The sequence below is a fragment of the Hibiscus syriacus genome, unplaced genomic scaffold (genome assembly GCF_006381635.1).
Source record: "Hibiscus syriacus cultivar Baekdansim isolate YM2019G1 unplaced genomic scaffold, ASM638163v2 tig00112000_pilon, whole genome shotgun sequence".
Taxonomy (NCBI): domain Eukaryota; kingdom Viridiplantae; phylum Streptophyta; class Magnoliopsida; order Malvales; family Malvaceae; genus Hibiscus; species Hibiscus syriacus.
Window position 1 is genome coordinate 1880575 of NW_024063235.1, and position 60948 is coordinate 1941522.

Consider the following 60948-nt stretch of genomic DNA (forward strand, 5'->3'; position numbering starts at 1 on the left):
TTTTGCAGCGTTTGTTTTTGGGCCATAAGGGTTTTTAGCGACGCTTAAAAACGCCGCTACATGACTAAAACAATGCCGCTAAAAACTTGTTTTTGCTGTCTCCACTGATCTATATTATTCAAAAAAATGTTTTAGACTCTATTAGGTTAGTTTTACAACTCCTTGATGCATTTTTCATTTTAAATGTTTTTAGTGCGTTTCTGTTTTTTAATGAATTTTTCACTTAATTAACTACTAAGTATATATTTAATAAGGTAAATTATATCATTGACCACTTAACTATTTAGCCCTTTTATTTTTACCACCGATCTTTCAATTTTATTAATTAGACCACTAAATTGTTTAATTATTTTCGATCAAACCACTTGTCATTAACAATTAACAGATTAGGTGAAGTGGCAATTAAATATTTTTAGCATGACATATGGCACAGTGACACACGTCATCATTCAATCGGAGGACTCAATTTATTTTCATTTAATATATTTATTTTCTATCAATTAGAGTGTGGTTGAAGGAAAGCAAACCAATCAAAATTGGGGACAAGAGAATTCAATTCAAGGGGTTTAAGAAATCAAGCATAAACCTAACCACCGAACCAAGACCACTCATTGTTTTAAAGTAGACAACAATATGTATATATTTTGTATCTTACTGTAAAATAGTTAATTTAAATTTATTTTCATTTAATATATTTATTTTCTACTGATTAGAGTGTGACATGTGTCATCCTCTAGTTGAAGGAAAACAAATCAATCAAAATTGGGGACAAGAGGATTCAATTCAAGGGGCTTAAGAAATCAAGCATAAACCTAACCACCGAACCAAGACCACATATTGTTTTACAATAGACAACAATATGTATATATTTTGTATCTTAATGTAAAGTTAATTTAAATTTATTTTCATTATTTTCTACCAATTAGATTGTGACATGTGTCATCCTCTAGTTGAAGGAAAACAAATCAATCAAAATTGGGGACAAGAGGATTCAATTCAAGGGGCTTAAGAAATCAAGCATAAACCTAACCACTGAATCAATACCACTTATTGTTTTTAAAGTAGACAACAATATGTATATATTTTGTATCTTAGTGTAAAATAGTTAATTTAAATTAATATTTTTTTATATACATTTAAAATATATATTTTATCTTAACTTATTAAATATATTTTATTATTATCTTAATTTAAAAAAATACTTCATTATTATTTTAATTTAAAAATATATATATTATTTTTATTTTAAATTAAAATATATTTAATAAGTTAAAATACAAAATAAAATATATGTTTAAACTTAAAAAATAAAATATATTTTATCATTAACTTAATTTAAGAATATTTTATTACTACTATAATTTAAAAATATATATTTTTTTCTTATCTTATTTTAAATATATATAAATTATTTTTATTTTAACTTAAAAATATATTCAATAAGTTAAAATACAAAATAAACTATATTTTTTTCTATTTTTCTCAAAGTGGCGCCTAAATTGTTTTATGATTCTATGTTAGTGTCTAACGTTACAAACATTATCATTTTAGATGCCTCGCCCGTAAAGGTCGTTAAATTCTGTCGTTAAAAGACAAGTTTCGCATTTATAAAATTTTAAAAAATTTATTTCAATTAAAATATCTTCAAATTAGTTTAAATTTTTTGGGGTTTTTTTTGTAATTTAAGAAAATTTGAGTTTTTTAAAAAATATATATTTTATGTTTTTTATTTTAAATAAAAATTCTCAAAATTATCAGAATATGTCATATGTCATTTAACAGAGAAATTTAACTGTCGTTAAAGCCTGTGAACTTAAAATAGTAACGTTTTTAACGTTAAATACTTGGATGAAGCAAAAAAAAAAAATCTAGACACATATTTAGAAAAAAAAGGGTATAATTTAAGTACTTATTTTCTAGTTAAGCCCAGAAAAAACAAAATCCTCTATTCCATGAGAAAAGTAGTTTATTTGATGGGAATTATTTTCCAGCCACAACTGGTTCAAGCTTTGGTTAGTACTTAATACCTTGTTTGCATCTACATATATATGAGACTGAGGAATCTGAATTGTTATCTTCTTCACTGCTGCTGCCTTTTTCTTCTATAAAAGAAGCATAGCGGTAGAGCTTTGTCAAACCACGCAAGAACTAGTTATTGGAGGAATCATCTTTTCCAACAACACTCAAAACACTGTTTACTCCCACGCATACGTGTCTTGCTTAATTTTGACCAAAAACTAGAAGAAAAGATGCCCAAAGCTATAAATTCCGAGCAGCTCATAGATATTTTCATGTTGACTTGTCATTATAAACAAGAAAAGATACAAATGTTGACCTGTCATTATAAACAAGAAAAGATGCAAAATTTTATATTATAAGGTAAATTTGAAATTATAAAATTTTAAGGGCAAAAATAAATTTTCAATAAAAAATACATACACAAATATCAAAATATATGTAATTTTAAATTTTCAGTGGATCGGTCGACCCCATCTATCTCGTCTAGGTCCATCCCCACTATAAGGTAATATCACACCATCATTAGAAAAAAATAAAATAAAAATTACAACGTCAATAGTTTTATTTATTTTTTAATAACGAGTGACTAAAACGGAAAAAAACGTAACATTGTGTATAATTTTAAAAAATATATAGTTAGAAAACCGAAACGAAACACGGAAATAGATAGATGATTAAATATGTAATTTACTCTAATTTTTTATTGTAATTTTCTTGTTAACTAATGCAATAAAACCCCGTGCATATGATACAAATCACAATAGGAAATAAAACATGGGTAATGGCAAAGAAACCCCAACTCCACCGTAATATTTGCCTCATGAAATACAATAGAAATATATATATCACTACACAGAAGTTGAATCACTTCAACTGAAGGTCCTAATTGATAAAACTTATATTTATTTAGGAGTTTATAAGAGAATTAGATTTATAGAAGAAATAAAAAATATTAAATGAACAATTATTCCATCCTTGTTATAAGTGGAAAGTGATGACTAATTCAATACTATACTCTTTTGTTCGACACCTAAACATAAATGTAATTAACAAAAGATGTAAAAAACCAAAATGGAATTTAATTCCCCTAACAATGTTATCAATGCTGACAAAACTAAAAATACATTTTATTTAGGGTAAACTACTTGAATGACCACCCAATTATGAGGTCGGTATCAAAATGACTACTGTTTTCAAATTTGCATCAATATGACCACTAAACTATTTAAGTGATATCTTTTAAGTCATCTGACATTAAAATCTAACGGATGGTGTCGTGGCAGTTAACAATTTGTTTTTTATAATTATAAATTTGATCCTCAATACATATATTTTCTATTAATTTAGTCTTAATTAAAATGTATTAATATTAATTAATTTAATTTATTTTATTTTCTTTCCAATACCTTTCATTGGGAAGAAAATAAATAGATGATAACTTACATTTTACTGGGGGGTTTGAATTTGGGTTCTCTAGGATGAAAATTGGGTGCTAAAACCATTGAGCCAATTGCTCCATTTAATTATGTAATTACACCAACATTTATTTATATCATAATATTATTAGTGATATAAAAATAAAAAGTTTAAAATATTCAAATGATATTTAACTTTCAATATTTTATATTTTTAAAACAAATCAAAATAAGTATAAATTTTATTTTTAAAAACAATTTCAATATTTTTCATATTTTTAAACAAAATTTATAGAAGAAATCATTTAACATAAACATAAATATATTTTTACAAATTTAAACAAAATAAATTTTATAATTTTATATTTTAAAATAATTGAATTTAATGTAAAACATAGAATTAAAAAGAAAATTATTTTCTTACTTTTATTTTAAAAAATATTTTGTACAAAATTAAGAAAATAATTTTTAAACAAAATTTATGATAGAAGTCATGTAATATATAAAAATATTTTTATTTTTATATTTAATACAAGATTTAAAATTAAACATTAATTATTAATCAATTTTAAAGATAAATTTTACAATAAATTCAATTATTTACAAATATAAGATTATAAAATTGATTTTGTTTAAATTTATAAAATATTTTATTTTTTTATATTACGTGATTTCTTTCATAAATTTCCTTTAAAAATATCTAAATATATTGAATTTGGATTTAAAAATAGAATATTACATTTATTTTTATTTAAAAATATTGAAAGTTAAACATCATTTGAATATTTTTTATTTCTTTATTTTTATATCACTAATGTTGGTGTAATTATTAAACCAAATGGAGTAGCTGGCTTAATGGTTTGGTCAGCCCATTTCTAACCTAGAGAACCCAACTTTAAACCCCCTAAATGAAAGTTATTATTTATTTATTTTCTTTCCAATCGAAGATGACACGTGTTATTATATGATTGGATAAAAAATAAATTTTATTAAAGAAATTAAAATTAATAATTAAATTTCCTCTAATTAGGTGGTGACTTGTGGCTCTAATGACGCCATGACCATGTGTTGACAAGTGTCACATCTTGATTGACAGGTTAATTTTATAAATTAAATTTAAATCAAGACTAAATTATATAATATACAAGTATTGAGGATCAAATGTGTAATTATAAAAATTTATGTAAACTACTATGTCACTCCTCCTTTAAATTTTAACAACAAATGACTTAAATGATACCACTTAAATAGTTCAGTGGTCATATTTATATAAATTTAAAAATTGTGGTCATTTTGATACGAACTTCATAGTTGAGTGGTCATTTAAGTAGTTTACGCTTTTATTGAAAAGGAGTGATGAAAAAGCAAATGGTCAAAATCTAAGAATAGTATAAAGTAAAATATTCATAAAAAAAGCTTAGGGTTGTTTGTTTGTCTCTTAATGTAACCATTCATAAAAAAAACTTAGGGGTTGTTTGTTTGACTCTTAATGGAACCATTCAGCATTCAGCGCATTTGTTTCGCACATCTGAATGATTCAGTGATGACTGATTCAGCAAAACAATGCTAAATGATTCAGCACAGAAGTACATTCTGAATGATTCAGAGCCATTATTAAACATGTCACATTCAGAGCTAATTCATACAGAGCATCTGAATCATTCAACGCTTAATCATTCTGAAGTAAAGAAACAAAATTATTCAATCTAAAAATTATTAGAGTAAAGTACACAAATGGTTCCTTGACTAAAGAGCGTTGCTTTATTAATTCCTTCGATGATTAAAAGTTACAAAATGGTCACACTACTATTTATATAGTTGAAACTCATTATTTTATGTTAAAAAATTGATACTATTCTAAGCTGAACATTGACTTGCTGACTGAGATATAATAAAATCTTATCCATGATTCTCAAATAACTATTATATCATGGTCAACATGTTAACATCCAGCTTAGACGACTGTCAATTTTTTTAACAGAAAAAGATGAGTTTGAAATATATAAAATAGTCGAGTGACCATTTTTGTAACTTTTAATCATCGGAGGACTCAACAAAGCCACCCCTTTAATCAATGGAACATTTTGTAAATTTTAATAATCGAAGGACTCAACATAACATCCTATAGTCGGGAGACCATTTATATACTTTAGCCAATTTATTATTCTTAATCAAATCAAAATATAAAAAGGAATATTTTTTTTCTCCAGAATAGTACTAATAATCACAAAAATTCCGCGATGGTATTGGTACACAAATAAAAATGAATGCCATGTTTCCATATATAAATAGAACTCAAGTATAGCTTCTTTTCACCAAAAAACTGAAGCCAAAATTTTCCAGTTAAGCCTTTTTCCCCCTTCCATTAGCTAAGACGGGTAGCAATAGCATGCCTAGAGATAGCGACAATAGCGTACCTAAAGGCGCAGGCCCCTTGGTTGTTGGTAGGGTTGCAGGAGATGTTTTGGACACTTTTATTTCTGTCAAGGCTCAAACCCTCCCGAGTTGTGAACCAGCCTAGAGTTGATATTGATGGGGATGATCTCACGACTTTTTACACTCCGGTAACTTCCTTTATACATACGCTAATGGACTAGAGTTTTTGGTTTCTTAATCATCAGTTTTATCTGGCGTAGGTTATGGTGGATCCTGATGCCCCCAGCCCCAGTGACTCCAACCTCAGGGAATACTTGCACTGGTCAGTTCTCTAAACCTCTATGTTTATGTTATCTACTCCTTATCTCTGTTTTGAAAATTGGATCGGATCGGCCGGTTCAATCGGAAACCGTTGTTTAGTTCGGTTCAATCTAAATTGTTATTAGTGAATCGGTCAGAACCGTTGAATCGTTCGAACCGGACCGACTGAAAACCGAAAAAAAAACCGGAAAAAACCGAGATTTTTGTTTAAAAAAAAAAATTAAACCAAACAACGTCGTTTGTTAAACGAGCCAAGTCGAACTCGAGTATTGCTGAGCTCAACTCGAACTTGAAAACTTTAAAAGTAAGCTTAACTCAACTCAAACTCACAAACTAAAAATTATAAAGTTCAACTCAAACTCGAAATATAATATTAAAACTTGAACTCAAAAAGGCTTGAATTCAAAAAAAATTATAAGCTCGATTGAAACCTAAAATTCGAGCTTGATTGAAGTGAAAGAATAGTTCACTCAATGCTCACCAAAAGGTTCCATGATTTTGAATGTCAAATTACCTCTATTATTTATAGAAGTTAGTTGTGATGCGTTTCTATGTTTCTTAGCAATGTGAGATTGTTTTGTTCTCATATTTTTACTCTTTAGACTTTTGGGATGCTCTTCTATGTTTCTTAGCCATGTGGGATTGTTTTTTAAAAAAATTAAACCAAACAATATCATTTTGTTATGATTTTTTTAACCCCAAATTTATTTTTTAATTATAGTTATATAATTATATTTATTATTTAATATGTTTTACCTTAAATATTATGTTGTAGTTAATTTGAATAATTTTGTTTCCATTGATTTTATGGTTTTTAACTTATATATGTTATGACTTGCTTTGAATATGACTTGTGATATAAAAAATTATTTTTTATTAAATATTTTTGGTATTTTTATTTAATTTTTTAAATAATTATGACGTCGTCCGGTTCTTCCGACCGGTCGGACCGATTCGACCGGTTGAACCAGTGAACCGGTAGCATGGCCGGTTCGCTAACCGGTCCAGTTCTGAAAACCATACTCCTTATTTTCCTCTTTCTCTTTGTGCTACATAGGGACGAGCACATGATTTTAACATTATATTTAATATTTAGTATTTTGATTGTGCTTAATTAAGTTATTAAATACTTGTAATAAATTTGAAATTTATACTTGTATTATAAATCATAATATTTTGAAGTATGAATAATTTATTTTGCTAACAGATTAGAAATCAAACTTTCCAATAATATTCTGTCACCAATATATGTCAATGACGAGATGAAAAAGTCCACCTTATATATGTGAAATAATCTACTTGGCTTACTTACAGTAAAAAAAAGTTCAAATCATATTAAATGTTCATTATCTTTATTTAAAAATTTATTAGTATAATTTTTTTCTTCATATAAGTGGCGATTTTTTCAAAAAAATCACCTTGACAATCTTTGTTATCTGTCATACATTCTTTCATTTTTATTTATCGATCTAACACTCTTTACAGAAAGGCGCATCCTTTGAAGCACACCTTACGCCATGTGGGGTAAGACACGTCCCCTGAAGCGTGCCTTGTGAAACGTGCAAAAAATTCGGGTGTTAATTTTGTAAATATTTTTAACATGGTGCCTAATATGTAATTAATTTCTATTAGAGTGATATTTGGGTGAAAACGTCAACTTTATTTATTTATTTTTTGTGTGAAATAAAACTTTATACATTAAAATCTTTAAATATTTTTTTACAAATTATTTTATAACTTGATAAATTTTAATTTTTACATTAAATTACACAATACGTATAATTTAGTATAAGAAAACTTTGAGAGTAAGTATTTTAAAATATGAATAATTTTATAAAAGTTTTATAGCTAGTATTTTAAAATTAATTGTTTAAAAATATTAAAATATTAAAATTAACTTTTAAAAAATTTTAACAACAATTAATAATGTTTATTCATTTTTAATAAAATTAAAATTTAATATTTATTTTATATTTTTAAAATTAATATTATAAAGAATATTTTAAATAAAGAGGTGATACTTTTTTAGGTTTATATTCTTTTTTATTGAATTTTAATTTTTATTATTGTATTTTTATTGATTTTTTTTTAAAAATGAATAATAATTCATTTGATCTATAATTAAAAGTTTATTTTAATATTTTTATATTTTTAAACAATTAATATAAAAAGTCAATAAACATTATTAATTGTTGTTAAAAAATAATATTACACAAAAAAAATAAAAAACTAATGTTGACGTTTTAATACAAATATCATTCTAATAAAAATTAATTACATATTAAGTATCATTGTAAAAATATTTATAAAACTAGCACCCGAGTTTTTTACACAATACACGTTTCAGAGACGTTTTATTATAAGACGTACTACAAGGGCCACGCTTTATTATAAAAATATTAGATCAATAAATAAAGATAAAAAAATATCTGACAGATAAAAAAAAATTATCATGTTGATTTTTAGGAAAAATCGCCCCTCATAAGTCTAATAATAATTCGTGGAATAATAGTTGGAAAAGGGGAAAAAAAGGAAAGAAACTATTCTTCTCGTACCGTATATCTGATGTGATTGGTCGTCCAGTGGTTGTTCAGGAAACCAAAAAATCGATAAAATCCTTTATTTCCATCAGAAAAGTTATTTTTGGAAGTATACATCAGAAAAGTTGTAGTTTAGTTCATTGGTATAATACGGGTAGTTCTGCGGTGCGACACCTAGAAAATGGTTAATATACGGCGTGACCGGTTAAACAAGTGACCGGTTAAAATTTAGACCGATTATGTTATATTATTTAACCGGAAATATTATCAAGTACAATAACATATTAGGTAACGCTTATATAATGTAATAGATAGCGCTTATATAATAAAATAGGTATTTAACGAGAAATATTATCAAGTACAATAACATATTAGGTAGCGCTTATATAATGTAATAGGTAGCGCTTATATTGACCTATTTTATAAGTAAATCGGTATATTTATACCGGTAACATTGCAAATTTACTTATTACATTATAATTATCGGTTTCGATATTTCGTAAAGTGTCGAAACTTTTTATAAAAGTATCGACACTTTATGCTTGCACCTCGTTGGGCATTAATATTTCATTCTGGACAAAAATATCGACACAAACTAAAAAAGTGTCGATACATGATTTAGACATATTCTCTCATAAAACCGGTATAATTATACCGGTTTCATTGACCATTTACCTATTACATTATACTTATGGGTTTTGATGTTTTAGGGATCGATATTTTTTTAATAAATGTGTTGAAAACTTTTTGATATTTCGATATAACAAATTAAGTTAAATGAATTTTAAGATTTTCCAAAATGATTTTCTAAGTATATTCGATATAATTATTCGAATATCAAAACATTACTCCAAATATTTCAAAAATCATTTTTAATCCTTACTTAAGTGTAAAATTAAGTTTTAATCTTAAAACAATTTTAAAATAATCTTTCAAAGTATTTCGAACCATTTCAAAGTCAAAAATTCCATATTGCTCAGAGGGAACCGATTCCTCCCCAAGGGGGTATCGATTCCCCCCTGAATGGTTTGGCTCTGAGATTTCCAGAATGCTCGGAGGGAACCGATTCCCCCATAGGGGGTACCGATTCCCCCCTGTTCAACGGTCGGAATATTTGAATTTTACACTTAGGGAACCGATTCCCCATAGGGGGTACCGATTCCCCCCACGCTCCAAACTGTTTTATTAATTGTTTTCACACTAAAACGGTTATATGATCTTCACTAATCATCCCCAACGTTCAGAAGTGATTCAAGGTGTATTTAAACAAGTTCTGAAGCCCTTGATCAATAAGAAATCATAGAGAAACAAGAGAGAAAGCATCAAACACCAAGTTTGTGCAAATCAAGCCAATTTTCCTTTCAATATTCTTTTCTTGTTCTAGAATTGTGCAAACATATTACCTTGTGAGGTTTTCCTTGTAAGTTTGCAAATTTGTAATCTTCTCTTTGGGAAAAGAGTGTTCTCAAGAATTGGGGTATATTCTTGAGGGTGTTGTAAGGTTATCTCTTTGGCCTCCAAAGAAAGAACAAATTAGTGAATTTGTTGGAAAATCCTTAGTGTGGATAGCTAAGGTAGTGGACGTAGACTTTGATTAAGAAAGTCGAACCACTCTAAATCGCTGTGCAAATCTTTTCAATTTTCTGCAAAAGCTTCCACCGAATTTTTAATTGCCAATTCACCCCCTTCTTGGCTAATTCCGTCGATCGATTAACTTAACAATTGGCATCAGAGCCTAACTCATTTGAAGGTTTAATCGCCTCTTGAGTCGATTCGGGAAGAGTTATATTGATTATCAAAGTCATCAATGGCCTTCGCTTCAAACTTCGACTCCGGTCTCGATTCGATGCCCGTCAACAAGCCTCCTTTCTTCAATGGAGCTAACTATGCCTATTGGAAGAATAAAATGATGTACTTCATTCAAGCAAGTGACATGGGAGCATGAAATGCTGTAGAAGAAGGATACATCAAACCTCTCACTCATTCAAGTTTGTGGAGTGAAGGAGAGATAAGAATGTTCCAGCTCAACTCCAAAGCCATCCATATCATTTTTTGTGCTCTTGGACGAGATGAATATGGAAGAGTTTCATCGTGTACAACCGCCAAAGAAATATGGGACAAACTTCAAGTCACTCATGAAGGTACCGATGAGGTAAAGAAATCAAAAATTAGTATTCTAACGCATAGCTATGAAAATTTCAGGATGAAACCAAATGAAGACATCAAAGCTATGACGGATAGATTTTCAATGATTTTCAATGGTCTCAAATCATATGGAGAGATCATCTCAAATGAAAAGCTTGTGAGGAAGTTAGTCTACTCCCTCCCAAAATCATGGCAATCAAAGAAGACGGCAATCATTGAGTCTAAGGACCTATCATCCTTAACTCTTGAAGAACTTATCGGTTCACTCCTTACTCATGAGATGATGCTTGAAGATGAGGTGGACCTTGATAAAGTTGAAGAGACACCAAAGGAGAAGGAGAAGAAGAAAAACATTGGAGTTGCTCTCAAATCCACAAAAGATGAGAGTGATTCTAATAATGATGATGATGACGAGGAAATGGCATTGTTTGCCAAACGGTTCAGAAAAATGATGAGACCTTACCGAGGAAGAAAATTCAAACGAAACGAAGGCCTCAAAAATGAACCAAAAGAGAAGGACCCAATCATTTGCTATGAATGCAAAAAGCCGGGGCATGTCAAATATGATTGCCCACAATTGAAGAAAAAGGGTCAATCAAAGAATAAGCACAAGGCTCATGTGGCTACATGGAGCGATGAAGAAAGTTCCGATGAAGAGGAACAAGAAGTAGCAAACTTGTGCTTGATGGCATTCGGGGAAGATTCTAAGGTAACCTCTAACTCATCCAATTTTGATGATTTATCTTATGATGAGTTATTTGAGGAATACAATGGGTTGGCTTCGGATTATGAGAAATTGTTTTTAAAATATAAAAATGATGTTTCAAAATTGAAAAATGAAAACAAACTCATATCCAAAACCAACAACGATCTTGAAAGTAAAATCAAAGACTTGCAAATCAAACTAGAAGAGTTTGAAAAGAAAAATTTAGATTTGAAAAATTTACTTTCAAAGATCAATGATGATCATCAAAAGAAAATTGATGATCTTAAAACTTCTTTTGATAAAGTTGGAACAAAACATTTTGAAAAAGGTGGAAATTCAAAATCCAACTTTGTTAGAAAAAGTTTTAGAAACTACAATCATAGAGGTCCCCAAAGAACCTCTAATGAAAAAATTATTAGAAGTATGTGGGTTCCTAAAGAACTCATTACTACTAAAGATAAAAATATCCTACACAAATGGATACCTAAGGGGACTAGGATTTTGGAAACTAATGAATATGGACCCAAAAGAATTTGGGTACCAAAAATCAAAAATTAATCTATGTTTGTAGGGAAAGGAGCATTGCTACAAGGCACGGGAAACAAATTCAAATTCATGGTACCTTGATAGTGGATGCTCAAGACATATGACCGGAGACAAAAGCCGGTTCATTGAGCTTAACGCCAAAAATGGAGGAGAAGTGACTTTTGGAGACAATTCAAAAGGTCATATTGAAGGTATTGGTACAATAGGTAATACCTCTTCCATACAAATTAAGAATGTTTATATGTGAATGGATTAAAGCATAATCTATGAGTATTAGTCAATTATGCGATAAAGGATTCAATGTCTTATTTGAAATTAATGGTTGTAAAGTCATTGACATTGCATCTAATCGGATTATGCTTGTTGGTCATAGAATAGGGAACATTTACATGGTGCATTTAGATTCTATTGATATGACTAATTTATGCCTAGTTGCTAAGGATGAGCATGATAGTTGGTTATGGCATAGGAGACTAGGACATGCTAGTATGAGTGTTTTGCAATGGTTAATTCAAGGAGACTTAGTAAGAGGGTTGCCTAAGCTTAAATTTGATAATGATAAAATCTGTGATGCTTGTGCTAAAGGAAAACAAAAACGAGTTTCTTTTAAATCTATTAATGATGTATCAACTAGTAGAGTATTACAATTGATCCATTTAGATCTTTTTGAGCCAACTAGAACTACTAGCTTGGGAGGAAAACAATATGCATTTGTCTTGGTAGATGACTATTCTAGATACACTTGGGTTCTATTCTTAAGTACTAAAGATGAAGCATTAGAACATTTCATCACATTTTCAAAAATAATCCAAAATGAAAAGGTTACTCTATAACTAGTGTTAGGAGTGATCATGGAACTGAATTTGAAAATCTTGGATTTATTGAGTTTTGTAATTCTAATGGTATTAGCCATAATTTTTCAGCACCTAGAACCCCTCAACAAAATGGAGTTGTTGAGAGGAAAAATCGAACTTTAGAAGAAATGGCTAGAACCATGTTTTGTGAAAATAATTTGCCAAAATATTTTGGGCGGAAGCCACAAATACCGCTTGTTATGTTGTAAATCGAGTAATGATTAGGCCAATTTTAAAGAAAACTCCATATGAAATTCTCAAAAATAAAAGCCTAACATTAGCTATTTTCATCCTTTTGGATGTAAATGTTTTGTTTTAAACAATGGTAAAGAAAACCTTGGCAAATTGATGCTAAAAGTGATGAAGGAATTTTTCTGGGTTATTCCTTAAATTCTAAAGCTTATCGTGTATTTAATAAAAAACTTTAGTTGTAGAAGAGTCTATACATGTTGTTTTCGATGATAATCTCCTTCCGAGGAAGGATTCTTGTGTTAATGATGATGTAGGTATTGTACAAACAAATGACGTTAGACATGATGTTGGAGAATCATCATCAAAGGAAGAAACAAAGGATGAGGAAACTCATGATCCCCTCGAGAATCCAACCATTGAAGAAAGGGAAGTATCTTTTCCAAGAGAGTACAACTATGTCAAGGATGGTGAAATTATAGGTGATCCATCAAAAGGGGTAACTACTCGATCTTCTCTTAGAAATATCTGTAATTATGTTGCATTTATTTCATGCATAGAGCCTAAGAACATCAAAGAAGCATTAAAAGATGAACATTGGATTATGGCTATGCAAGAAGAATTAAATTAATTTGAGAGAAGTAAAGTATGGACATTAGTTGAAAGGCCTAGTAATAAATCTACTGTAGGTACTAGATGGGTTTTTAGAAATAAACTTGATGAAAGTGGTAATATAGTGAGGAACAAGGCTAGACTTGTTGCTCAAGGCTATACTCAAGAAAAAAGCATAGACTATGATGAAACATACGCTCCCGTAGCTAGGATGGAAGCAATTAGAATGTTATTAGCATTTGCATGTTTCAATGAATTTAAATTATATCAAATGGATGTTAAAAGTGCATTTTTAAATGGTTTTATAAAGGAAGAAGTGTACGTGGAACAACCTCCAGGTTTTGAAGATTCAAATTTTCCGGATCATGTTTTAAAATTGACAAAAGCTCTTTATGGTTTAAAACAAGCTCCTAGAGCTTGGTATGAAAGATTGTCAAATTGTTTTAATTGAAAAAGGTTTTTCTAAAGGAAAGGTTGACACTACATTGTTTTTAAAGCATAAAGGTAAAGATTTATTAGTAGTTCAAATTTATGTTGATGATATAATATTTGGTTCTACTAATGATGTTCTTTGCCAAGAATTTTCTAAGCTAATGCAAAGTGAGTTTGAGATGAGCATGATGGGGGAGCTCTCATTTTTCTTGGGACTCCAAATCAAGCAAAGAAAAGATGGCATCTTCATTAATCAAGCTAAGTATATCAAAGATATGCTCAAGAAGTTTGGACTGGAAAATGGGAAACCTCATGACACTCCAATGAGCTCTTCAACAAAGCTTGACTTAGATGAAGGAGGTAAATGTGTAGATGTTAAATTATATAGGTCAATGATTGGCTCTTTGCTTTATCTAACTGCAAGTAGACCGGACATTATGTTTAGTGTTTGCTTATGTGCTAGATTTCAATCATGTCCTAAGGAATCACATTTACTAGCTGTTAAGAGAATCTTTAGATACCTTAAGGACACTCCTAGTTTAGGACTTTGGTATCCTAGAGACTCTAGCTTTAGCTTGCATGCCTTTTCTGATGCGGATTATGGAGGATGCAAATTAGATAGGAAAAGCACCTCCGGTACTTGTCAATTCCTTGGAAATATGCTGATTTCTTGGTTTTCAAAGAAGCAAAATTGTGTTGCATTATCTACCACTGAAACGGAATACATTTCAGCCGGTAGTTGTTGTGCACAAGTTTTATGGATGAAACAACAACTTTTTTTATGGAATTGAAGTAGGTACCATTCCTATCAAGTGTGACAATACTAGTGCTATTTGTCTCACTAAAAATCCCATCCAACACTCTAGAACTAAACACATTGAAATAAGACATCACTTCATTAGAGACCATGTCACTAAGGAAGATGTAGTTCTAGAATATGTTGATACTTTGCATCAATTAGCGGATATTTTTACAAAACCCTTAGATAAGGAAAGGTTTTGGACACTTAGGAGAGAATTAGGTTTAACTGACCTATCTTCACTTAGTGTTTAAAATAATTCAGCACTTTTAATAAATACTGAAAAATGCTCATAATAGTAATTTTTGATTGCATTCATTGCTATTAGTTAGGGGGAGTTTATGATTCTTGATGAAAAATTAATTTTATGTTCAAATATCGATTAAAGATTAATTTAATTGTTTGAACATAATTATTTTTCAATATATGAGTTGCCTATACCACTAGAGAAGATTAATTTAGCATTTTATGTGCTTAAAAGTCGGATTTTAGCATTTTGGTGCAGAGGGAATCGATCCCCCCATGAGGGAACCGATTCCCCCCACAGGGGAATCGATACCCCCTGGGGTTCTGTTAAAATCGGGCAAGAACACCCAAAACCCCAAAACCTATTCCATCGTTTCTCACCCTCAAACACTCAAATCTCCATTCTTGCCTCAAATCATTGATTTTAATCGGAAATCACTTCAAATATCATCTCCTAAACTTGCAATCATCATTAAAATCGTGCAAACAACATCTAAATCCCCTCAATCTTCATCTTTCAAGGTAAATTTTTCTAAACTCTCTATTTCATTGATTTTGAACATAGGATTAGTTTTAATTAGTTCTAGGATGAAATAGTGATCGGGCATTGATTGTTTAGTGATTAGAAACTAGATGTTACAACTAATTTCATCAAAAACACAAAAATTTTCCAAAAATTTTAAATTTTCGAAATTAAAAAAAAATTGTTGTTTTTCAAATCATTGTGTTTTGATTAAATTATGTTGTTGTTATGAAAACTATACATATATTGTTTCTCAAAACCATATTTTTTTTCAAAAGTTTTTCAAAAACTTTGCCCATTAGGATTGATTTAGAGAACCTTGAAATATTGAGGACTCAATTGAGTTTTGGGATTAATTGAATTGCATACATTTGTTTTTAAAATTGCAGGTTATCCAATCTATTCCGATTTCCTTCACCATGTCTAATCCTAAACGTGCTAGGTCTTCATCTAGTCGTTCACACCGACAACCAAATCCACCTCCAAATCTTCCACCTATTCCAATTTCTAATCCTAATCCTATTGATCCTAATTTGACTATCCAAAATTCGTGTTTCAATCATCCTGGTCCTAGAAATCATCGTTTTTGGTATTATCAATATTTCGACTCTTACAAAATCCGGGAAGAACGTATTCCTTCTCGTCAAGCTATGTTAGCTATCAATTTTAAATATCTTCCTCTTTTACAAGAGTGGAAATTTGATAAACTCTTTGACCTTGAACCCATCGTTTACCATCAACTTGTTCGTATTTTCTATTCTAATGCCGTTTGTGTTAAAGACCAAACTGAAACCGAAACCATAGGAATTCGTTCCTACCTTCTAGGACAATTCTTATATATTGACTCGGCTTACATAGCCAATACATTCGGATTAGATAATGAAGGGATTTCAAATGAAAAATAGGTTTTAGGATCTCGTTATAAAAGAAGGTATAGTGCAAGTGTCCTAGACCTTCATGAACGTTTTCTTCATCTAATGATTTCTTGGTGGTTTCGACCATCTGGAGGTCGTTATTCTACTCTTAGAGCCTTAGATCTTTGGTGGTTACATTGTTTCGAAAACAATATTAAAATCAACCTACCTCAGATTATTTTTGCTGAAATTGTTGAAACCGTAAATCTTGTTCCTAATAAAAAACTTTGTTCATCTCTTGTTTACGGTTGTATTTTGAGTAATATGTTTTCCAAAGCTGGGTTTAGAGTCGGTCTAGATGCCGTTTTTCCTCTTAAGAAATAAATTAACATTCTTTCCTTAACGAGAGCGGGATGGATTAAGGATATGGAAACCGGGAATGGGTTCGATCTTCTGCAACTACTCCGAGAGCTAGTTCTTCACAAGCTCCACCCGAAGCTGACGAAGATCTCGAGCTTGAGCAACTAATGCGAGACATCGATGAAGCTAAAGATGAACCTGAGCAGGCCGAGGAGCAGCCCGAAGAGCAAGCACAACAATCGACTCAAATGCCTCCATATTTTCAATCTTTTATGGAGACATTTGATTACCGATATGCGACCATGGATTCGCGCTTTAATTCTATAGAGTCCCATTTATCCACAATGGGAGCTCAACAATTAGAAATTCTTCGGGAAATGCGTGCAAATAATGAAGCAACCAACGCACGTATTAATGACCTCACTAACGAAATGGCCGCTATGCGAGCTCGTTTTCCTCCTCCTGATCCGGATATATGATTAAATGTTTTACTTTGTTTTCCAAACCTATTGTTTTAACTTTTTGAATATTTTGGAATGTTTGAATTTATGGATGGTGTGAACTTATATGTTTGGTGTGATTTATTCATTATTGCATCATTTACATCATTATTAGCAAATATGACCAATTTTACCATATCACATTGTTTATGAATATTGATTATGGAACTAATGGCTAACGGTTCTCTTGATTGTGATCTTAGCAGCTTATGCATACATATACCTAATCAATTGGCTTAATATTTTTCACGTTTATTTGAATCTTTTTGATTTAACAAAAAGGGGGAGAAGTGTGTTTTAAGTGTGTTTTTAAAATGATAAATGGAAAAAGTGTTAAAGTAAGGGGGAGTAATTTCAAAACTTGATTTCAAATTCAAAATCTTAAAATTACTAAAATGTTTTGTTATATCAAAAAGGGGGAGATTGTTGAAAACTTTTTGATATTTCGATATAACAAATTAAGTTAAATGAATTTTAAGATTTTCCAAAATGATTTTCTAAGTATATTCGATATAATTATTCGAATATCAAAACATTACTCCAAATATTTCAAAAATCATTTTTAATCCTTACTTAAGTGTAAAATTAAGTTTTAATCTTAAAACAATTTCAAAATAATCTTTCAAAGTATTTCGAACCATTTCAAAGTCAAAAATTCCAGATTGCTCAGAGGGAACCGATTCCTCCCCAAGGGGGTACCGATTCCCCCCTGAATGGTTTGGCTCCGAGATTTCCAGAATGCTCAGAGGGAACCGATTCCCCCATAGGGGGTACCGATTCCCCCCTGTTCAACGGTCGAAATATTTGAATTTTACACTTAGGGAACCGATTCCCCATAGGGGGTACCGATTCCCCCCACGCTCCAAACTGTTTTATTAATTGTTTTCACACTAAAACGGCTATATGATCTTCACTAATCATCCCCAACGTTCAGAAGTGATTCAAGGTGTATTTAAACAAGTTCTGAAGCCCTTGATCAATAAGAAATCATAGAGAAACAAGAGAGAAAGCATCAAACACCAAGTTTGTGCAAATCAAGCCAATTTTCCTTTCAATATTCATTTTGCTTTCAAGAACACCATTTGTGCTCATTTGTAATTATCTTTGAGTGTTCTTTTCTTGTTCTAGAATTGTGCAAACATCTTACCTTGTGAGGTTTTCCTTGTAAGTTTGCAAATTTGTAATCTTCTCTTTGGGAAAAGAGTGTTCTCAAGAATTGGGGTATATTCTTGAGGGTGTTGTAAGGTTATCTCTTTGGCCTTAAAAGAAAGAACAAATTAGTGAATTTGTTGGAAAATCCTTAGTGTGGATAGCTAAGGTAGTGGACGTAGACTTTGATTGAGAAAGTCGAACCACTCTAAATCGCTGTGCAAATCTTTTCAATTTTCTGTAAAAGCTTCCACCGAATTTTTAATTGCCAATTCACCCCCCTCTTGGCTAATTTCGTCGATCGATTAACTCAACAAAATGTATCGACACTTTTTAAGAGTACACCTTTTTTGACATTCATTCTAGATCGTAAGTATCGACACTTTATGCTTGCACCTCGTTGGTTTTAATATTTCATTCTGGACAAAAATATCGACACAAACTAAAAAAGTGTCGATACATGATTTAGACCTATTCTCTCATAAAACCGGTATAATTATGCCGGTTTCATTGAACATTATACTTATGGGTTTCGATGTTTTAGGGATCGATACTTTTTTAATAAATGTATCGACACTTTAAGGGTACACCTTTTTTGGCATTCATTCTAGACCATAAGTATCGACACAACTTTAACAAGTATCGATACTATATGCTGACCTATTTTAGCATAAAACCGGTATATTTATATCGGTTACATTGTAAATTTACCTAATACATTATAATTATTGGTTTCGATGTTTTCGGGATCGATACTTTTAATAAGTGTCGATACTTTATGTTGACCTAATATATTATGCGTGCACCTCGTTTGGGTCGATACTTGTTACATTGTTAATTTACCTATTACATTATAATTATTGGTTTTGATTTTTTTGGGTCGATACTTGTAGTTATTGTACATACCTAAATATGTACTGCGAATTTAATGTTGTACCCACCCTTTAACTACCACTACCAATACCACATCCTATTGAAAGCAGCACGACTGAAACATGTTCAAAATGAACCTTTGCTTACATCTCCATCAACTCATGGACCACTGAGCTTGCACAACAAAATTTTTGCCATGGATAATACTGATGTAGACAATGTTAAGCCAACCGAGGAATGCCATGAAGTACATAATGTTGATGAATCTGACAGATTGGTTGGTCAGCTCTTCTGTTCACGTGATCAAGCTTGGTACTTTTACAAGGGATTCGCACGGGAACATGGGTTTAGTGCACGTAAGGGAACAACATGGCTTGACATGGAAGGGAATGTGAAGACACAAGAATTTTGTTGTTCCAAAGAAGGGTTTCGAGTATCAAAAGTCAATACTGTTGATCGTCAACGTGCTCATACGCCAATCACAAGAACAGGATGTAAGGCTAGAGTCGTAGTTACAGCAACAAATACAAACGATCAGTGGGTTATAAGTAAGTCTGATCAAAAACATAATCATGCATTGTGCACACCTGCTATGACACCATTTATGCATTCTAATAGAGCTGTAAGTAAGGCTGATATCGTAATGTTGGATTTACACATAAAGACCTCTACAATGCACTTCAAAGAGGTAAAGTAAAGGAAATTGTTGATGGGGATGTGAATGCGCTTATTGCCTACTTTGATTATAAGAAACATGATGATCCCGGGTTTTTTATGACATACTCGGTAGACGAATTGGGGGCATTGTATAATCTTATTTGGTCAGATTCTACATCGAGATCGGATTACACATGCTTCGGTGATGTAATTGCGTTCTACACAACGTACAAAGATAATTTGTATGGTCGACCAATTATGCCTATTGTTGGTGTCAATCATCACCATAACACAATTGTGTTTGCCACTGCCATAATCGCTAACGAGACGTCTCAATCTTTCGAGTGGGTGCTACAGAATGTTTTAGAAGCCATGATGAATAAATCACCTATTTCAGTTGTCACCGATGGGGATAGGGCAATGCAGAGGGCTATCAAATCTGTTATCCCTTATGCTAAGCACAGATTATGTTCTTGGCATCTTTCTCGCAATGCACAAGCTAACATTGGTGACCCAAAGTTTACACCAGCATTCTCAAAATGCATGGCTTCCTGGTGGACAACCGAGGAATTTAATATTCAATGGCGTTCGGTTGTTTCAGAATTCAACGTCCAAAAGCATCCATGGGTGATTGAGAAGGGAAATACACGACACTTATGGGCACAAGCATATCTAACCGGTCATTTCTTTGCCAATATTCACTCAACACAAAGGTGCGAGTCTATGAATACTTCACTAGCTATTGCACTGAAACACAAGAAGACATATTTAGATGTTGTTCGTGCAATTGAAGATGGAATTAGTAGAATGCGTATGAACGAGTTGAAAGCGGATTACTTAAGTTCCCATACGAAGCCCTTCCAGATCACAAAACCGGTCGACCTTGAAAGCCATGCCGCTGCGATTTTTACCCGCGAATCTTTTCGTGTGTTCCAAGATGAACTTATACGGGAGACATTGTACCGGATTGAGGCAGAGATTAAGTCCTTATCAGATGAATTTCAACATTATATTTTGTCAAAGTACGCAGAAAAAAATAGGAAATTTGAAATTAGTTTTGATTCTCTTACGAAAACTCTAATTTGCTCCTGCAAAAAAATTCGAGACCATTGGACTTCTGTGTCGCCATCAACTTCACATTTTGAAGCACTTGGACTACACATATTTGCCCGGGACTTTGATTCAAAGTAGGTGGACTAATGATGCGAAGGCTTCTGCACCCAGTTATGTTGATTTGAATGTGTCTCCAGAAGTGATGCAAATGGCAAGGTTCGCTGCTCTACGTTCAACGTCAAGTAGGTTATGCTACATTACATCAAAGACAGACGAGTCTTTCAAAACCGCAAGAGATGAGATAAAAAAACTAATAGAAGAATTAGAAAACTCGTTTGGTTTGATTGATTCAGTCAACCAGAGCATTGTAGTAAACAACGTTCGTGACCCTCAACGAAAAAAACGCAAGCGAAAAGAAGTGCCGAAGAACAAGGTCGAGAAGAAAATTAGGCGATGTGGGTACTGCAACGGTGAGGGACATAACAAACTAACATATCCTCAAGTCAAGCTCAGTTTGAGTACAAGCTACATCAACTGATTTTTTCGAAGACGGAATGGAATGACAACGATCTCCATATATCGTAAGTATCAACATGACTCATATTGTGTATAAGAAACATGTACATATAAATATTTTGAATGAAGGAAGAAAAACCGCGTTACTTAAAATTAGCGACACAATATTAAAAAGTGTCGATATAGGTTGTAGACCTATTCGCTCATAAAATCGGTATATTTATACCGGTTATATTACAAAATTATCTATTACATTATAATTCTGGGTTCCGATGTGTAAATGTCGATACTTTTTGACAAGGTATCGACACATTTTTCTTCCATTATGGACATAAAGTACCGACACAATATTAAAAAGTGTCGATATAGGTTGTAGACCTATTCGCTCATAAAACCGGTATATTTATACCGGTTATATTATAAAATTATCTATTACATTATAATTCTGGGTTCCGATGTGTAAATGTCGACACTTTTTGACAAGGTATCGACACATTTTTCTTCCATTCTCGACATAAAGTACCGACACAATATTAAAAAGTGTCGATATAGGTTGTAGACTTATTCGCTCATAAAACCGGTATATTTATACCGATTATATTACAAAATTATCTATTACATTATAATTATGGGTTCCGATGTTTTTTCAATCGACACTTTTTGAAAAGGTATCAACACATTTTTTTCCATTCTGGACATAAAGTACCGACACAATATTAAAAAGTGTGAAAACTTTGTTGTGGATATCATGGAAAACAATGATATAGTAATGTGTTTCGATACATTTGCAAGCAGATGTAAAATACATTAATAACTAGTATTGATATTTCAACAATCCTCAAATGTATATGTATACAGAGAAGCAAATATGGAATAATTAATGAAAATATACACACAATATAATCACACCAAAATATACATACACAAGAATGTTCAAATAATGTACCGACAAACGAAATTAATCCGATGAAAAAGGGTTATTTCTAACGAAGTCCGGAACATTAGAGGTCTTCAACAAATTTTCCAAATACTCTCGTATGTTTCCGCCTTTTTCTGAGGACATACATAAATAATTTCAATTATCAAACTAATGAGGTGCAATTTTACTAACAATAAACTAAATTCGCATAAGCATGAATAAATTTGTGTCATACCTAGAGCATTGTCATTCGAATGGGAAGCAGCGTCAAAGGTATGTGGACATATGTAATTGTATTTCTATATAAACACATAAGTTGTTAAAATAATCAATGTCTGAACACTTGTTCAACTGGAAAAACATATTGCATAAATGCAACTTACCGGATTATAAATCATTTTTTCCGCTGAATCATCGACCAAAAGTGTATTTAGCTCGTTAAAATCTGGACACGCATTCCAAACATCATTGAGATCTTTACAGTAGGTAACAGTATCGTATGTTTTGCATTTTGCTTGATCCTGTTCACAAACAGTCGAACATAAATATGTAGGAATCATAGACAACGAAAAGTCAGCAAACTGTAATGACATTCATCTTACCCACACGAATAGAAAATGCTCAGAAAATAAAGGTAGTTTCTCAAGTACACGATCGACGTTATGCCTGAGATTGTAATCAAGTTTGAATGTTAACATTGAAATGTATATTAACGATTTTGACTACAGTAATTCAATTGCTCCAAACATGTTCTAACCTCATCTTTGAAGACCAAAGGGAAACAACAAAATTGTCGACACAAAATTGCATAAATTCAAATAATCCTGTTCTGAGGACAACATCTACAACATGAAGAAAATGAGATTAAAGTTCTACACTTATATGTTAAAATAATGGATACAAAAGAATAGAATTAAAACCTGCAGGCAGTCTTGGGATGTAGGCAAGGACATCATTGAGATCAAAAATTAAAAGTTTTCTTGAAGGCGGCGTTGCAGACACGATATACTTGTTTGGATCATCATCATCATCATCATCATCATCGTCATCTTCATCTTCATCGTCATCTTCATCTTCATTGACCGCTTGGTTGTCCACATCTGTTAAAAGAAAATAAAATACAGTTCAGAACGTGTAAATGTTTAGAAACATAAATAATGAATTACCTAACTCGTTTGATGTCGTTGACGTAATTCGTCATGCAACATGGAGACTTCATGTTGCAATGATGAAATATCGGATCGCATTCCACTCACAAGGGAATCAATATGCTCCCGAAAATTGACCATGTATTCCATCACGGTCTTAATTGTGACATCCTCTGCAACTGGAGCTTCTTCCATCATTGCGTCTCCACTTGGTTGCTCTTCTTTATGGCCAACGGGGTCCATTTCCTCCCTCTCTTGATCTAATCTGACCTCCTTGACACGCTTCCAACCGAGTTTTTCAACAAAATCATATCCCACTTTTTTAATAAATACCATGTCAATCTTGCGGGTTAATCGAACAGGGACGTCATGCAAAAAATCAACTTCCTTCTTCTTCAACAGATGGGTGATGACACATCCATATGGTAGTGTACTTGAAATTGTTGCTCCCTTTGTGACCATATATACAATTGTATTAAATATGAGTTTTGCAATGTTTGGAGCCGTTTTGGATTTGGATTTATACTTTGCTATCCACCAATAATCGCTGTCTCGAAGCGTTGAATGTTTTCCCCCACTAGGCCGGATATACCATGTGAGCATTTTATGAAACACTCTCGACTCTACATCGAGGTGAATTGGGCTATTTCTAGCAACCCGTTTAATTGTAGACCAATCTACAACATTTTCATCTGAATCCCCTTTATTCGCTACACCTAAACCCTCCGCAATAGTTTCCGGAGATATATATATATCCTTCCCCATGACATGTGTATTAATTCCTATTATATTAGTCTTATTAGGCTCGTGCTGTAAGGAAGCATTGTTGTAGAAGACTCTAACTAGGTTGGGATAATATCTTGGTTCTACATCAAGGAATTCAAGCCAACCCCAAGATGTAAATGTGGATTTAAAACTAAATGCATATTTATCATCAAACAAGAAAGCCAGGTCAATGACACGTTCGGGACGAATCTTCCTTACTTTAAAACTCGTCTTCCATCTTTGTTTCTCCATATCGTATCTAAAGTTCAGAGTTTCGAAGGACCTGATTTCCTCAGAAGAATCGTTTGTTTCAGAAGGAGGTTGTGGTTGAGAAGAACTGGGTTGAGAAGAGCTTTGAGAAAGACCGCGCTTCTGACGCTGACGTTTTGGATCCATTTTGGTTGGATGCTATTACAATGGAACACAAACACATTCAGGAAAAAAACTCCAATATAGAAATCAATCAAACCCATAAAATATCGATAAATTTACCTGAATATCTGATCGTCACTGTTATGATAACGCTAGTATTCTTCGGAGAGGAAGAGTTATCTTCTGCCTGCTTGCCTTTATGTTTAGGGTTTTTCGATTTAGAGTACTATATAATGAACGGTGGAAAACACTTGATATTTAAATTAGTATCGACAAAACATTAAACAGTGTCGATACATATATACCAATTCTCCCATAAAACCGGTATACTTATACCGGTTAGATTGAAAAATTACCTAATACATTATACTTTTGGGTTTCGATGTTTATGGGATCGACACTTTTTATATATGGATCGACACTTTATGGTTGCACCCTGTTTTCCATTCATTCTGGACTAAAAATATCGACACAAACTACAAAAGTGTCGACACATTATTTAGACCTATTCTCTCATAAAACCGGTATACTTGTACCGGTTAGATTGAAAAATTACCTATTACATTATACTTATGGGTTTCGATGTTTATGGGATCGACACTTTTATATATGGATCGACACTTTATTGTTGCACCCTGTTTGCCATTCATTCTGGACCAAAATATCGACACAAACTACAAAAGTGTCGACACATTATTTAGACCTATTCTCTCATAAAACAGGTATACTTGTACCGGTTAGATTGAAAATTTACCTATTACATTATACTTATGGGTTTCGATGTTTATGGGATCGACACTTTTTATATATGGATCGACACTTTATTGTTGCACCCTGTTTGCGATTCATTCTGGACCAAAAATATCGACACAAACTACAAAAGTGTCGATACATTATTTAGACCTATTCTCTCATAAAACCGGTATACTTGTACCGGTTAGATTGAAAAATTACCTATTACATTATACTTATGGGTTTCGATGTTTATCGATCGACACTTTTATATATGGATTGACACTTTATTGTTGCACCCTGTTTGCCATTCATTCTGGACCAAAAATATCGACACAAACTACAAAAGTGTCGATACATTATTTAGACCTATTCTCTCATAAAACAGGTATACTTGTACCGATTAGATTGAAAAATTACCTATTACATTATATTTTTGGGTTTCGATGTTTATGGGATCGACATTTTTTATATATGGATCGACACTTTATGGTTGCACCCTGTTTGCCATATTGTAAATTTGCCTTTTACTTTAAAGTGAATTTTGTAGTTATTGTACATACCCTCAATATATATGGAATGGCCATTCATTCTCGCACATGATGACAATTATGATGACATTTGGTATAATACAGGCAACAATCTCCATATATCGTAAGTATCAACATGACCCTTAATGTGTATAAGAAACATGTATAACAACATACTGCTAACTTTTCTCATCTCATTCATAATTATATTCACATACAAAATTATAAATCGTATACAAAATTATAAATCTTATACAAAATTAACCCTACATTTACATCATTGCATCCTTTTGTTATTCTTATGTATCATGGCAGCTTTTGTTATCTCCTGTCTTCGTTGATTTTGATCGTGGCTTACGAGATCGTTTAATATTCGCGATCGATCCCACTCTCCAACAACCTATATTCAAATTGTCAGAACGTTAAGTATTGTAAACTACAACATTCAATCTACGACTTTTAACAATTTTACCACAAACGAATTTTTCTTTCCACTTACAAAATCACCAGTTGCCCCTGTAGAACCGATCGATTCCATCCACATCATCACATACATGCCGCAATCATATCTGTTACAAAATTTGAAAACCACACATGTCAATTATGATGAATACTGCATAAATTAAGCTTTCTATTTGTGATAACATCTCATACCCATTCAATTGCTTATTCTTCTTATGCTCCACAAATTTGAAATTTTCAAGGGATACTTTCCTAGAGATCCACAGGATTCAACCCAAATGCGTTTCTTATTATAAAAATCTAATATTTTAATCTGCATTAAAATAGAAAAGTTATGATCCAAAAAATTATGCATTATAATTTACATAATGTCCTTTCATACATACATACATACCAATCTCTTAGCATCCTTCACTCTCTGTTTAGCTGCTTCAGTTGTAAACATACTATCATATATTGTTGCAACACGATCTACCATATCCAACACCAACAGATACCAATGTGAACTATGGTAGTTTATTGTGATCATGATCTGCAACAAATTTCACACCCAATTTGACAAAATTCAACATTCTATATCCGAAAACATCATTTGCAATTGGTATGGTGTCTTACCTTCTCACAGTCGGTGAATTTCACATAGTTATTCAATATGGGACCCCAGAAGGTAGCAATACTCTCAACACTTTCTTTGCTGTTGGCATCCAACGCCTGCTGCTGCAATTACGCAACAAACATTATTAATTTACCGTCTATAACACTACTTATCTCCATTTATTAATTTAATTCACCGCTAAGTGGTATGGAAGGTAGCCAATCCTCCGGAGTGACTTTTGAGAATCGTAGCATACTGTCCAGGCGAGCAAATCAATAACCTAACAAAATTAATTACACAATCAGAACATATTCAATAAGTTTTAACATTTTCTACTTTCTACTTACCACACCGCCAACCCATTCCGTAGGCTTCAACGTTGCAACGTCGTATACACTAGCGAATTGATTTCCCATTGAGATTACATAATATCTATATGAATCATTAGGATTAATATGTTGTCATGAAACATTTAAATATAACTCACAAAGCAATATTTTCACTTACTCCGATTCTAACTCACTATTCCATAAATAATCACAAATTGCAGCTTCGATGTCATCAATTCCGCTTGGAATATCCGCTTTTTCAACCTACAATTTTGCATACAAATTTTTGTCACAACAACATAATAAAAATCAAATTAAGTTTTCTTTTATTCAACTTACTTCTGCTTCTTCTTCTGGGGTGCAGGACATTCCGAATCAAATATGCTGCTATAACACTCTCCGGTGTATAAATGACATCGACTTCCTTCCTCCTCATTTCTTCCATCTCTTCTTCTTCCTCCCCTCTTTTCTTCTTCATATTTTTTCAGTTCATCGTATTTTTTTCTACATAGCTTTTCATCTCTTTTATTTCACCCTTCAATTGATCTCCTTCATCCAAGTATTTATCAACCACCCCCTTCACCCCCGTAAGTTCACTCCTCAATTCCACAACCTCCTTCACCACTCCCTCAAATTTTTCACCCGTCATCATCTTAATATCACCCCTTAACACCCCAACTTCTTTCACCACTTCACCCCTCAACACCTCTACTTCTTTCACCACTCCATCTATTTTTCCTTCCACTACCCCCTTATGCCTCTCAAGTGTATCTTCAACTCTCTCAAGTTTCTCTTCGACTCTTGATTGTCTTTGCATGATATCAAATTGGGTTTTTTTGATATCAGCCAATTCAGACATCAAAATGCCGAAGTTACTATGTTTTCCCTCACCGTCATCCCACTCACCGTCATCCCCCAATACAACCATCTCTCCTTTCTTCTCCTCTGCCTCCTCTACATCCTTGCCAATAACCTTCAAAATTAAATTACAATATTAAGACATTGATTATATTCTTAATATTATTAATTACATTATTACCCTTTCTTGCTTCTTCGCTCTATCCAACTTCAACTTCCCATCACTCTAACCACCTCTTCCTTCCCCCATGCATGGATGCGTGCCACTCCGGTTCTTTCATAAGCCGGCACTGCCTCACAGCCCGACCAAAAATCGAACAGTGCAACCTGCATTTATAATAAAATTTATATTTTTATATAAAAACACAAAAAGTTCTTCAACTCATTTACCTAAGATTGCTATGCACCCTTTAAGGTATCTCTGGCTACCCTTTTTAAGGTGATTATTGATTCAATCAATCTCGAATGGATATATTCAGCCTAATTGAATTCACCCTTCAAGCCTTCATCGCAAATGAGCTTCATATGTTCCTTGTTCGTTGACGTATGACCCGTTGGACAAAGAAAGATACCGACAAGGTATAATAGAACTCTGGCCTTCAGCTCATCCCCAACGTAAGATCCACTTTTTATTTCCTCTTAAATTTCAGCATATGTCACCTTCTGCTTCAAACCATATTTGGAGGCAAGTGTTTTCCAGTCCTTACTCTTACAGACTTCTACAACACTTTTGCCTTCATTTCTACCCCCAATATGGCTGCAGCACATGGGATCCCGAGAGGAAATGAAAATCATCATACTTAGCAATATTCTGACATCAAATTGCGCCATCAAGGATCGACACAATTTCCTCGGAATAGATCGACCTTACTACCAACGATCCAAACCTATTTCCCAGCACATTCAACTGACCCTTCTCCTTAAGGTGTTTAATTAATGAATTCACCCTTTTAATGTTGTATCTTGTCGACACTTCCTACATTTTTAACAATATATAATGTTATAGTTCTTATATTTTGTATCAACGTATTTACAAGTTAATGAATACCTTATTTTAATGGCTTTCCTCCGTTTGTATTCTTTACTATCATTCCTTGACTGTGTGATATAAGGTTCCTTTTCAGCATCACTCATTGATTCCATTTGGACCTCACATCTTTTGTCACCTAATATTAAACATAAACGTTTCTAATCAATACATTAACACTAAATACTACTCAATGTCAATTTCATTTACATACCGAACGCTCTGTGTGCCATCTTCTTTTCATCCTTTTGCATTCAGCCATACTGTCAACATTTAAAATTTATAATCAATTTAAAGTTTATTGATACTTTAATCCAATTACCATTTCAACAATATAACAAAAAGACATTGATACTTACTAGAAGTACATATCCACATTTGTTGCTTTCGAGTCTCGGCCTCAATTTCAAAGTCATCTGCACCACCAACAATTTTCCAACCCATTGACTCCATTTTTCCTTCATATATCAGTTTACGCAAATCAAATTATTTTGTTACATACACTTTATTCAATATAAATATAGATAACTACTCTTGTGGTAAAACAGTTTTCTTCAAAAGAATTTGAATGACCACTACAAAATGTGTCGGCACATTTATACAACCTATAATATCATTTCTACCTATAATATTTAAAAAAGTATCGACATTTATATTTTACCTTCAATATCACTTTCTACCTGCAATCGTCCCAAATGCTTCTTTACTCCAAAACCCTAAACAACACATAAAAACCCTATTCGCGATTACTGTAATAAAAAAACTAGGGTTTTAACAACATACTTTTCGATTCGACTGCATCAACAACAAACAAAACATCTCTTTAGAAACGCCTTCTGAAATGCAGCAACAATTACGCTTCGATTTCAAAAACTCGTCCGTTTTGTCGATTTTCAGAGGATATTTATATGACCTTTATTTTCATCGGATATGTTATTTATATTTAATCGATACAAATACAAAAGTGTCGATACTTTTATGTCAGGTGTCGATACTTTCGAAAGGATAATTACCTATTTCTTTGAAAGTGTCGATAATTTATTTCACGTACTTACGAAAGTATCGACCACTTTCAATATCCGGTATCGTTTACCGGTTTTATCATTTTGATACCGGTTTTATCATATTTTACCTGTTATATCATTGTGGATCGATATTTTTTTTAAGTATCGACACATTATAGGCGCTAAAATGCTCTCTTTTAAATTCACAAAGTGTCGATCCTTATATAAAGTATCGACACTTTCAATATATCTGGTAACGTTTTACCAGTTTTATCATTTTGATACCGGTTTTATCATATTTTTACCTGGTATATCGTTTTGGATCGATACATTTCTTAAAAGTATCGACACTTTATAAGATTTAAAACTGCTTCTCTTTTAAATTCACGAAGTGTCGATCCTTATATTAAAGTTCCGACACTTTAAATGTATCCGGTAGCGCTTTACCGGTTTTATCATTTTAATACCGGTTTTGTCATAGTTTTACCTGTTATATCGTTTTGGATCGACACATTTTTAATTTGGATCGACACGAACCGACAAGTTAAGTTTGCCAGTTGCACAATTTTTTAATATTTCTTCATGACTTAGACCTACTACATTATTATTAGTCAACATTTTCGGTAGCGCTAAACCGAATTTGTTAAATATCTTTTAATGTATCCGGTAACACCGTATATTAACCGTATATTAACCCGTCTTTCCTGAGACAATCCCATATGATACATACAATTATACTTACTATCGTATCCAAATCAAACCTTTCAGGTTGGTAACTGATATTTCAGCCACTACTGGCGCAAGTTTTGGTTATTATTAAGGTAAAAATACATAAATGGTCTATGATTATGATTATAGAATGTTATTTTGTCGAGTCTCTTGATTATTAAAAGTATTAAAGTATTCTATCAATTATAGAGCGTTGTTTTGATGAGTCTCTCAACTATTAAAAGTTATAAAATGATTACCCAATGATTGTTGATATGTTCCAAACTTGTCTTTTTTTTTGTTACAAAGTTGATGGTCGTCTGAGCCAGAGATTCAAATAGCGGTCACGTCGCGGTATAACGGTCGTTATATCACGGTCGCGGCGCCAACCGTTACCGCTATTGTCTAAAATAACAGTGTGAAGCGGATTCACACCAATAATGATCGATAACAGTCGTAACTTAACGGCTAACGACCGATCGCGGAGATAACGGACCACTATTACCGTTTTTTCTTGTTACACCAAGTCAAGAACAAGGATTCAATCATTCAAAACAAAAGAAAAAAATAACCCAACTGAGCAAGTACCTGATCATTTCTTGCTTCTTGCTTTAACTGCTTCTTCCTTCTTGTTTTTCTTTTAGTGTAACATGCAAAATTTTGAGTATTTTCGGTAAGAATCAAAGTAGAAAGCAAAGTAAGTTTAAGAACTTAAAAAAATTAACAAGATAATGGACAATTTTTTATAAAAAAAATTAAACCTAATTTTCTCTTATTTTTACTCTGCCTTCTGTTTCTGCCCCCCACTCACTCAAGCACGCGATAGAAGAAGAAGGGATTTGGGGAGTTAATAATTTTTTTATTTTATGTATGTTTTATGTTTTAAATAACTTTTTTTTTACTTTTTATATTTTGGGTTTGACCAAAACAGACCCAATAATTAATTAGATTTAGGTTATAAGCTTACAATATCATGGGGTTTCTTTTAAATAAATGATGGGTTATTTTTAATTTTATGAGTTTTAAATTATAATATTTTGATTTTGGTAAGTGAATAATAAGAGGTAATTTTATGGGTTAATTGTTTTAAATGGGTTAAGATTTACTTGTGAGATTAAATGTTCAATTTAAATTTTATATATTAAAACTATTTTTATAATTTATTATTCTATGCAATAAGTTTATTTTTTTTCATTATTAGTAATGCTTATTATTTTTATTATATTATTGATAATAGAAGTAATTGATTGTTTATATTTCTAAATTCTAATTCTATTTTCATGTTTCTTGTATATAAACAATGGGTTATTTTATAAGTTAATTTGTTCTTTTGTAGTTTTAAAATTTCAATAAATATTTATTTCTTTAGTAACATCCAATTATTGCATTTAAAACTTTGTGCAGCTCCCACTCCACGTTGAACTCAATTTTTAAAAATTACGTTCACGTATTAATTGAAGTTTATATGTGTAATTAGAAAGCTCTCCAAAAATCATTAAAGGTGATTTTTTATAATTATAATTATAATTATAATTATTATATTTTATAATAAGTTGTGCAAATTTTAAAAAATTTCATGTCCGCGATACTCGCAGTGACCGTGATAGCATTCGTTACGTCCGCGATAAACGCAACGCGACCGTAATTTAAATCCCTAGTCTAAGCTGAACGTTAATTTACTGATTAAGATATGATAAAATATGATCACAAAATTGTTTGAATTGTCAAGTCATTTTTAGATTCTAGAATAAGATTTTATCATATCTCAGTTAACAGGTTAACGTCTGGCTCAAATGACTATAATTTTTTAACAGAAAATGACGAGTTTGAAGTATATATATAGTTGGATGACCTTTTGTAACTTTTAATAATCGAAAGACTCAACAAAATAATATCTTATAATTAAGGGACTATTTTATAATTTTCAATAGCTGAAGGAGTCAACAAAATAAATATCATTTGTGTATTATTTGCGACCTGAACTGAACTGACATTTCATTCATTGTATTTGCAAAGCACTAGAGCTTCTTTCACCTTCATTTTCACTTTTTCTTACTGTTTTTCAATGTTCCAAAACACAGGTCAAGAGGTAGTGTGCCATGAGACCCCACGACCAACGGTCGGCATCCACCGTTTTGTGTTCGCGTTGTTTCGGCAACTGGGGAGACAAACAGTGTACGCGCCGGGGTTGCACCAGAATTTCAACACCAAAGACTTCGCCGAGCTTTACAATCTCGGCCTACCGGTGGCTGCCGTTTATTTTAACTGCCAGAGGGAGAGTGGCTCCGGTGGCCGCCGGAGACAATAATATTATCCAATACTTAATATGATGCACACAGTTAGAGTTGGGTATACGGGCTACTCGCCCGTTTAGCCCGTGGATTTTGTCGGTGCGAGCTTAAACGGAACAGTTTAAAAAGATCGCAATAAAAAACGGTCTTGAATTTTAAGGCCCGCGGTCCGTACCATTTAACTAGCGGGCTAACGGGCTTACCCGCGACCCGTTAAATAACAACAATTTTAAATGTTTTAAATGCAATAAAAAATAATGTTCTAACTTGCTACACCTTTAAAAAATGATCCAGCAACTTGAAAATGAAGGTAGCAGCAAAAATCAGAGAAGTCTTAATATAAGTTATATAACACTGTCCACATTAAATGGTTGTATTTTCAACAGCAAACACGGTCCACATTAAATGATTGTATTTTCAGCAACAAACGTAATAATATATTAACTTTCATTAGTTGCACCTGGCCACACGAGTAATATATTCACATGAGGAGTGGGCTCCTTATTCTTCTCAAGGATCCAACCATAACACAAAAGTCGATTACACTATTAATTTGAAAAGGAAGTTAGCAGCAAAAAATATCCACAATAACACCATAACACCAAAAGTCCATTACACTATTATTCTCAATAAGTCTCAAGATAAATAAGTAAATAAATAACACCATAACACTATTAAGTCTCAATAAATCTAAAATAAATAACACCATAACACCATTAAGTCTCAATAAGTTTAAAATAACATCATAACACTAATAAGTCTTAATAAGTCTAAATAAAATCAACATCAATAATATTCAATGTTTTTGAATCCTTGAATGTAGTTGAACCTTCCATTTTCCAATCACCGGAGACTTGTCCAATTCATCTACAATATAAGAAAAAATCATAATATTATATAGTTTAAATTTTGAAATCAAAAGTAAATTTTATAGAGAAACATTTTACTAAATATTAAGAATTGTAATATTTACCTTCAACCTCAAATCCTAAAACCAATTTTTAGTACATATCAAAGATTGGACATTTTCCGGAAGGAGACAACTTGATATTTATTGAGAACATGAGAGCCAATGCTAAATGTCGATTCTGGTGCAACAATTGTAATTTGAATGCTCAAAATGTCATGCCATCAATGCAAGATCTGGAAATCTAAGTTGATTATCTTTCCATAATGCAAAAGATCAAGACTTGGATAGTAAGTTAAAGAAAGCCTTTGTTCATTTAAATAGTATCCAATTGAAAAGTTTCTCTTGTGACAAAAAATCATTCTCAAATTTTAGGAACTCCTACATCATTTACACAAAATTAGAAATTAGATTAAAAATAAACAACCAGCAAATAATTGAAAATCTGAAATAAGTAATGAAAGTAAAAAGAGACAAAATATAGACTTAAATCACAAGTGCTAGTGACTTCCTTTAGGCATACTACTTGAAAAAAAACAATTAAATTAAGCGAGCTACCTAACGGAGCCGCGGGTATACCCATTAAACCCGGTTTAACGGTCCGGGCTAATAAGCCCGCAATTTAAAAAGAATTTTATTTTGAGGCCCGAAGCCCGCATGGGCCACGGTTATACGGGTAACCCACGGGCCTTAGCCTATATACCCGGCTCTACACACAGCTACCAAACCTACTACGTACAAGTATCTCATATTGCAGTTGATCTGAAGGAGCAATAACCGGTTCCGTTATTTATAATTGTATTGTATTGACCGTAACGTATAATATATCATAACGATCTTTATTTATATTTAAAGAATTCATTCAATAATTTCAATGGTAAGAGAAATGTTGTTCTCATTAGAAACATGTTCAAACAGTTGCACAATGTGACTAAAAAATTATAGATAAATATTACATTGTAAATCCATACTAATAAAAATCATATGTATTTAAAAATAAATATGTGAATTCAATTTATGAATTTGTTAAGTGTATGTATACATATCACATTTTCGTTTTTTTTGGTAGAGCAGAAAAATGGAAAGAACATGAGTAGGGATGAAAAGAATTAACAGAAGATTTTATGAAAGGTTTGATATAAGGTTGTGTGGTTCGTAAAAAAAGACAATTATTAAGGGTAATAATTTTTTTAGGAATTGTATTTTCATTGGTTCACGATAATATTATTACCAGTAATAATCTTTTCCCTATAGTAGCATTTTTTGTTAAATGGTGGTAATATCATTACTTCCAATATTTAGGTATTAGACAACTCTCACCACTTTAACAAGAATATCCATAGATTAATAAATTATTTTTATAGTGATCCTTCTCAAATCTTATTTTCTTGCACTTTACTCAAAATTATAAACATAATAATTGTCGAAACGATTTTTTACCGGAAGGGGGGAGATTTGGAAAACCGCGTCATTTTTAATTGTTCTCTTTACGATTGAATTTTAATTAAAAACAATGCAATTTTAGAAAACCTCTCGTTTCGAAAAATTTGGAACTCCTTTTACGATAAAAACATATGGTTCGAGGAGTCGCCACCAATCTTTGATTAGGGTGTGATGGGCACCCAAAAACGTTGTCATTTTAATAAAAATTAATTTTAATTAAAACGACAAATTTACGGTCTACGTTACCAAAATCCGAGTTCGGGAGTCGGTTACGTGTGGGAAGGATTAGCACCCCACAACGCCCTAAATCGGTACCTAGTCGATTAATTAATGTCTTTGCAACGAATTTCACAAGTTCAATTTAATTTGATTAATGATCCCCTTTAAACAACAAAAATGCAAATTTGCAACATTCAAAAGCAACAAAATAGGTTAAATTAAAAATTACAAGCCATTAGAAAGATAAAGGATATTCGATTATTTACAAATATTGAGACCAGATCTTTAGGTGAGTTCTAACGATCTTTCTCAAATAATTAAATAGCCGAATATTTCTTTTCTTTCATTCCCAAATTTAAAGTTATTAATCCAAATTTAATTAGGCGTTACTGGTGGATATACTTTTAATTTAAAATCGTCAAGCGGATATCTAATCAGTTAAGACAACCACTTAAAACAATTTAAATTAAAAAGATATTACCCTTAATCCAAATTAGTAAATACATCGAGTTATGCACACGAGGTTAACACCGATATTAAAAATTATCTAATTAATAAATATATATGAAAAACTAACATGCACTAACATTACTTAACATATTAATATGTAACTACTAATGGGACTTAAATACGAAAAAATAAAAACAACATACCAAACTATACACATTACACTGAAAACCAAATCATTAAACCGAATTTTAATATCCAAAATATAAACAAAATAATCGTGAAATGAACATACGAGTAGTACACATAGTAACAATGAAACCAGAAATAAAACAAATCATCACCATAATGGACTAAAATTATAAACCCTAAACATACATGGACTAAAAAGAAACATGCAAAACATTCAAAGTCAAAAGTCTAAGAAAACAGAAACTAAGTATATTACCACTCAGGACTAAAATGCAACATGCAGAACATGAGGGTCAAATGTTTAAAACAGTAAAGATTCAACTAAAACACTACTTAGGATTAAAATTAAATGCGGGTAAAATAAAGAGACAAAATTATAAACATGAAAATGTTGATTTATGGACTAAAACGAACATGCAACAATTCAGAAGTTAAATGTCTAAAGTAACAAAAGCTAAATGACACAACATTTGGGACTGAAATTAATACGGGTTAAAATATGGAAACAAAATTACAAACATGCAAACAATGATTTATGGACCAAGATGCAACATCCGAAAATTAGGAGACAAAACCAAAATTCCCATAAAGCTCGACTTAAGGACCACACTGGAATGAAAAGAAAAAAGAAGGACCTAAACTGCTGTTAGCCCATTCCTAAAACCCGGTTCACCTCTACCAGCCTCAAGACGCTGCCGTTTCACGCCTCCGTGAAACTACGCCGTTTTGGCGTGATAATATACGGGGTATCAGGGTAAGCATTTTACCCTAATTTCATTTCATCTCAGCCTAACCCAGACAGCCCCTTCGTCGCTTCACTCAAACTCTCCCTCTTTTAAACGAGACAAAGGCCACCGTCCTCGCCGTAGCGCCTCCGCCTCCTAATGGCTCCGATAAGGAACGCCCAAGCCTTAACTCTTCACTCTTAGAACACCCAAGACCTAAATACCTCAACCACGAAACCCACTACTAACCACCATAGCCAACAAACTCTGATGAGGAGTTAAACTCATACCCAAACCCCCGACGGCCAACCTTACCCCGAAAACGGAAGCTAAAGGCTAAGGAACTAAAGAGTTACCTTCTATCTGGGGATGATTTGACTCCGATGAATGGCGATGATACTCTCGGTTCCGGAAAGGTAAGGGTTCTCTGACTTTTGGGTCTTCTAGTTGCTAATTTCTGTTCGAAACTATTTCTATTTTTGCTGAGGGTTGCTTTCTGATCTTCGTTTGGATGGCATTTCCCTAGTTTTTAGAGCTCTTCATTTTTTAGGATGATTGTAAAAAAACGAAAAAAAAAGACTTATGAAGAAATCGGGAAAACAAACTTTAAAAAAATGATTTCTAGCCTTTCATTCATCTGTAAAAATCATGGAAGGATCCCCCGTTCACATTGCTTTCGAATACGGGGGGAATCCTTCTCCAGTTACACTGCTCTTTCTTCCATAACCCCCTTTGTTGTTACTGATGGAAAAAAACCTCTCCCCCCTATGGTTACTGCTCCCCCTGGTTAATGAAATCTCCTCTCCTCCCCCGTTCGTGATGTTGCAGGTCACGGGTGACGACCTCGAGGGACTTTCCGTGGGGTGCTCACGCTGCTCGAGAGGCGTGGATCCTGGATGCTGTTGGCTCGTGATCAGGGTACGTGGGGAGCAGACTTCACGTGGGATGCTGCTCGGTTACAGCTGGGAACCGAGCCTCGTCTGCTCGGTTGTAGTGATGGCAGGACGTGGTTCACGAGCTGCTGCTGGGCACTCCACGTGGGGGACAAAACATGGGAGCATGGGAAGCATGGGGCATTGTGGAGCCAGCTGGTGGCAAGCGTGGACCGCTTGGCATTCACGTGGGCAACTCAGTTGCTGCAACCGGGTCGGACTGGTGCAACCGGGTCGGGTTGATGAAACTGGGCCTGATCTGCTTTGTGGGCTCCGGATGTAATTGGGTTTCATGTTGTTGTTGGGCTTTGGATTAGGTCGTAATTATTTGTAATCTAATTTGGTCTTGTAAGTGGACTTTAGACTTAATTTGGATTTTGGATTGACTTTGAATTTGTATCTCGATTTCCAAAATGAAAACGTATACGATATCAATCCAATTAAGCACCAAAGTTTCCAACTGCAAGCTTCCACGATTCATCACTTGAATTCATTCCCCATCGAGCACAAATAACTTCAAATTAATTATCGGACATCTCCAGGGAATTTAAAAGGCCCAGACAAAATTAGGGTATTACAATAATAATATTAAAAGGGTTTAATTTAGTAAAAGAGTTTAATAGTAAAATATTATTACCAATATTTAAAATTATTTTATATTTTTAATATTCAATATAATAATTATTTGTAATTTTATAAGGCAAAAAATAATATTATTGTAAAATGTAATTATTTTAATAATATTTAATTTTAATTTATTAAAAAAATAGATCTTATATTGAAAAATAATAATATATTTGTCCACTCTAGACCATAATATTATTATTTTTATATTATATGATATTTTATATAAATAAATATGATACTTGTGAAATTTTTTTAAAATATAAAATTATATGCTAATTATATATTAAATGTATTTTTTCAAAAAGTTAGATAGTATAATGATTAAAATATTTGTATGAATTTTCATTCAAATATTTATAATTCAATATTAAAATTTAACTTTTAAAAAAATATATAACAGAAAGATAGTTTGGTAAAATATGCATTCAATTAATCTTATATTCCTTTAATCAAACACTGTAATTTTGTATTTTTGTTAAACAAACAAAATAATATAATACAACATTCCTATAATAATGTTACATTCTAATAATATTATTGTTAAAGATAATTTTACATTATATAAACCATACACTTAAGGGAAATATGAAGGAGTGGGAATAAGGACTTTTTTTTGTTGTATAGATTTATATCATCTAAAATTGGACGGAAAAGACAATGAAATGTACGAGGTTATGATTTTAGAAACAAAAATTACTAAATTATCTTTCATTGGGTTTAAAAGTTTCTTATACCTTTGCACCTTTTCATACCCTATCAAATGCATTATTTATGATAATTGTATTGTTTATGGAGTACGAATCAAGAAACCTCGGTAATAAAATAATTATTATTTTAAGGTTCGGGTTTAACCATAAGAAATAATAAGGATACGAGTATTTAATGTTAAATGATTGAGAATTATTTTTGAACAAATTCTACTTATGAAAAAAAATATTATTTATGGGAGTGGCGAAGAAATTATCACCTTTACAAACGGGGTCCATGGCTTGTACTTTTATTTTTATTTTATTTTTATTTTATTTTTATGATTTTTTAAAATAAAGGATTGAGAATTTTTATTTTAGAAACTACTGGTATAAAATTAGAATTTGTATAAAGAAGGCGGATATTTATTTGATAAAAAAACAAAAAGAATATGTGAATATTTTGTCATCCTCATTAATCAATTTTAACTTAGTTATCCTTTTTATTTCTTAAAAAACTATGTTACTGTTTTATTTTTGCGTACAAGCGTTTGTTAAACAACAAAATAATACTATGCATCCAACTTTACATTTCTTAGCCCAAACCAAGCTACCTCAGTAGTTAAAAGGATTATTATTATCTCTAGAGATTTTGAATTTGAGCACTAGCGGCGGTAGAATATTTGAGCATCATTGTCGAATGATTGAGAATATTTAGAACAATACTACCACTTGTAATCATTCTAGATTAATAAAAAATTACATTTCTTATATCATTAACATAAAATTATTACATGATTACACAAAGCTATCAATATCATTCATTATATATATATATATATAATTAAAAATATATTCACTCTTAATAATAGGGCTTAATGAAAAATAAATACTCAAACTATATAATTTATTATTGTTAGGTGTATAAAGAATTTCACTTAAAGTATATTACTTTTTTCTATTACAAATTTAAGTGTCTATATCGTAATGATCATTAAAAAAATGTTATCCAACACATGTCACATTTATATTTTTTTTAAAATTTTTATTTTAAAAAAAATGAAGAATATTATTAATTTTATAAAAAAACCATTTTTCTTGAAATTACAAAAAAAATCCAAAACCCTAAAACCCTTCATTCTAACTCTATTACAAACTGTCGTCGGCCATCACTGGCCGCATTTCACATCGTCAAAGTCTACTCATCCGTCGTCAAACTTCCACCATCAATCATCTCTCTTGTCATCGTCTCGATCTAAATTCATAAATCTTTAAACTTAAATCCCTAAATTTGATGCCCAAATCCCTGACCCTAATCTTAATTTTATCATCGAAATACAATTAATTGAAGCATAAAATGGGGATGACGGAGGAAATTTGTACAGGCGAAGGGGCAGTTTGCTCAATCGAGGGGGATTTGTGTATGCGAGGGGGAAATTAGGATATTAGTTTTTTTCTTAAAAAATGTTTTTTTTTAAATTGAATAATTTTTTTTGAAAAATATAAACAAGACGTGCCAGTTAACTCTCAAAGGAGGTCATTGCTGCGTAAACAATTAAAATTATAATGTTGAAATCGTTGAATATCTATTTTGAGAAAAAATATAATTAAAAATGTATCGTTAAAAGCATTACATACATATTTTTAGAGAAAAAAAAAAGAGAGCGCGCGCTCCTAATAAGAAAGGCTTGCATGATTTATACGTAGGTCCATCCATACATATGAATCTTGGGTTCAGAAGGAGACATTTGGTGGTGCCAACTTTGTTTAATATGTACGAACCAAACGATCTCAGTAGTAAATAAATTATTATTATTCTTTGAAGTCCCAAATTCAAACACAAGAATATCAGTGTGTTAGCTTTCAATATCAAATGATTGAGAGTTTTAAACATATACTACATTATACTTGTCCCATATTAATTAAAAAAAATTATTTAACACTGCAAAAGAAGCTCGAGACAAAATAGAACCTTCATTTGCCAAATTGAGATATTTTACATATAAAAATATGAATATACAGACGCACAGAACTACTATCCACCTCTCCTAACCAGTCGTTACAATGAAACACGAGATCGACATGTTGTATCCCTCCCCACTATTAAGTGTGGTAATCAACATCCAATATATTTATAGTACAAAATAAAGCCAAACATTTTGGTTGAAACAAAACAATTAGTACCTTGCCTCAGCATCAGAACAAGGAGGCATTTTTCCTATGCGAAGGGATCAGAATTCTGATTTCAAGAGCTTCAATCGAGGCTTTATACAAATGTCATCAACGGGTTTCCCCTGTTCTACATGGATGTAATCTTGTCTTAAGAACCTGTAGATTTTTTTACACCGAGAAACAAAGGGGATAAATTTACATTAATCTCTAGTTGCAGAAATTCTGTTCTCACTGTAGATGATGATAGTTTGTGCTTTTAGTCAACATACCAATGTTTCGAAAAACATTCTTGATGCTTCTTTACTTGTTTTACGGGCCAATAGACTGTTCATAGAAAGCGCCTTACATCCATGTACAGCTTCATCCTCGAATAGATTCTGAAGATACTTGGCAACAGCCCTTGAAGAAAGGTATCGGAAAACATATCAGTGGGAGCTAGCCTCATTCCGGTTATGAGGGTATAAGAAATTATTTTGACAAGGAGTGCTGGATTAACGTTGAAATTGATGAGAAAGGGTACAAAACAGATAAATCAACAACTACAGAGCCTACAGACCTGGTACGAGAAGACCATCCGCTATTTTCAAGAAGACGACTTTCATCACCGCATGTCATGCCATTATCATTATCCTCACCTAGCTCGTCATCGTCTACATTCAGAAATTCTGAAAAGGAAGATAAATTAAATATTTAGCAATCAAATAGTCCTAGTTGGGAGGAGGGAGGTACGGTAAAAAATATAAATGGAAGTTGGTATTAAAGACTGATGTTTTAATAAATATTAACAATTTCATGTTCCATTTTTACATTCAACAAGCCAGGAGTTGTCAACAAAGCATTTGTGATACATAAATCCTTTGACCTTTCGGCCTTTGAATAATAATTCCAAGAGTGAATAATGGGTGAGAAAGTTAGAGAGAGAAAGCGTGAGAGATCGTTTGGAAGTACTTCCTCAGACAAAGCTAGATCGGAGCCTGGAGGAGTATCTTGGGTTGCTTTTGTGGATAATCTTAGTAGGAATGTAACCAGAAGCGCATTATGGGAGCGTTTTAGTCGACTGAGCAAAGTGAATAAGGTGTTCATTCCGTCAGTTAATAAGAGATTTAATTATAAGTATTGTACGTTCGCGTTCGTGCATTTTGCAAGCAGAGAAGATCTGCTGTATGCTATGGATAAGATGAACAATGCTTTATTGGACGGGAGGAAGATTTCGGTGTCAATCGTGAAGTATCAGAGAAAGAGCTTTCAGAGGAATTTGGAACATAATAGCGTGGTGGGGGTCAGGGTGGCTGGAACGGAGGAGCAAAATGGAAGAAGTGCAAAAACTCAATTTAATGATGGTGGGAAAGGAGCAGTATCCATGGTTGAGGAGGAGGGACAAGGAAGCAGATGAGCACGTTTTATGATGGCAGGTCATACAAGGATACGGTTGAGGGAGTGAAACTAAAGGAGACTCAGAAAGCGAGTAGGAATGAAGAGAAGAGGGGAGAGAAGAAGCCCTTGCAAATATTCGTTCCTGTAGAGGATAGGACATGGCTGAGATCGTCATTAATAGGCATTTGCAAGCCAATCTTGAAATTGATTTCGTGCAGAGGGCTCTAAGAACGGAAGGGATCAATGTCAAGGTGATTCGTTGGGGTTATGCGAAAGGTTCTAGCTTAGTAGTTTTCCAAACAATCGAAGAGAAAGTTGCAACGATGGAAGGAAAGTGGGAGACTTTATCCTTCTGGTTTGAAAGGTTGGAGCCTGTTCTGGATGATAATGGTATGCCACTACCATATTGTGAAGTTTCTTTGATGGGGGTTCCTCTAAATTGTTGGTCAAATCCATTTTTTACAATGCTAGCTTCGAAATGGGGCAAGTTGGTGAAGATTAAGGAACAAACAGGTAATCGAGTGGATTGCAGGGTGGCGCATATGCTGTTGAGGGTGGAAAGCCCGTTTGATATCCCACCACATGTTATAGTTAATACTTTAGGGAGAGAGTTCTGTATTAAGTTAAAGGTGGAAGGTACCAATGATTTTTTTCCGGTTTTAGATGATGCAGAGGATGGGGTCGGAACAGTGGATCACGGAAAGGACAGCTCGTCGAACCGGAATCATGAGGCGAAGGTAGATAGTCAGTACGAGCAAATGGGTATTCAGGTGGGGTCTGATCCTCAGAATAGTGGAGAAGAGTTGGGTAGGGATGTCTCGAATGTGGATGGCATGTGCGGCATTGGGAGTGGGATAGAGAGAATACCTTTTAATAATATCGAGGATAATATGTGCTCAGAAAGGACAGAATCAGGTGGAGTTCCAGGTCAACAAATTGTGTCAGAAGCATGTTTGGATGGAAGAGAAAGGAATTTAAACATGGAGGATCTCACCTTGGGACTTGGTATGGCTGAACAAGCTAATGGGTTATCAGTAAATTTGGATTTGGTAGAAGCTATTGGGACACCAGTTGTATGTGAGGATAATTTAATACAAAGTGGGAATCACGTGGATATGGAAATGGAGGATTCAAACTGCTCGGCTGAGAATGCATTTTTGGTAAGCAATGGAGGTACGCAATTGAATGAGGAGATGGTTAAAGGTCAGGAAGATGATCTGATTCAGAGGATGTTTGTTGGACAGAGTAGTGGGGATAGAAACCATATTTCCAATGAATTAAATAAAGGAAAACAACAGTTGGGGGTTATAGATGATGTACAAAGGGCTTCAGTTGTGAGTCGAGGGGGGATCAGTTCGTTGCTACCTATGGTTGATAATTGCAAAACATTGGGAAATATGGGGATTAGTTTTAAAAACTCGGTCCAGTTTCTCACTCGCCCAAGAGGAATTGATAATCATAGGAAATTAAGAATTGTTTCAAACAAGTCGGGAAGTGATTGCTCGGAGGGTGAAATCTCAGTTAGCTTTCACGAAAGGGTGTATGCAAGGGTGAATAGGGGTTTGGTCAGGGAACACATGGATCTGGACACAGCTAATTCAGGGTATTCTCAATTGGAAGAAAGTGCTAGAAATGAAGCCGAGACTACCAGGGAGGTGTGCGATATGTTGGGGATTTCATTTAAAGGGGGACAACATGTTTTGGAAGAAGAAATTATGAAGATGGAGTTGAAAGGGTCTGCCTTTTGAGGGATTTTAAGATTTATTGATATGAATAATCTTAATATTATTTCTTGGAACATAAGGGGTTTAGGGAGGAAAGAAAAAAAGAGAGCAGTAGCTCGACTTGTAAATAGGAATAAACCGGTTTTCTTATTTCTGCAGGAGACGAAACTGAATCGAAGCTCTAATGGGCTGTGTAGAAGATTAGGAGGTAAGTTGCTTCAAGGTGAGAGTTTTTATCCGCTGATGGGTCAGCAGGAGGTTTGATGTGTCTATGGAATGAAGCTTTGTTTCAAGTTACAAATGAAGAAAAAACAGCAGATTCATTGCAATTTCAGGGAAATTCAAGGGGAATTTGTTTGAATGTGTTAATTAATGTGTATGGCCCGTCTGTTGAGGAAGAAAAGGAGGAGTTCTTTCGGGAGTTGTTGAATTTCGTTTCAAATGTAAACCTCCCAGTTTGCTTAGGAGGTGATCTGAATGCCTATCTTAATCCATCAGAAAAAGAAGGCTTGTCGCAAAATTGGCATGCAGTAGATTTGCTTAGATCCTTTGTTCAACAAACAAACCTCATTGATCTCCCATTAGCAGGAGGTACATACACTTGGTGCAACAATAGAGAGCAGGCTACATGGGTAAGATTGGACTGTTTTCTGGTTTGTAGCAATTTTCTACAGGGGTTTCCTAAGGTGATTCAAAGAATGCTGCCCAAATCTCTCTCTGATCACAATCCAATTGTGCTGGAAGAAGATAGGCAGAACTGGGGCCCCAAACCTTTTAGATTTTTTAACTATCTATTAAAGGAAGAAGGTTTTGACAATTTGATTGAGATTTCCTTCGCTGATTTGGAGAAGAAGAGGGGAGGTAGAGGAATCTTCAACATTCTAAAAGATACGAAAAAGAGGATAAGAAATTGGTCCAACAATAATCACATGGGGATCTCAGAGGCTATTTCAGATATTGAGTACAAAGTTAATGATTTGGAATTGAAGTCACAAGGTGCTGCCTTTTCTCAGCAAGATAGGGATCAGTTAATGTTTCTCAGAAGTGAGTTATGGAGGCTGCACAGAATAGAGGAAAGCATTTGGTGTCAGAAGTCTAGAGTGAGGTGGGTAAAAGAGGGTGACAAGAACACGAGGTTTTTCCACTTAAGTGCATTGAAAAGAAACAGAACTAATGCTATCAACTTCTTGAAGGTGGAGGGTGCGGAATTGACAGATATAGTTCAAATAAGGTCACATGTTTCGAATTACTTCAAAAGAGCGTATAATACGATTTCTACGCTGGAAGTGGGGGAAGTTAATCTGATTTTTGCAAAGCTTTCGGAGGAGCAAAGAGAGGGTCTTGAGCAGAGGTTCTTAGAACAGGAAGTTTGGGCTGCAATTTCTTCCTCAGCTAGTGACAAAGCTCCTGGACCATATGGCTTTTCTATGGGGTTTTTCAAGAAATATTGGCCTTTGTTTAAGGAGTAGATCATGAAATTTGTCAGTGACTTTTACAATGGCAGACAATGGGATCACGGAGTTAATCACGCATACATCTCCCTTATACCTAAGAAGCATAATCCTGAAAGTTTAGAAGACTACAGACCTATTAGCCTTGTGGGCAGTCTATACAAGATTATTTCTAAAGTTCTATCCAAAAGGCTGGTTTCTTGCATAGATGACCTCGTAAGCCCTTTTCAGTTCGCATTTATCCCGGGTAGACAACTGTTAGACTGCGCTTTTATAGCTAATGAAGGTATAGATTATTGGAGGAAGCAAGGGAGGAGGGGGGTAATTTTCAAAGTGGATTTTCGAAGAGCATACGATTCAGTGGAATGGCCGACTCTTCTTAAATTATTGAAAGTTATGGGTTTCGGGGAAAAATGGATTTCTTGGATTGAATATTGTCTTTCTTCAGCCTCAATTTCAGTTCTCGTGAATGGCTCTCCTACTGACGAGTTTCCAATGTTTAAAGGGTTAAGACAAGGCTGCAGTCTTTCACCTCTTTTATTCAATTTAATTGGCGAACTACTTCATCAAATGTTGATCAAAGCTACTGATTTGGGTCTGTTTCATGGGTTTGACATTGGTAGATCAGTTAATCCTTTCCATTTATCTCACCTACAGTTTGCGGATGACCTAATTCTATTCTGGCAGGATTCACTATCTAATATTCAAAACATCAAAAGAGTGCTGAGGATCTTCAGCTTGATGACAGGGCTGCACCTAAACCTTTCTAAGAGTAAGTTGTTTGGTATAAATGTTGAAGATGAGATCTTAAATGTTTGGGCGAATGAAATTGGCTGCTCAGTGGGCTGTTTCCCCATGGATTATCTTGGATTACCTATAGGTGCAAGAAGGAATTCAGAAGTGCTTTGGGAACCGGTTCTACAGAATTTTAACAATAAACTAGCTGGATGGAAGGCTAATTCTTTGTCAATGTCGGGCAGACTGGTGCTTATAAAATCGGTACTGTCTTCGTTACTGATTTTCTTTTTATCCATGTTTAAAATGCCACTCAAAGTCAGACAGAAAGTTAATTCTTTGATGGCCAATTTTCTTTGGGGGAATAGCTCAAACAGAAATCGTATGCACTGGGTAAGATGGCAGACAGTTTGCTCTCCTTTGGAGGCCGATGGTTTGGGAGTTCTGAATATGAATATCGCAAATAGGGCCATGTTGGGCAAATGGGTGTGGAAATTTGCAAATGAGAAGGATGCACTTTGGAAAAGGATGATATGTAGCAAAAACAATGCGAGTAACTTATCATTGTCAATTAACAATGTTGTTTCGAATCAAGACTCTTGGATTTGGAAAGGAATCGTGAATAATTTTTTGAAAGATGATGACATAGGAGCTTGTTTGAGATCTCATACTAGGGTTCAATTGGGGAATGGCAAGTCTATTTCGTTTTGGTATGATGTTTGGGCAAATGACTTACCATTGAAGACACAATTTCCTAGAATTTTTGCTTTATCCACTAATAAAAGGGGCAAGGTGGCTGATTTTGGTAGTTTTGATGCTAATGGGTGGATGTGGGATGTTCAAACAAGAAGGAGCTTAAGTGATTGGGAGTTGGAACAATGGGTCGAGCTTCTGGAAACAATAAACTGTTTTAAGTTATCTGACTCATTGGAGGATTTTCTGTCTTGGTCCGGGAAAGGGGATGATCTGTTCTCAATGAAAACTTGCAGGTTGGCTTTATCAAATAGTCAAGACGAGGGTTTTTCTTGGAAGAGGATGGTTTGGACAGGTTTAGCTCCCCCGAGAGTCGAAGCCTTCCTATGGCAAGTCACTCATAAGAAATTGGCAGTCAGAATGGAGTTAAAGAATAGGGGGTTATTGTGGAAGACGTTCTTTGTCCACTTTGTAAATTGAATGAAGAATCAGTCCAACATCTTTTTTTATTATGCTCAGTGATTAGGGATCTTTGGAACAGATTTCTAAGGATTTGGAGTATCTCAACAGCCTTGCCTATTGATCCTCTAGTTTTGTTGAGCTCTTGGTCTGATTTAAAAAGAGACTCAACCATTTGGAAATTCATCCCAGCCGTTGTTCTTTGGTCTATTTGGAAAACAAGGAATTCAATTGTGTTTGAGAATTGTAGCCTCGATATTACCTCTCTCTTTTTCATTATAAGATTTAGGTTGGCTAAATGGTTTCTAGCTAAGTTTCCACATCTCAAAATTCCAGTAGATGTTTTGGTAGGGGACCCCTCCATTGCAGACAATTTTGATCTTAAGAAGACACAAAGATGTGAGATTAATTGTTGGCTCCCTCCCCCGACAGATTTTTACAAGTTTAATGTCGATGGGGCTGTCAGGTCGGATGGAAATGCTGGAGGTATTGGAGGTCTTTTGAGAGACTGTAATGGTATAATTTTATCGTCTTTCTCTGTTAGTATTGGTCCAGGACCTCCGCCGTTGGCTGAACTGAAGGCTATTAAAAAAGGCCTAGACCTTTTCGTTTCATCAGTTTGGGCTAAAAAAGGAAGGCTGATCATGGAAAGTGACTGCAAATCTGCAGTAGAATGGATATTGTCACCTATTTCTGTTCCTAATTTTTTCAGTTCCCTGATCTTAGATATTGTTGCCTTAGTTCGGGGGAGGGCGGTTATTATTCGATGGATTCCTAGGGGCTGTAATTGGGAAGCAGATAAGTTAGCTAAGGAAGGGATAGGTTAATTGTTAGGTCTCTGTTGTAATGTTATGTAATACTCTCTTTATTTTATAAAACTAAGGCACTCTTTTCCTCCTTCCGATAGATACTTCTGTCAAGAGGTAACCAAGAAGGAGGTTTTTAATGAGGCCTATTATTCATATCAAAAAAAAAATATTAACAATTTCTTTTCTGGGGAAAATCTTTTGGGAGGCAATAGCAACCTATGTCCCAAACCCTAACCAGTCCACTATGCCTGAAATTTTCACTATTTATACACACACATATATATATGTATTAATATTAATTCAAGAAAGACCAGTAACACTGAATTGTAGAAGCAAAACAAGGCAATACGATTAACCTGTATCATTTCCAACCGCAATATCCTCAAATTCCTGCACCCACAAGATCAAATAGTCATTTAGGGGACTCCCAACGACTTAATAAGAAAGGCTACCACAAAAGCATTTTTTCATGGCAACATGATAATGCAAAAATAGCACATTAATTGAACAAGTTATCGTGAATACGAAGTTGAGAGATGGGCTAAGCATCAGAACTTATAATGTCAACCATGCTTTATGAATAGAAAAAAGTTGAATATTCAAATTCGATTAATAATGATTTAGAAAATATTTCCTCAAGTATGGAAATATTTTTAACGAATTACAGTCAATCATGCTTTATAGAATAGAAAAAGGTTAAATGTTCAACGTACATTAAAATGTATTTAGAAAATAAACTGTAGCTCAAGTGTGGAATATTTTCAATGAATCATTAAATAACTTACACAAGGATATAAACAACTTACAGCTTGATTATCCACAAGAGAGGTCATTTCATCACTGACTGCATCAATTTCCTGAAAGGATGAGGTGTCTCCCTTATCTAATGAAGCATTTGTCAAAAACGCATCAACCTTTTCTGAATATGTAGAATCCATTTTATATTCTTCAATATCCTTACAAATTGGATCCTTATCATCATGATCCAAGAATTTACCCACAACTCGAGCCTCATCTACTACATTAACCAAATCATTTTCAGTTTCATATGCATTTTGAGCATCCTTCGGAGACTCGTCAGCTTGTATTGTGGCAAGTGAATTGGTCCCATTTTCAATAGGTGTACAACAGTCTGCTATACCGACATCAACTGATGTACTGGCTTTAATTTCTTCCGACAAAAGTTCAGTACCAAGATTAGTAGGGGATGACACCCCAAACTCATTTAGAACAGAGTGATTTGATGCATTAGCTGCTTCAACATTATCACTGTCAATTTCCATCTCCATGATCCCATCTAAAGGTTCAGGTCACAAAACTTGAGGTACATCATCAACAGCATCTCTATTCTGTTGAGCATTCCAATCACCGTATTCATCCTGCCGCTTATCAGTTTGAACAGTAGTGCCAACAGATTGTGCTTGCTCATTGTTTCCATGAATTAAAGGAAAAGAGCTCCCTTCAATTCCACCTTCGTCAGCAGTATTAGGTCTGACAGAGCACCCTGAATCCTTAGATACTTCATTTGATGCATGCTCTTTATCACCTTCACAAATCCTAATACGGCTTAGATCATATGGTTCATTGTACAAACCTGCCAAGTTACTTGACACACCTGAAAGGTACATCATTTGTTACCAACTAATGAACTTGTAATCAAAATGTTAAAATACTCGATTAAATGAGAGAAATTATTTCAATCAAACAATAAAATCAACAGAAAGATGCACAACCATTAAGACAGATCACAGTCAAATCTTAGTCCATACAATTTTAGAACTTTTTACATTCATACAAATGACGTAAATGCCAAAACTGGACTCCACATCTAGAAAATACTCCATAGAAATTAGTGTACAAATTAATAGGTAAAACACATGTTGTAGAAGGGTAGTCTTGTTCTCAACAAGGATGCCCCAGGTTAAACAAGCATCTAAAAGTTACAACTTTTTTCAGCGAAAGCAAATCAAATTTAAGCAAGGCGTTCGGAGATATAGTACAGTTGTATCAATAAGTTTTCACGTTCTAGAGGGAGCAACATATGGGGTGGGTTTACACGCAGCAATATTATGCTCCCTCTTTCATTGTTCCATTTGTCAAAACACCCGTACTATTAAAGTAGGTTCATTGCAATTAAAGGACAAGTTGGACTTATTTTCTTTTATTTCATTTACCCAACAAAAGCAAAGCATGCAAATATATTGAATTCTCAACACTTCAATCTCACCAGTAAGTATAGATTCACAAAAGATTTCATCTCCCAAGAATTGTCTCTGAATCAATGAAATTTCAGGGAGAGTGCAAGGTGCTTTCTTGCGTATGCGACTAATGTCTTCAGTATCAACCAATTGCTGACGTATTGTACTTGATAGAATAAAAGCAAAGGCAAATTTATAAGTACTTAAAAAAGGGGGATAGAAACTGTTCTAAGATTCTCACAATATACTATTCAATAATATTGCCCAATGTGCCATGCTGATCAGAATAAACACAGATTGATCATATCTAAAGCAAATTATTGCATTGTAAACCACAATGTCATTCTACAAAGTTCTCTGTAATCTATATAAGTTACTAGGTACTTCAAAACATGTTAAGTCCCTTTTGTAAAATTTGTTGACAACAGAAGAAAACAAAAATGTGCATAAGAGAAGATAGCACTTCAATCTACATCGAATGACGGGTTGCAAAAGAAAGCATGGACAGGTAGAAGCATTCAAGTGCACGTGATTCATAATATGAATTTTTGTTTATAAAATCAAAGAGAGTAGTGAGCTCAAATTAAACAAACCATGTTGTATATGTGGAAAACTGCCAAGATTAGCAAATCTATCAAGATAAGGAATTTTAGTTTATCCTGAATTCTATTTTCTAATTGTAATTTACTTATATTTTATGATTAGATTTTATCTTCTTAAGAAGATAAAATAAGCTTTTTTAGGAAATAAAGATTAGGAAAAGATACCTAGTTGTATTCTACTGCTGTAATTTTGAGCCTATTTAAAACAGGCTGCCTTATTTTCAGTAAGCAATTAGAACAAATTCTCTACTCTTTTCTCACGAGGCATCTATCTTTCTTATTGCTTAGAAATTCTACAGTATAACTGTGCAAAAAGAATATATATTTGAATTTTCAAAGTTCAAATTCATTTGAGAAGAGTGTAACCATCAGAACATCAATTAGTGTGATAGAGAAAGGAATAAGGAGCAATAATAACACGTTAATAACTTACTCGCCGTGTAAAACCATAGTATCATCCATACAAACTTTTCTCTTGGTGGCGCTACGTTTTGTTGAAGCTCTTGCACGCTTCAATGACGCAACTTCAAATGAAGGAGTTGGTTTCATTTTGAAAACTGAAGATCTTCTTCCACCTGAAGCAATCAAAATGTCATTTATAAAGAGAATCTTATGAACAACAGCCTAACAATCCATGCTATTCTAGTAAATCAATAGAACGCAGATAATAGTTTATTTAGTGATAAAAATGCTGTTACCTAAAATAGAAGACAACAAGTCATCGTCATCAGGAATTGATTCTGCAGTTCTCTGGGATCGAGGCCTTCCGAATGATTCAACTGAATTTATACTCTCTACAGTAAGTGTACTTTCAGTTATACTTCGCTTTTTCCGTGAAATGAGTTTGGCTCCAGCATCAATTTCATCATTCCCTGCTAGAAATTCTTTGTCTGGGGCAGACTCAACCAGAAAATCACTTGGTTTATCAAGTGGTTCTGCTGGTGCAGAAAGTAACTTTTCAGGTGCAGGCAAGTCAAACATGGCACAACTATTTGAATTTTCCAACTGATTGCCACAAAAGGCGGGTTCTAACATTTGAGTTTGGCAGACTTCACCTGCACAGAAAGTAGTTAATTCGAAACAATCTAAAATGAAGTCATTAGGATTAGAAAAATGTTGTCATACATAATATTAAAATTATCACCAATCTTATGTAAGATAACATGTATGAGACTTGTCAAACAAACCTTGCGCCTCAATGGAAGCTCCAGAAGAGTGAACTTCTCCTTCCCTTTGGGACAGATGCACAGAATTTTGCTCGGCAGCAGTGAAATTATCATTCCCAAGAAATTGAACAGATGAGACCTCTTCATGAATACCCTCTTCATGAATACCAGGCTCTTTAAGATTTTCGGAGACAGTTGGTTCCCGACGAGCTTGAGCTTCACCATCAATAACTGTTGGCCTGCTGAGCGATTCCAATGGACAAGAAGGATTTGAAGAAATTGCTTTGGCAGATGACTCTTCCAAATTATTGGCAGTTCCAGCATCATTCCCGGATTCATATTTATGTGATGCTTGCTCATTCTCCAAATTGTCATCTGATGCGGGCACACAGGTACTACTTGAACATGTTCTTCGAGCAGGTTCATCCAAATCAAAGGTGACGTTGGAGCAGCTACGAGATTCTGCACATTCCCTATCAGTTTTATCAATTAAGTGCATACCACCATTGTGCATATCTTTCATCCTATCCAAACCATCAGGTCCCTGTCATGATGGAAGGGGAGTTGGGGTTTGAAGGTCTTAATTTGGGGAAAAATCGAAGAAGGAAGTTGGGGAATCAGCAGCAGAAAGGGGGAGAGGAGAAAGGAATTAGGGATCGAAGGGGGATTAGAGATTGAAGTTTTATCTGAAGAAAAGGCAGAAATAAGGACAGGAGATGGGTCACACGGGAATGGGTATGGGTCAATAGGGTAACGGGCTTTATTACTTAGACCCAATTAATATATCAGTAGGCTTATGAGTTAAAGGGTTGGGCAGGTCTGGATCTAAGTCAGAGGTGAGAGGGATGGAAGGATGAGTCATCATTTTAGACGGTTATTTTGTTAGATTGCTGAATTTCCAGCTGGAGGTACTGTATATATATAATTGTACCCAGAATCTTTGAGGATTTATCTTATGAAATGAAAATGCACACTTTCTGTAACCTATTCTCTCTATTTTCTTAAATCCCTAAAAAATTCTTCTATCATTCTATCCTAAACCATAACAAATTGGTAATCAGAGCTGAGTTCTGTGATCCAAACCATTTTTCACGCTGGAAAAGACAAGAAAGATGCAAAAGACTGGAACCATTGAGGTACCAGAACAAGCAGCAGAAGTGAAGGAAGAGACCTTACCATCTTGGTGGGTGGGGCAGAAAGCAGAGCTGGAGGGAAGGATACAGACCTTGGAGGAAGGAATGACTGAGAACAGGAGTTATTTGCAGAGAATCCTACAGCTGGTCAATCAAGCAGCTGAGGAAAAAGACTCACCTCAGTCAGCAAGGAGTCATCCACCAGCAGCTGAAAAGCAAAACAGAGGTGAAGGTAAACCACCATGTTTAGTTACGGTTCTTAGTGAGCATGAGAAGTATACTTTTAGACCTAATGAACCGGGGATATTAGCTGATCAACCTGCGGGGTCTACTGGTCTTCTACCTTTTAATCAGAAATTGCAAGAAGAAAATATTATGGGCAGTTCTAGTGAGGTTAAAGTAGACAGTAAAGGTTTATTTGGGAGTTCAGGGCTTATGTTACCTCGACCTAAATTAGAACTACAGATGTTTGATGGTGGTAATCCCAGAGGATGGGTGAGAAAATGCCAAAAATACTTTAATCTTTTGGGAGTCCCTGAGGAACAAAAATTGGATGTGGCTGCAATGTATTTGATGGGGAAGGCTGAGACATGGTTTGATGGCTATATTATGCAGAAGCATAGAGTGACTTGGCATGAGTTTGAGGCTGATTTGTGTCATAGATTTTGTGACAGAAACTATTCAGATATCATTGAAGAATTTAATAAGTTAATGCAGAAGGGTAGTGTAGAAGAATATCAAGAAAAGTTTGAAGAGTTAAGACCCTATTTGCTACAACAGCATATGCATTTAGGGGAAGATTATTTTGTCTCCAGTTTCATTAGTGGTCTGAAGGAGGAATTGAAACATAAGGTGAAGGTGTTGGAGCCCAGAAATCTGTCTGAGGCTTACAGGCAGGCCAAACTTTATGAGTTGGCTAATGAGATGGAAGGAAAGAAGTATAAATATTCTCAAAAACTTTTTCCTTATACTTCTTCAGGTAGTCAACAGAACAGTGGGACTAAAAGTTTGCAGCCTAAGACAACTCTTCCAAATTCAAATACAAGCCAGAGTTTACTGGAATATAGAAGAGCAAATAATCTGTGTTTTAAATGTGGGGGAAAATTTGCTCCTGGACATCAGTGCAAAGTTAGACAGTTGAACATATGGAAGAGGAAGAAGATTCTGCTGATCAGGAATTGACAGAAGGAGAAATGGAGAAGGAATGATGTAGCTAAAGAAGCACTGGAAATTTCTATCAATGCTATTACAGGTAATGTGGGGCACACTTCCTTGAGAATTCAGGGTTTTATCAGAGGAAAACCACATAATGTGCTAATTGATAGTGGAAGCACACATAGTTTTGTGACTCCTAGGTGGGCCAAAGAAGGAGTGGAACTTGTTCAGACTCAACCATTAGTTATTACAGTAGCTAATGGGGAGAAGCTATTCAGTACTGCCAAAAGTAATCAAGTAAGTTGGAAGATGCAAGGCTATGAATTTCAGCATGATTTCAAAGTTTTGTCTTTAGGGGGCAGTGATATGGTACTGGGAGTGGACTGGATGGAAGAGTTTAGTCCTATAATGATGGATTTCAAAGCCAAGACAATTAGTTTTGAAAGGGATGGAAAGACTGTTATGATTAGAGGAACTCAGAAATTGCCAACCATCAAAACCAACTCAGGTGAAAAATTACAGAAGTTAGTGGAGAAGGATATTGAAGTAAATGGAGAAATCTATTTGTTGAATGCTGAAGTGGAGGAAAGTAAAATTCCTCTACCTTTACAAGATTTATTAGAAGAGTTCCAGGAAGTGTTTGAGGAACCTAAAGGGATGCCTCCTAGCAGAAGACATGATCATGCCATTGTTCTGAAACAGAGGACACAGCCAGTCAATCTAAGACCCTATAGATTTGCTCATCATCACAAGACTGAAGTTGAAAAACAGATTGCACAAATGTTAGCCTCATCTATCATACAAGTAAGTAAGAGTCCTTTTGCTTCTCCTTGTTTACTTATTAGAAAAAAGGATGGAACTTGGAGGTTTTGTGTGGACTATAGGCAGCTTAACTCTTATACAGTTAAGAATAAATTTCCTATTCCTATAGTAGAAGACTTATTAGATGAATTACATGGGGCTAAATTCTTTTCAAAGATTGATTTGAGATCTGGTTATTGGCAAATTCGGATTAAAGAGGAGGATGTTCATAAAACTGCTTTTAGAACTCATCAAGGGCACTATGAATATAAAGTTATGCCTTTTGGCCTGACTAATGCCCCAGCTACTTTTCAAGCTTTGATGAATGACTTGTTTGGAGCATATTTGAGGAGGTTTGTTCTTGTGTTTTTTGATGATATTCTGATTTACAGTTCCAGTATGATAGAGCATAAAAATCATTTAAGAGTGGTGTTGGAAATTCTGCTGAAGAATAGTTTGTATGCCAAAAAGAGTAAATGCTTTTTTGGCCAACAGCAAGTAGAGTATTTGGGACATTTAATTTCAGCTAAGGGAGTAGCAACTGACCCTGAAAAAATAAAGGCTATGCAACAGTGGCCTTTACCTAAAATCTAAAGCTTTGAGAGGATTTTTGGGTTTGATAGGGTATTATAGAAAATTTATCAAAGGGTATGGAGAATTGAGTAAACCCTTGACTAATATGTTGAAGAAGGAAGGATTTCATTGGTCTCCAGAGGCTAAATTATCTTTTGAGAATCTAAAAAGGGTTATGTGTGAAGCTCCAGTTTTGGCTTTACCAAATTTTGAGCAGAAATTTTTTTTGGAAACTGATGCTAGTTCCAGGGGCATTGGGGCTGTTTTATCTCAAGCAGGAAGGCCTATAGCTTATTTAAGTAAGGCTTTGGGGACAAAGCATGCAGACCTTTCTATCTATGAAAAGGAATACTTGGCCATTCTAATGGCAGTATCCCATTGGAGGCATTATTTGGAAAGTGGCTCATTTGTGATTAAAACAGATCATGAACCTCTAAAACACTTATTAGAACAAAAGCTGACTACTATAATCCAAAAGAAAGGTCTGACTAAGTTACTTGGATTGGATTATACAATTCAGTACAGGAAAGGCAAAACAAATAAGGTGGCAGATGCACTTTCTAGATAGCTACTGGATTCTGGGGAATTTTTGCAAATGGGGGTTACTGTTGTAATTCCTACTTGGAGACAGGATATTGAGCAGAGTTATGAAGGGGATCTACTAGCTCAAGAGAAGATTCCTATTTTACTTATTCAGCCTGACAAGATTGAGAATTGGAAGAGAATTAAAGGAGTTTTATACTTCAAAGACAGAATTTATGTGGGCAGAAAAGGAGATCTCAGGCAGAAAATTATGGTGGCTTCACATGATTCACCACAAGGGGGTCATTCAGGTATTCAAGCTACTTATCAGAGGGTTAAAGCTTATTTTTATTGGCCAAAGATGAAGCTTATGATTCAGGAATATCTACAACAATGTGAGGTTTGTCAGAGAACTAAAATTGAACACATTTCCAAGCCAGGTTTACTACAACCTATTCCAGTTCCAAATAATACATGGGAAGTTATAACAATGGACTTTATTGAAGGGTTGCCACCTTCAACAAAGTACAATTGTATTTGGTAGTGGTTGACAAATTTACTAAGTATGCTCATTTTATGCCACTGTCACATCCCTACACAGTGGTACAAGTTGCTAAGCAATATTTGGATCAGGTTTATAAGCTTCATGGTCCTCCTAAGGTAGCTATTTCTGATCGGGACAAGTCTTTTACTAGTCTATTCTGGCAAGAGCTACTTAAACAATTGGGGACAACTACACTTTTCAGTACTGCTTATCATCCAGAGACGGATGGGCAAACTGAGAGACTCAACCAGTGTTTAGAACAATATCTCAGATGTATGTGTTTTTTAAAACCTACATCTTGGTCAAAGTGGTTAGCCCAAGCAGAATGGTGGTATAACACTAATTACCACTCTGCTATCCAAATGACCCCATTTGAAGCCTTATATGGTTATAAGGCACCTCTTCTGAGTTGGTCAGGGGATTCTAGAGTAGATGCAGTACAAACTATGATGCAAGATAGAGAGCAATTTAATGCTTTACTACGTGAACAACTACTTAAAGCCAGTAACAGAATGAAGCAGATTGTAGATAGGCATCGTACAGAAAGGGATTTTCATGGTGGAGAGGAAGTTTACCTGAAACTTCAGCCTTACAGGCAGACATCAATCGCCTTAAGGAAAAACCTAAAGCTTGCTGCTCGATATTACGGTCCCTACAAAATACAGAAAAAAATTGGTCAGGTTGCGTATCAACTGGAATTGCCACATGATTCTAAATTACATCCAGTGTTTCATGTTAGCTTATTGAAGAAGAGAATCGGAAAACAGGGACTTATCTCGCTGAATCCTCCTGAAACATCTTCAGATGGTCAATTGAAAATTTACCCAGCAACCGTGTTGAACCGACGCGTGGTGAAACGACAGAAGCAGAATGTTTCTCAACTGTTGATTCAGTGGACGAACATGGGACCAAATGATGCAATGTGGGAAGATGCTTCGGTGTTGCAGAACCAGTTTCCCGATTTCGATCCTTGGGGACAAGGATCGTTTGATGGAGGGGGTATTGTCATGATGGAAGGGGAGTTAGGGTTTGAAGGTCTTAATTTGGGGAAAAATCGAAGAAGGAAGTTGGGGAATCAGCAGCAGAAAGGGGGAGAGGAGAGAAAGGAATTAGGGATCGAAGGGGGATTAGGGATTGAAGTTTTATCTGAAGAAAAGGCAAAAATAAGGACAGGAGATGGGTCACACGGGAATGGGTATGGGTCAATAGGGTAACGGGCTTTATTACTTAGACCCAATTAATATATCAGTAGGCTTATGAGTTAAAGGGTTGGGCAGGTCTAGATCTAAGTCAGAGGTGAGAGGGATGGAAGGATGAGTCATCATTTTAGACGGTTAGTTTTTTAGATTGCTGAATTGCCAGCTGGAGGTACTGTATATATATAATTGTACCCAGAATCTTTGAGGATTTATCTTATGAAATGAAAATGCACACTTTCTGTAACCTATTCTCTCTATTTTCTTAAATCCCTAAAAAATTCTTCTATCATTCTATCCTAAACCATAACAGTCCCCTTATGTTCCCGCCAACAGATGTGTCCTCCACAGAAACAGCATCAGGGAGAGACCTTCCTCGTGGTTTAGTTTGTTCTTTCTCCATGTCTGCAATATGGCAGTCATTCTTAGGAGGCAAAAAAACTCCAGCATCATGGTTTAGTTCATTTTGCAATGACTGATCCTTGGGATTGTTATCTCCGTTGAAAATATTTGATTTATTAGAAGCATTTTCTGCAGGTATAGAATTGGGCAATTCTGTAGAACTGTCATGTTCTGGTTCTGCATGACTATCAGCAGCCAGTGCCTCATTAAAACCAGACAATTTTGGCACTTTGACTAATCCAGGAGAACTCGGATCCTGTTCGTACACAACTAATTCAGAATTTGCAGCAAGATCTTCTTCCTAACGGAAAGCATAACATATTTATCAAGGCAAGTCAGACATTAAATAGATAGAACATGAATTGTTTCTTCAAGATAGAAAGAAGTTAGATTAATTGAGATTTCTGTTACGTTGAATATAAAATGAACCTGATCCCCACAACAATCCATTGGCACAGCTTCTGTGTTAATTGGGTCTTGCTTTTGTGGTACATCTGAGCCTTGAAGATCTGACCAGAAATGTCAGATAAAAAAAAGCAATAAAATTCAAAATTATCAAAACATTCGCATAAATTAACTAGTGAAACTAATGATTGGTTAATAATTGGCAGTGTTTTGCAATCAAACCATGAGAGAAATCAAACAACTGCACTTTCAAAATGAATAAAAGATAAATAAGATAAAGAAAGTGCATACAAGGCATAAGCATTTAATATGCAACATTTTTTTTTTTGATAAGGAAGGTCTCATTAAGAAACCCCTCCATATCCGTTGAAATACACGAGTATCTCAACGAACATTAGAAGGAGGAAAAGAGTACCTCAATTTATTAAACTCCACAAAAAATACAAGGGTTACAAAGATCCTATCGAGGACTAAACATCCAATCGAGCCTTTAAAACTGTAGCCAAAACCAGAAACCTATGATACAAAAAGGTTTAATGAATCCTAAAGACACCAGAAAGGAAAACAACTGGCCCGGCTGAGAGTACACCTAAGTTAGACACATCCCTCAAAGAAACAAAACAACCTGCCCAGCCAGACAAAATACAAACCAAATAAACCAATGCCTGACTTTGCTAACTTATCTGCCTCCCAATTAGCACATCTCTGGATGTGCCTAATTATTACATTGCGATCCAACACACAATGGGCAATTTCCTTGACTAACCGGGCAAACGAAGCAGGGCAAGTGCCTGGATTCTTTATCCAATTCAAGGCATTGTATCTAATTATCACGTTGCATTTAATATGCAACATGATCAGATAAAGAATAAAGTGCACATCGGTATAAGTTTGAATGTTTGTGTGTGAAGCTTACACTGACACTCCGGCATGTTCGGATGCTTCAACTCTATCTAGGACGAGCTCCTGCTTAAGAAAAGAATTTTCAGTAGATAATTAGCTTTAGTGAAAAATAGCACCAAGAAAAAGAAGAATCAGTTCAATCAATTCATAAAGACCAGCTAAATACCACAACCCCAAAGATATCAACTTTGAAGGACCATGAATCAGACCATACATTCAGCAATTTAAAGGTACTACAGACAAAAGGAACTATTGAAGCATATTTCATCTTTCAAAAACTAAATGGTTAGGGTTTCTGAAGTTAACCACCTATGAAATAGTTTCAGTA

General features: G+C 34.0%; 2 pseudogenes; one reads left to right on the top strand and one right to left on the bottom strand.

Moving 5' to 3' along the window:
- The first annotated feature begins 5823 nt into the window (after positions 1-5823).
- Positions 5824-33442, top strand: LOC120174052 (annotated as a pseudogene).
- Positions 33443-41558: 8116 nt separating this feature from the next.
- Positions 41559-60664, bottom strand: LOC120174053 (annotated as a pseudogene).
- Between the last annotated feature and the right edge of the window lie 284 nt (positions 60665-60948).